General features: G+C 33.5%; 2 protein-coding genes across 6 annotated transcripts; one reads left to right on the forward strand and one right to left on the reverse strand.

The window, feature by feature from the left end:
* Positions 1-21,148: 21,148 nt before the first annotated feature.
* Positions 21,149-48,433, reverse strand: LOC130815237 (calmodulin-like protein 3). 4 transcript variants are annotated; one of them, XM_057681630.1, is made up of 7 exons: positions 48,091-48,433; positions 47,921-47,967; positions 46,432-46,478; positions 27,685-27,707; positions 23,301-23,700; positions 22,012-23,216; positions 21,149-21,911 (listed from the first exon to the last, which is right to left on the reverse strand). In XM_057681630.1, the coding sequence occupies exons 6-7, from the start codon at positions 22,477-22,479 to the stop codon at positions 21,570-21,572; spliced, it is 810 nt and encodes a 269-aa protein (XP_057537613.1). In that variant the 5' UTR covers positions 22,480-23,216; positions 23,301-23,700; positions 27,685-27,707; positions 46,432-46,478; positions 47,921-47,967; positions 48,091-48,433; the 3' UTR covers positions 21,149-21,569. The 4 variants fall into 4 exon arrangements, with proteins under 4 accessions (XP_057537613.1, XP_057537615.1, XP_057537614.1 ...); XM_057681632.1 differs by lacking the exons at positions 21,149-21,911; positions 22,012-23,216; positions 23,301-23,700; positions 27,685-27,707 and having other exon boundaries at positions 41,133-46,478; positions 48,091-48,324; XM_057681631.1 differs by lacking the exons at positions 21,149-21,911; positions 22,012-23,216; positions 23,301-23,700; positions 27,685-27,707 and having other exon boundaries at positions 41,133-46,478; positions 47,921-48,324.
* Positions 28,782-38,400, forward strand: LOC130815236 (uncharacterized). 2 transcript variants are annotated; one of them, XM_057681628.1, is made up of 5 exons: positions 28,782-29,271; positions 33,028-33,178; positions 36,619-36,803; positions 37,075-37,260; positions 38,069-38,400. In XM_057681628.1, the coding sequence occupies exons 1-5, from the start codon at positions 29,092-29,094 to the stop codon at positions 38,153-38,155; spliced, it is 789 nt and encodes a 262-aa protein (XP_057537611.1). In that variant the 5' UTR covers positions 28,782-29,091; the 3' UTR covers positions 38,156-38,400. The 2 variants fall into 2 exon arrangements, with proteins under 2 accessions (XP_057537611.1, XP_057537610.1); XM_057681627.1 differs by having other exon boundaries at positions 28,786-29,271; positions 36,589-36,803.
* Positions 48,434-62,747: the final 14,314 nt, after the last annotated feature.

Consider the following 62,747-nt stretch of genomic DNA (forward strand, 5'->3'; position numbering starts at 1 on the left):
GACCTTTTATTTAAGGATCAACTAACATGGAGTTTGTGGCAATGTTCAAATACATGTTTCTTTATGTCGAACCTTTTCTTTGGTGGCTCGATGCTTATAATTACTTATTCTTTTCAAATACCTCATAACCCTTTTCGCTGCTATCTAAAGATCCATCCTTAGATTACAAAGATACCTTCTTAAAACACCAAAAACATCAACAATGTATACAATCTCTTTTTTGATAACCTTAAAGTACCTCGAGATCTATCATAAAGTATCAATTCCTAATACAAAGGCGATTAATCTTTCATCTCAAAATTCTTTGATAGAAATCTCTTGGTTACATTCAACATGCATATATCTTTCGTTGCTAGCAAGATATCATCTACATACAAAACCAAAAAAAATTATTTTACTCCCACTAAACTTATGATACCTATAATCATCAATAAGATTCACCTCAAAATCAAATGAGAGAATGGCTTGATAAAATTTGTGGTACCATTGATCGAATGCTTGCTTAAGTCCATACATGAATTTTCTGAATTTTGCGGACCATATTCTTTAGATCTCCTGAAACAATGTTTTCTGGTTGCATTATATAGATTGTTTCATCAATGTCCTCTCCAAATCAAAATGTACAAGTTTCATGATTATCTATAAGAGTCTTTTGTTGATATCAAGAAAAAGGTCTCTTTGTATTTAATCCCTTCCTTTTGAGTATAACCTTTTGCTATGGACCTTAAACATTTGTCACATCACCTCGTGTATCTCTTTTAATTGTAAATATCCATTTACAACCAATGACTTTGCTCCTTCTAGTGATGAAACAACTTTCCAAACTCCATCATCTTGCATAGGTTTATACTCTTAATAAATTGCAACTGTCCACTTTTCTCAATTAGAACTTTTCATAGCTTGATGGAAATTGATATGTTCATCTTCCAATGTAGCAGTAATTTCTTTGTGTTCCTACAGAAATACAAGAACATTATCTAGCGTTTCCATGTTTGTTACATATTCCTAGAGATAAACAATATAATGTAATCATTTGGAATCGCATTTCTCCCTTTTATTATGGATCGATGCAATTACACTTGCTCTTGTTTCATTCATTCTTAAAGTTATTGAATGTGATCAAGAGAAGAAAAAACATTATCTTGATGAGGTTCCACATATGTCTCTTCAGAAATATGTATATGAAAGTGTTCGGGAATTAAAATCAATTATTCTTAATTGATAATATCTTTAACTTTATTTTTCTTCCAAACTTAATATTCTCAAAGAACATTGTAGTTCTTGTCTCAAAAATAACTTGAGTAGAAGGATCATAAAGTCTGTAATTCCAAGATCTTTCTGATTAACCAATAAAGTAGTTATTAATTTTCTTAGGTTGATGTGTCTTTTCATGTGGCTTATAAGGTCGCGCTTTAAATGCACAACCCCACATTCAAAAATGCTTCAAACTTGGTTTTCTTCCCATCTAAAGCTTATATGGTGTTTTAGCAAACGCTTTAGGTGGTACTCAATTTAGTTAGTAAGTTGTTATCTTTTAATGCCTCTCCCTAGAGTAATTTTGATAAGATTGAATGGAAAATGATACTTCGTACCATACCCTTAAGGATCTATTTTGTCGTTGAGCTGCACCGTTTGTGCTAGCTGACTCTAGCATGTTGTATAGAGGGCTGACCATAGAATTCACCATCACATTTAGATATGACATTCTTAATGCCTTTGTAAGTTGATTTTCAACTTTAACCTTATACACTTTGAACACATCCAAGACTTGAGACTTCTCATGAATAAGAAATAAGTAAATATACCTTAAATAATTATGTATGAATCATACGAAATATTTTTAACCACTCTACGAGGGACTAGTAAAAGACCTATAAATGTCTTATGTATCAAATCTATGATTTTTATATAACTATATGCACCTAGTTTCTTACATTTTGTTTGTTTGCCTTTGAATCATGGAACATAATCATTGAAACTTGTAAAAGTAATGGAATCATTTATATTATCAAACATAAGACGCTCAACTCTATTTATAGAGATGTGACAAAGGCGTTTCTGCTACATGACTTCTAATTGTGCATAATTAATTTATGCTTAGTATTGCGGTATTCGACATTCAAATTTTCTTTATATGAACTATAGTATCAAGCATATAATGATTATTATTAACATTTAAAGATTCAGTTTCAACCACATTTGAATCAAGGTAATCTGAAAGTTTCAAAAAGAACATCAATTCTCGATTGCTCAAATAAGAAAAAAAGTCAAAATTGTCTAAGAAAATGCTGCAATATAAAGAGTGTCATTAATATTTAAAGATCCATATGATAATAACATTATAAAATATCCTATAGCTTAAACTATCACCACTTTCCATTTCCCACGTAGATGAATATTTCAGCATCAGTTAGCTTGCAATGGCTCAAACAATCCAACATGAAACTACTATGTTAGAAGTTGCACTAGATTCTAACCAGTCTAACCACCAATTGTTTCTTGGTATGTAAGCCAAATTGTTCTCAGAACAAGCCAAAACAAAAACAAGAATCTTATCTTTCTTTGCTTTCCAAGCCCAAATTATGGTACAATCCATCTTTATATGTCTAGATATTTTACAAAAGAAACATAAGATATCACCTTCTTTAAGTTTATTTTGTATTGGACCATTTGTAGCTTTATTCTTATGGACAATTTTTCTTTTTCTTTTTCTTTTTCTTTTTACTCATTTCCTTACAGGGTACATAGTTAAATGAGCATTTTCTGTCTCAAATTGTTTCAATTTCTCTTTCCGAATGCAATATGAAATGAGCTCATAAAGAGGCCATTTCTCCTTTTATAATTATAATTATAACTATCTTTAAAAGGATCATAAATATAAAGAAGAGATTTTACGATAATATGAACTAGCGCTAGGATGGAGTTTAAACATTTTCCTTACATTTCTTAAAATTAGTACCATTAAGAATTGGAATGGAATTTGAATTGATAGATATATTTGGAGAATATACTGAAAAGAGAACAAATTTAAAACTCATACATAAATGCTCAAATCTTTACTAATACAAATAATAGATTTTGCAATCACAAGATACCATATATGCCATTCAAATTAATTCTTTGGACAATATTATTGATTGATAATGGTGCTCTTAACCTATTGATCAAACATTTAGTGATCATATATACATCAAAAAGATCTACCTTTGGGTTAATATGTAATCAACACATTTAAACCTTATAATCATTATAAGTTTACCATCACTCTTTCCATATATAATTTGGCCACTTATAACCTTTCTTTGAGCCAATTAATGTTAATATATTATATTTACATACACATTTCACATTCAATTATGAAAGCGCAAGCCTCAAAGAGGTTTAACAAAGAAAAATAAATGAAAAATATAATGCAAAAATGAACACAAGTGTTTATGAGGTATCTTGAATACCTCCCCCTCAAATGTAGTTTATTATAATGAATTCAACAATTACAAGTATAATAAACTCCCTTATCTTGAGAACAATCTCTCAAGACCACAAATACTAAAGCAAAGTAAGAACACTCTTCAAGCTTCTAACAATGCAATAGCCCTCTCAACAATATGTGTGTTTTTGGTGTATGTTACTATGGGTGATGAATCCTATTTATAGGCAAGGCATTCATCACCCTTAGTATTCCCTCATAAATCACCATAAACCACAATTAACATCCTAATTAACTATGACAATAAACATTACAATAAACAATAGAAGTAATGCACCACATAATTGCATAGCCATTTCACATTCTGACGAAAACAAAATCCAATGTAGTCTTCTGATCTTCCGCTCGACCCGAGCCACTACCTCGCTCGGTCGAGCGAGCTTCCAGAGAAGCTACTGACCTGTTCTGCACACTTCGCTCGACATGTTGCTCGACCGAGCCACTCCCGCTCGACCGGTCGAGCCACTCTTTGCTCGACCGAGCGGTTGTTCGAGCCACTCACAGTCAGCCTCACTTCTTGTTGCTTTGATCAAGCAACTCTCATCAACCGTTCCAAACCTTAAACCACCCATATTCGATCGACTATATGTTTAAAGTGAACGTCATCACTAAGATTATTGGCACTTGTTTTAACAAATTATTTTTAAGAACAATTCACACAATAATGATCACTTTGGTGATATTTTGTTTCATATGCCCAATCTATATAATGAACATCTATTATTTGATAAGTTTAGTAAAAATTTGAATAACAATTACACTATTTCTTCATGAAAGTAGGACAAAGCCAACATAAATTTTTTTTTAACTCAATTTCACCATATAAAATATGTGGCAAAAAAGAAAAATTTTAATAAGTTATTTATTTTTGATGTACTGATATTTGTTATATCATTGGTGCTTCATTAGATAGAAAGTGCCAACTGCCTATATGAGTTTTGTTATAACATTGGTGATACTGATACTTTAGACAATAATATATAATATACATTTTCAATATGAAATTATTTTAATTAGAATTGAATATCAAATAAATAAAAAAGTTTGCAATTCAATATCAAACAACACATCCAACATTTACATGACCAATAATAGTATATGACATTGAAGTGTATAATAAGTATTAGCGATCTATATGTTAAATTGTTTTATAAAATATTTTTCCACTATATTTAAAATTTTAAATGCACTCTAAGGTAAAGAAGAAAGGCTGTAATGAGTACTCTATATAAGCATTATAAATGAAATACTTGTAAATTAAGTAATCTATTCAACATGCAAAAACATAGATAATGTTATATAAACATCATACTTGGCCATTATACCTATGATTGTGTTGAGGTAAATTAAACTGAATACCAAAATTAATCAACAATTTTAAGAATAATCATTTATTTTACAAATTTAAAATTTAATAATTTATACATTATAGCAACAAGTTTACGAGTTAAAGTCACTATAAATAAAAAAAATTTAAGTGTTCTAATTTGTAATCATCTAACTAACTTCTGATCACCGAGAAATAAAATGACTTACTAACCTCTAAAATGACCTTTGACTAAACCAATTTAAACTCATCTTACCATCATCAACCTTAAAACTTCAACAATGGCTTCATCGAAGTTTCAACAGTGGCTTTAAACTCATCAGCATGGTGATTAGAATTCCGATCTTAATCTACGACTCTACCATCTTACGATCTAAAAATAGGAGACCGATCCAAATCATAGGTAAAATCATGCGATCCTACATAGCTCAAGAGTTTAGGTGGTAGGATCATAACACGATTCTACGATCTTATGATCCAACGATCCGATCCTAGAAGGATCTACAAGGTTAGTTTCAGTCGTGAAATATTCCATATAATTGAGATTTCACTTATGTATAAATATATATCTAAAATAATTATATCAATCCCACTGTGACATTTAAGTTTTTCCTGATATGTAATTTAAAAATAATTATTAAAAGTATTCTATTTTAAAACTTAATAGATGAAGTCAGATAAATTTTTATTTTCACCTTAAACTAAAAATAGAACAAATATAATTGATAATTAGTTATCCAAAGCACACTAATACATATTTTTAAGATCTAACGATCATATGATCTGATCCTAATGATTTCAATCTTACTCTCTCAATAATCTTAGGTAGAATCCCGATTCTAACAATCTTGCTCATCAGTTTTTTCTTTACTTTATCCCTCGTGAATAAAAAACCCAAATTCTTTAATTTGCTGCTCCCCATAGTCAAAAACATTGGACAAATCAATCAAGTTCCTAGTTGGAAGCAATTAAGCCAGATTGATAGTAGCCTAATTGTTGAGATTGAATGGTGACTTAAGTGCTAAATTGATTTATGCATTTATGAGTGGAATCCAATGGATGACTTGAATGGGTGATTTAAGTGAGTAACTTAATAGCATGTATGAATGTGGATGTTATGATGGTGTTTAAGTTCATGGATTAACTCGTAAAATTATAAGGGAATTAATAGTGTAACTTAAACATGGATTTAAGTTGGCATGTTTAATGATGAATTAATAAGTTGAAAGCATCAGTTATAAGCTACTACATCAAATGCTCGAACAAGGCCAAAGAGAAATACTAAGTGCCTTGAACGAGCACATGTTTCAAAACCAAACAGAATGTGGCAGCTGTGTTCTGCTCGGACGAGCAATATATGGCTCGAAGGAGCGCCTAGTACAGTGGAGATCAGAAGCTACTAGGTGAAACTGCTCGAACGAGTGGCTGTATAGCTTGAACGAGCAGTCTATGGTAAGACTCCTAGGATGTTGGTTCTTGATCGTTTCACATGCTAGAGTTGTTAATTATGCATTAAACCTTGGTCTTAATTATGTAATACTCTTTAATGTAATTACTCCTATATAAAGAAAGCTCTTATGTACATCAAAACACATCAAACAAAAACCCCAATCCTAAACACATAGCCTTTGCATTCTCTTACATCATTTGTAATACTTCATTGTAAGAGTTGTATTTCTTAGTTATTATAATATAAACAAGACACTACACACCACAGAGAATGTAGCCATCATAAGGTGAACCTCCTTAAATCTTTGTATTCTTTTGCATTTGTTTTATTTCCTTTAAACATTGTCATAATCATTGAAATTCAATCGGTTCATCAAAGTTACTTCGTACCTTGCGATCTTGGTAACATTAGAGGTTAAGTTCCACACTTCGACTCTAATCAAGTAATTATTTCAATTGGTATCAGAGCCAAGTCATTGTTACGGTGATTAAGAAGTCGTTAGTGAAACATGTCCACAATTAAGCTTGACATGGAGAAGTTTGATAGGAGTGTGGACTTTGGCTTATGGCAAGTCAAAATGAAAGATATTTTGATTCAAAATGGTGTGCAAAAGGCCATTGACGGTGTAGACAAAATGCCGGAAGGAATGACCTCGGCAAGATGGGAAGAGATCAATAGAAAGACACTATCGACAATTTAACTTTGCCTTTCCAATGGAGTGCTAAGAGAGGTTGTTAAAGTAACTACACTAAGGGTACATGGGAGAAATTGGAATCACTCTACATGCCCAAGAGTGTTACCAATAGACTACTTTTGAAGAGTAGACTCTACGATCTAAGCTTGGAGGAAGGTAAACCTTAAAATCACACTTAGATGAGTTTTATTCCATTGTTATGGATTTGCAAAACATTAAAGTCAAGCTTGATGATGAAGACTTGGCTATTTATCTTTTATGCTATCTACCTCTATCTTACAAGAATTTTAGAGAAAATCTACTTTATGGTAAAGAAAACTTAAGTAGTGATGATGTAAAAAATTCCTTAACACAAAGGGATCTCATTGATACACAATTGTCACAAAAATCATTGGGTGGCTCGAGAGATGGATTGTTTGTGAGAGGGAGGATTTTTGAGTAAGGTTCTACTAGTGGGGGTGGAAATAAGGGTACAGAGAGGTCAATGTCGCGGGGGCCTAACAAAAATAAGACTTGCAACTATTGCAAGTTTAAAGGCCACATCAAGAAGGATTGTTGGAAATGAGAAAAAGAAAAATGCTAGTGATGATGGGGCTAGGGATGCAACTAGTAATGCAGATGCGAATAACATGAATGATAGTGATGATGGTGGTGTTTTAGTAGCCACACATGGGTACAAAGTTAGTGATGAATGGATTTTTGACTCGGGGTGCACATTCCACATGACTCCTAACAAAACTTTCTTCAAAACATTGAAAAGTGTTGATGGGGGAGATGTGACCATAGGAAACAACACCACATGTAAAGTGGTTGGGGTCGGAGTGTGAAAATGAGAATGTTTGATGGGACGGTGAGAACTTTGATGAATGTGAGGTATGTTCTGGGTTTGAAAAAGAATCTCATATCTTTGGGTACCCTTGATAAAATCGAGTGTAGGATCACTTGTGAAGGTCGAGTTATGAAGATTGCTAGAGGGCCACTTGTGGTGAAGAAGAGGAAGATGAATGGGAGTTGTATGCTCTTGAAGGTTCAACTATCTCTGGCTCGGCGAATGTTTTCACAAACACAATGTCCGATCATGAAACAAAGCTTTGGCACTTGAGACTTGGTCACATGGGAGGAAGAGGTATGTATAAACTTTCTAAACAAGGTTTATTTGATGGCAAAAGTTCGAGAACCTTGGGTTTTGCGAACAATGTGTTTATGGGAAACACAAGAGGGTTAGTTTCAAACTCGCCATACACAACACTAAAGGAATTCTTGACTATATTCATTCTGATTTATAGGGGTCTTCAAGAAAGCCCTCACTCAGTGGTTGTAATTACTTGTTGACCTTCATTGATGATTTCTCAAGGAAAGTTTGGTGTTACTTCATAAAACATAAAAATAAAGTATTTGATGTTTTCTTAGAATGGAAGAAAATGATAGAGAAAAAAACCGGTAGGAGCATCAAGACCTTGAGAACCGATGATGGTCTTAAATTTTTTGATAATAGATTTCTGTAATATTCTGCTAGTGAAGGTATTGTGAGACATAGAACTTGTGCAGGACATCCTCAACAAAATGGTGTTGCGGAGAGGATGAATGAAACATTATTGGAGAAGGCTTGGTGTAGGCTAAACCAAGCCAATTCGGGGAAGCAATTTTGGGCTGAAGTGGTGGCTACGACATGCTACTTGATCAATCGCTCACCTTATACCGCCTTGAAATTCAAATCACCACAAGAAGTGTGGTACAACACTCCGGTAAATTATTCAAGTCTTAGAGTCTTTGGTTGTCTGGCTTATATTCATGTAAATGATAGAAAGTTGAAACCTAAGGCTAGAAAATGCATTTATGTGGGATATGGAGTGGGTGTAAAGGAGTATAGGGTGTGGTGTAATGAGTTAAAAAGAATAATAACCTCTAGAGATGTTGTATTTGATGAAAATAACATGCTAGTCTCTAGTGTAGAAAAGCCCATTGATAATGTTGTAAGTGATCCTATTGATGTGCAAGAGGAGGTAGAACCTCCTAATATTGATGAAGATGAAAATGATGATGATGTTCAACAAAGATCTCCTCCTTTGCACACAACAAGGCAAAAGAAGAAGCTTGTGGCTCCAAGGAGGTACATTGAACAGTGTGATTATGTTGCATATACTCTCAATGCTAGCGAAGTCGAACGGTTGCATGAACCAAGTATGTACAAGGAGACTATGGCCTAAAAAAGCTCAAGCAAATGGTTTATATCCATGAAGCAAAAGATAGAATCACTTGCAAAGAATGAAACTTGGGATATTGTTGAAGTACCAAAGAAAAAGAAGATTGTTGGATGCAAGTGGATATTCAAGAGGAAGAAAGGTCCATCTAGTGGTGTTCCTCCCATCTAAAAAGAAAGGGTAGTAGCAAAGGGATACTCTCAAATTGAGGGTGTCGATTTTCATGAGGTATTTTCACCGGTCGTGAAGCACTCATCTATAAGGGCACCATTAGCTTTGGTGGCGATGAAGGATTTAGAGTTGCATCGATTGGATGTAATTGGCGTTTCTTCATGGTGAGCTTGAAGAGGAAAGTTTTATGAAGCGACCAGAAGGTTTTGAGGTCGCTGGTAAGGAAGGTCATGTGTGTAGATTGAAAAGATCATTGTATGGGTTGAAGCAATCGCCAACGCAATGGTACAAAAGGCTCGATTCTTTCATGATTTCACATGATTTTGTTAGAACTTCTTGATAAGTGCATGATTTTACACTTACTGGTCTTCTATGGGATGTATCTAGAGTATTAATGAGTGAGTTTTAAGGACAAAAGTTATGAAAATAAGCTAGAATAGGTACATATGCTATTTTGTACCATCTGGTGTCTTTATGGATATTTTTGGATATATTCAGCTACTTTTGATCACTTCGTTCCTTGTTAAGGTCCACCGAACATCAAGAGAAACAAATATGCATAATTGGGACAACATTTGAAGGCTTATGGTTCATGTATTGAGTTTAGAAATATCTTAAATACAATTTGAAGCCTCTGATTTTAGTTGAAGATAGTCTCTGTCGAGATTGATCTCAGTCTCTATCGAGATTAGCTATTGCATCCACTGTCAAGTCATTGCTTTAAGTCTCGGTCGAGACTGATTGTAATGAAAAAGTCACTGCCAAACTCAATTTTAAACATCAGTCGAAACTAATCAAATTCAGTCGAGACCATATGGATTCGGTCGAAGCTTAATCGGGAAAAGTTGCTGCTTTGATTCGAGCGAAGTCTCAAGCGAGATTGGATCGAAACTGGATCGAGACGGGGTAAAAAATTTGTAAATATTTTCAAAAATTAAGAAGCAATAAGAGGAGATTAAATAAAGGGTTTAAGAGCAAAAACTATTGGAATTCTTCAGAGAGAGATTATATATTCATGGGATTTACATTCAAAATGAATATCTCCATTCTCCATCTCACTTTAAGTCTTTCTAGAATTTAGGTTTCTTTTCTTCAAGTTTTCTTTTACATTTTGTAATCCAACTTTATGGGTTTTTATCTTCAATGCTTTGTTTTTTCGTTCAAGAATTTGGGTTTATTAATATTTCAAGATTTGGATTTCTTTCTCATTGTTATTTTACTCAAGTAATTGTTAATTTCTTTCTCTTTTTCTAAATTTGAATATGTTAATGTTATTGAATATGTTTTATCTATTAATAATCATAATTTCCATTAGTGAGTAGTCTTGTATGCTAGGACATTGGATATGAACCCTAATATGTATATGGTTAGATGAGAATTATTTATTGTAATGTTGAATTGGTTTGATTAAATTGTTAAAATTGATCATTCAAGTTAAAGTCTTTTAGTTTCTCTAAAAACCAAAATCACGAAAGTTGAGCAATGAGAATATTATTAATCTTGAATGAAAATGCAAGTTAATGTTTCTTTTTAATCGAAATACGAAAGTTAAGATTTAGTGATATGTTAATCTTACGATGTTAATCAATCGAAATACGAAAGTTGAGATTGAGAGGAACCTATTTAATTCGATTTAATTTGATTATCATTCCGAAAAGGAATAATTGAGTTTTATTGGCAAATCAATTGAACAAAATAAATTGCAATTCTCATTGAAATAATCATATGCGATTAGTGGGGAATTCCATTGTCCTAGATTTTTATTATATTGATATTGATGTACATTTAAACTTTCTTTTGCATATTAGAATTAGAAACAACCAAATTAAAATACATTGCTTTCTTGAGTTGTTAATTGAACAAAACCAAATATTTATCTTGCTTCCTTGTGAATCGACCCATAATCGTGCTACAACACCCGTACACTTGCGGCATTAAAAATAAAACCAAAACATTTCTTATGATAGTTGTGTTTATCTTAAGAAACTTGAAAATGGTTCTTTGTTATATTTGCTCTTATATGTTGATGATATGCTACTAGCATGTAATTCTTTGTTTGAGGTGGAGAACTTGAAAGAGTTGCTTTCAAGTGATTTTGATATGAAGGATCTTAGTGAAGCCAAGAAGATTCTTGAGATGGAGATTTTGAAAGACGGGGCTAAGGGTCTCTTATACCTTAGCCAAAGGAAGTATATTGAGAAAGTTGTGCAATGCTTCTCCATGGGTGATGCAAAAGGTGTGTGTAACACCCTGTTAAATTATCGATTAAAATTTTTTTTAATTATTAATAAATAATTAGTCGATTAAATATATTAAATAATTATTTGAGTATACATTTGTTGCGCACGTGTTTTGTCGCGTAAAAAGTTTATCGCGTAACAACTTTATCGCGTAACAACTTTATCGCGTAACGATAACAACTAAACCGAACAATAAAGTAATTAAATAAAATTTTTTTAAAAAATACATATAAATCACAAAGTGGCCGGGTGCATTGGGATGAATTGGGGGAATTTGTAACTCGTCTCTAAATGCCCAATTAAGTGGCATTAAGGCTAGCTAATTAAGGGAAGATTTAAGTGTGCTTAATTAGGCTTTGAAGGGTTAAAAGATATTTGAAATTCACATAAAAAATTTAGAAATTTTCTTCACCATTTTAGATCCATTTTTTTTTTACTATTTTAAAGAAAAACAGAGAAAAGTGAGAAAACAATCTTGAGTGTTGTTTTGGGTGTTCGATTGGGCAATTTAATCCTTAATCCCTGAAAATTGTAAGTCCTTGATTATTATACAAATTTTAAATTTGTTAAAACAAAAATGTTGTTCATGATTTAATTCTTTAACAAAATTTAATAGAAGAATTATATTCATGTGTTAAGTTTATATAGTGTTTTTTTATGATTTATAATTCTTTAACAAAATTTAATTTGTTAGAAGAATTATATTCATGTGTTAAGTTTATATAGTTTTTTTTTTTTTATGATTTATAATTCTTTAACAAAATTTAATTTGTTAGAAGAATTATATTCATGTGTTAAGTTTATATAGTTTTTTTATGATTTATAATTCTTTAACAAAATTTAATTTGTACGAAGAATTATATTGATGTGTTACCTTTATATGGTTTATTATGATTCATGTTCATTTTAGTTTTCCATGAGTTCATAACCTTTTAAAAAAATTTAATTGTTAGAAGGGTTGTGTTCGTACATTTAGATTGATAAAGTTTTTTTTATAAAATCCTAATTCTTTAACAAAATCTTAATTTGTTAGATGAGTTATGGATGAGTATTTATTTATAAATTATTATATTTCGTTAGCAAAATTTCAATTTACTAAAGAAGTCGTGTTCATGAGTTTATTCTTATGCATAAAGGAATATATATATATATATATATATATATATATATATATATATATATATATATATATATATATATATATATATATATATATATATATATATATATATATATATATATATATATATATATATATATATATATAATGAGTGATAGAAATGTCTTAATATAATTATTTTTATATATTTTTTTATGTTGTCTTTAATTGTGTGTTGAGATTTGTGTATGTGTGGATACTCATATTTTGATTATTTCATTCTTAAGAATGATTTGTGGTAGTATGTGTTGAATTATAAATATTGGGAATAGAAATCATTGTGTTTAAAATAAAGGAGATAAAGGAATATAAATATTTAAATGAAATAAAAAAAAATTAAACAAAATTATGGACGGTAGGTGTGCCTCGACGGGGGCTCCTCGAACCTCGACATTCGAGTGCATTTTGTTTGTCGCTTCGTTCACCGATTGCATTAAAGGTCACCTAAACGCTAAAATTAGTTAAAAATAGTAAATGGGCGCTAAAAATTATGAAATTTGGTACCCAACATAATTGATGCTTTCCAGACGCAGTGGTGAAGTCGGACTTTTTGTTTGAATTTTTGAAACTTTCCAAAAAGGCCAATAAAGTTTCTGGTTGCATTTTAAAATTTAAAAGTTATTGAGATTAATATTTAATCATTTAAAATTATGAATTTTAGTGACGCCTTGATAGTATAAAGTGGATTGGTTGTGTAAACAGATACTAATACGTTATTTTTGTATGTGTGGTTGTGTTTAGGACCTTGATTCATAAGGGGTTGAGATTCCTTTAATGGCGTGCTTTGATTAATTTATCGTGCTTTTAAGGTACACGCTTAGACCATACTATTTAATTGGTTATGTACATTAATGTTGTACTCATTCTATGATGTGATTTTGTGTATCTCTTAAGGCTTAGACACCAAAAATAATTGGAAAAGAGTTTAACTTGGAAATTTGAGGATGGTTATGTTGGTTACCCATTTGGGGTTATTATAATGGATTGGAATTATTATTATTTATCGTTCCCATGGAAGTTTTGAATCATTACGGTCACCATGAGGGTATGCATACTTTACTTTTGACGACCCGAATAGGACGGGCAACATCTTAGGCCGGAGGTTGCCTTGGGATTAGCTCTCCCATGTGTATTCCTCCAAACTTTTATATTACTCTGGCATCCCAAACTAGACGGGCAACGACATGAGTTGGGAATTGGAAAGACAATAATGACATCTTAAATATTAGAGCCTTTTCATGTTAGGATGAACTCATTGTTTGTATGTAACCTGTATAATGCATTGTATGAAGTCTCTGACGTGTACTGGTTTATGTTCTTTGATCTTGCTATGATGTTGTCTTTCGACAACTAGCAAGTCGATTTGTAGGCGGGAATAGTGTGTGAGGACTCTAACATTAGAACTTGTAAATGAGCTGACTGTTGTACACGATCTATGATATTTTTTTGTTGAACTTGTTTATTTATTTAACCAAGTGCGTTTATATTTTAAACTAGAATATGGTTTTGAAGAGGCCCTTAGGCTCTCAAGTTGTAACCTTTAAGACTTTCGTTGAATTGTTGTTGCTATCTTTATTTGCTTATTTCTTTATCACTAGAACGTCATCGATCCTATATACAGTTTAACTTTAAATGTCCGACGGGTGACCCAGAATTTATATTTACATATAATTATCTAGTTCACTTTAAACCAGACTATTAATGTGTCTACTCCTCTTGCCTCTCATTTCAAGTTGTCCAAGAAGTTGTGTTTACAAACAAAGGCGGAAGAAGATCAAATGGTAAGAATTCCGTACACTAGTGTCGTTGGTAGTGTGATGTATGCCATGGTATGTTCCAGGCCCGATATAGCTCATGCAGTGAGTTTGGTAAGTAGATATATGTCTAATTCGGGGAAGGGACATTGGGAGACACTAAAGTGGTAATTGAGGTATGTAAAATGTAATTCTAATGTTTGTCTCATGTATGGGAATGATTCAAGCGAGCTAACCGAGTTTTGTGACTCAGACTATGGAGGTGATCTAGATGCTATAAAATCCACAAAGTGGATTTGTGTTCACATTGGGTGGTTCGGCGATAAGTTGGCAATCATCATTTCAAGATGTGATTGCCCTTACAACAACCGAAGCGGAGTACATAGTCGTTGCCGAGTCATTTAAAGAAGATAAGTGGCTCAAAGGTCCTGTTGGTGAGATGTGCAACAAGGTGTGTTCGGTAAGTGTGCATTGTGATAATCAAAGTACAATTCACTTGGCTAGGAATCAAAATACATTTCATAGAAGGTCTAAACATATTGATATCAAATATAATTTCATCCGAGATGAAGTTGAGCACAAAAGGGTGATTTTGAAGACAATTGCTACAAAAGATAACCCGACCGAAATGATGACAAAGCCATTGCCTACAACCAAGTTTGATTTGTGTGTTGACTTTGTTGGTCTAGCTCTTTGCTTGATGTGATGCCCTTTGGGGCATTTAAGGTGTGTATGTTGTTTTTAATCTTGTTTATATTCTTGTAAAATGAAGTGGAATGATGAATGCTTTGACTTGGGTGAACTCAAGTCAAGGTGGAGATTGTTGAGATTTAATGGTGACTTGAGTGCTAAATTGATTTGTGCATTCATGAGCGGAATCCTATGGTTGACCTGAATTGGTGATTTAAGTGAGTAACTTAATAGAGTGTATAAATGTGGATGTTATGATGGTGTTTAAGTTCATGGAATAACTTATGAAGTTATGAGAGAATTAATAGTGTAACCTAAACATGGATTTAAGTTAGCATGTTGAATGATGCATAATGAGTTGAAAGCATCAGTTTTAAGCTACTACATCAAATGCTCGAACAAGGCAAAAGAGAAATCCGAAGTGCCTTGAACTAGCACATATTTTATAACCAAATAGAATGTGGTAGTTGTGTTCTACTCGGATGAGCAACATTTCTCTCGAATGAGTGCCTGGTACAGTGGAGATCAGAAGCTACTAGGTGGAACAGCTCGAACAAGCGGCTGTATAGCTCGAACGACCAGTCTATAGAACAGCTTAATCGTTTCATATGTTAAAATTGTTAATTATGCATTAAACCTTGGTCTTAATTATGTAATACTCTTTAATGTAATCACTCCTATATAAGGGAAGCTCATATGTACATCAAAACACATCAAACACAGATCCCAAGCCTAAACATATAACTTTTGCATTCTCTTACATCATTTGTAATACTTCATTGTAAGAGTTGTATTTCTTAGTTGTTGTAGTTGTTGTAATATAAACAAGACAAACACTACACACCACGGAGGACGTAGCAATCATTGGGTGAACCTCGTTAAATCTTTGTGTTCTTTTGCATTTGTTTTATTTCCTTTAAACATTGTCATAAACATTGAATTTCAATCGGTTCATCAAAGTTACTTCGTACCTTGTAATCTTAGTAACATTAGAGGTTAAGTTCCATACTTAAACTCTAATCAAGCAATTATTTCACTAATATTGGATGAAGGATGTCAAATTTCTTAGAGATGAAAAGGTATAAAACCAAGATCTCATACCATGAAAAAAAAGCTGCAGAATTTAAAGGTTTAAAATTGTTTGATTAGTTGTGGTAAAAAATTAAGAACTTGATTAATTTGTCCAATACTTTTGACTTTGAGGAGAATCAAACAAATTAGTTAGGGGTTTTAATTTGTGAGGAAGAGAATTAGGAGAAAGATTGATAGGTTGGAAGCTATTTTTAAAGCTTTAATGAAGGCGTTGTTGATATTTTAGGATTAAAGATGGACTAGATGGGAGCGAATTATAAGATTTGTTAGATTAATCATGTTGGGTTTAGGCCTTAAGGGTCATATGTAAACTGGTTTGATTAAAGGTTATTTTGGAGGTAGTAGCTCAATTTATTTTTCGGTGCTTGAAATTCAGTGAGATAGACTATAACTTGTAAATATTAAACTTTGGAGCAATAACTTATAAATGACCTAAACTTGAAGGCAAGGTTGTTAGGGTCGAGATTCTACGTAGGATCAAAATCAACTGGTGGGATCGGATCGTAGTATCGGACGATCCTACAAATTTGCAGAATTAACAAGTTGTTTTATGTCTATGTTTATTGTTTTATCATTTTTAGTTTAAAAAAGCATTAAGAACTCATATATTTTCTTAAGATTTTGCTTTAGTCTTAAAATACATACATATCTTACTTTTTTAATCTTGCTTTTTCACTATTCTTAATGAAATGACAAAATATATATAAGATATACACTATATATTTATAGCATATACTCTCAAATATATTTATAGCACATACTCACAAATATATATAAGGATATAATAATAAACCATAGTATGCAAAAAAGAACAAAGATACTACCAAAAAAAATCTAAGTTAGTAGTTTTGACCGATCCTACCAACGATCCTAGTCGATCCTAACAATCCTGCTCCCGATCCTATCTGACCCGGACTGATTCCACTGATCCTATGCACGTTCCTGACGGATTCCGATCCAATGCACGATTCTAGTCCCAACTTGTTTACATATGTACAAACTTATTTACATTTAACAACATGCCCAATTAATATTAACAAAATATGTTATATTTACAGAATATATCTTGATTTATGTTATTTCCTTCACTCCCCTCAAGTTGGGTCATAGGATCTCTAAGTCTCAACTTGCACAAGTCCTTGGCGAATGTTTCAGATCCAAAATCTTTTCCGAGAATATCTTTTGATCTTCAAAAGGAATAACTTTTATTTTCTCCTAACTCTTTTATTAAATGCCAGTAAACATTGTCAGGTTTGTGTGCTTATTAACTTTCCTCTTTGTGTAAGTCTTGTGTGTGCAAGCTCTATAAAAAATTTATCATGGTATCAAACTAGAAATAAAAAAAATCTCGTTCTTCTATGAAAATGACTTGTAGTTCTAAGAGAATAGCATTCCTAGCCAAAAAAGGCTCATTGCTCATATGTCAAGGAGAGAGTTGGAAATCAATCATCTTGTGATCTCACATTTAAAACTAAGAGAGAGATTAATTAATATATAATTCTGATGGATTACTCTCCATGCCAATTGGTTCTTGGCACAACATTTATGGTACTTGTTAGGGTAGACCATTTAATGTTTTCTACAATCTTTACGCTTCACGAAAGGAAGAATGAAATAAGTCTGATTTGAACAGCCAAAGCCATAAACCAGACTAGACTAAACCATTATATAATGGTTCAGTATGGTGTTCGTAACGGTCTAGTAGTTTATGTTTCCTTGTTGTTTTATGCAGCAATATAATGTTATCTTGTTTCAGAAATCTAAATTCATGTTGAAATTCATCCTTTCAAATCTTAGCAAAAATGAAACAAGTTACAATCAAATCTCATCAAATACAAAAAGGAAATAACTTTAATTCGGCCGTTGCATTTTATATGAAAGGAAAAATAACTGGCAATAGAATTTCAAACTTCTAGGACTTATTATTTATAAATTATGAAAATAGAGGAATATCGTATTTTTAGGGACAAAAATAAAACGACGTGGGCCATTTCAGAGTTTATTTATTTCTCCCAAATACAATTATAAAAAAATTAAAGGCTCGTTAAGAGCCCGATCCTTTTGAAACATGAAACATTTAAAGCTCTCATATTTAAGAGTCTGATATAGGTTCTAACTCGTGTCACATGTCTAGTACAAACCGAAAAAAATAAACAGCTTCAAGGAACAAGTAATACAACGCAACATTTGAAACTAGCTAAGGAAGCATCACAAGATGTACCAACTCACAAGTATTTTCTCATCTTCAACATTTTGAGCAATGAGTTTCCACCCCATGCACCTAATTAATCGGCTTGTGCCATATCTAAATGGAGCAAGTGTTAACGTAAGCGTGAATAGGAATTACATCGCATTTGTCCCAATTGCAATGGATATAAGTATAAATTTAGTTGATAATAGATGAAAATGAGTATGAAAATTTTTACTCGTCAAGTCATACCCACTTAATTCGCCCCATATCAACCCGCAAATGGATAAGGGTGAATCATTACCTTAACCCTTCTCAATTTTCAACCTTTATCATCATATGCACGAAACTTAGAGGTGTTCATTCGTGTGATCGGGTCGATTTTGGACGGGTGTCATTCGATTCGGTTGTATTTCGGATCGGTTATATTTCGGATGCGTGTTGCGACGGGTCACACTCGGGTCGGGTTAGTTAGTCACGGTTTGGTTGAAGATCGATTATTCGAGCTATCAGGTTAGCATCAGTTCGGTGTCGGTTGAAGTTCATGTCGAGTATAAATCGGTCTCGGGTTGTCATCGATTAATAATTGGTTCGGTTTTACAGGGTACAGATTGGGTTCGGATATTTTTCAAGTAGAATTCGACTACGAATTGCAAATTACTAATTACTATTGATCGCGTCAGTGTCAGATTTAAGTTGTTGGTCATTTTTTAATTGATGATAAGACTCCTTTACTTAAAGCAAAATAGTAAAAATGCAAATCAATTAGTGATCATTATTATATTGTTACTTTTACTTATTTGACCGGAAATTAAAATTATTAAGTTCTATCAATTTTCATCTAACTCAATTAAAAGTAGTTAAATAAACATTAACCATTGATTATTAACTCTAAATATATGAAACCATGTATTTATAAAATTTATTTTATTAAAATATTTATCACTTTTTTAGAATAACTAATAAGATGATTGAATATGAGTCGATTATACTTCTATGTTAAAAATTGGTTCAGGTTTACAGCAGTTCAATCTAAACTTCCACTAGTGGCAAAAACCTCATTTGCTGCGATTTTTTGGCCATTATTTGCTGCGGTTTTGGCCCCAAGCAATTGTGATAGCAGCAAATGGCCTATTTTAAATCACTAGTGGAAAAAACCTTATTTGCTGCAGTTTTTTTGCCATAATATGCTGCGGTTTTGGCCCGCAGCAATAGTGATAGCAGCAAATGACCTATTTTAAATGTTGCGGTTTAAAACCATAGCAAAAAAAAGGCTATTTGCTACGGTCTTCTTAAAAACCGCAACAAATAGTGTATGACTATTTGCTGCGATTTTTAAGAAGCCCGCAACATTTTTTTTTTTTGTGCTGGGTTAGGAGGCTCTCCGCGTGCCGCAGAGATTTGGGCGAGGCGCGGAGTTGGGTCTGTCTGCCTTCAAATTTATTCTTCACTTTTTTTTTTTTTGCTTTTTTCGTTTAATAGTATTAAATAATCCAATAATGTAGAATGTAATAAACAATGATTAATCCAATGATAAAGATTGATAATTAAATTACATGATTATAATCTTACATGATGGCGTTTGCAAGAACAATTACCCATTGAACCATTTATACCACATACATAAGTAATCATTCACATTCAAATATACAACTACATATATACATAAGTAAATTATTCACATTCAATCTACCCTAAAAATCATAATTAATTAAAATTATTCACATTCAAATATTCAAGTACATACATAAGTAAATCATTCACATTCAAATATAAAATACATACCTTGGTAATGAGATATGATAATTTTGTTTCTACAATAAGATTAGTATAAAAAAAGAATAAATCCTTACTAAAACACAATGACTTGAAAAAGAACAAGACTAGCCCTAATTTCGTGGCTTTTGAAGGAAAAGCAACAATGGTGGGTTGAAGAACTTAAACAAAGATGGAGAAGGAAATTCGTGCAATACAAAGATGGAGAAGGAAATTCGTGCAATGGGTGGTTATTGAACCAACAAATTTCAACAACACAGGAACTTGAAGAACTTAAACAAAGTCGTGGGGTTTGGAAGATGATGAACGAAATGAAGAGAAAACACAGTAGAGTCGTATGATTTGAAAAACTTGAAGAACTTGAAGAGATTTTTCGTGGGTTTTTGAAGAAATTTTCTGAAATTGAAGAGCTTGAAGAAGAAGACAGTCGCCGTCGTGGGTTTTTGAAGAAAGTTATTTTAGCGTTTGAAGCAATAGAACGTCAAAACGTGTTTTTTATATTTTTTGAACCAACTATTTGCTGCGGGCTTTATAAAAAACCGCAGCAAATAATAGTTTTTTAAAAAAAAAAAAGTTTTTGCTGGGTCAAATTGCACTCCGCGAGCTGCGGAGATCTACGCGTGCCACGGAGTAGGGTCTGTCTGCCTTTAAAATTTTTCTTCACCTTTTTAAAAAAAAAAAATACTTATTTGCTGCGGTCATTCAACAACCGCAGCAAATAACTACTTATTAAACGAAAAAAATAAATAAATCAATAAATAAGCATTATTTGCTGCGGTTCTAAGAAGCTCGCAGCAAATAAGTGCTTATTAAACGGAGAAAAAAAAAAAGAAATTTTTTTTTTAATTACTTATGTGTTGCGGGCCTAACAAAACCGCAGCAAATAATGCTTATTTATTTATGTTTTTTTTTCGTTTAATATGCACTTATTTGCTGCGGGCTTAGCAAAACCGTAGCAAATAAGCATTATTTGCTGCGAGCATCAGGAAAACCGCAGCAATTGTAGTATGTGTATATATGTGTAGACATGGATAAGAGCTAAGTTCAGCATCTCTCCTCGCAAAAATTGCCCAATGTCATTAGGACCAATAATTACAAACGGGCTTTCTAAAAAGCAGAATTAGTCCTTCTGCAGGTTTAGAATGATTGGGTCTTCCTCAAGCAGGCGAGATGCACAAGTGTTCAGCCATTTGCAATCTTGAGAGAGATCGTTTAGCTCCGCATCAGTCAAATTGGAGTGCTTGGCATCGACTTTGACCAAGTCGACACCTTTTCTGAGGAACCGATCTCTCTCCAAGATCCCTTTGGACTCTTTTGCTATTTCAATTTATACAATTAAATTAGTGTAAACATGCAATTAAAAAAATAAAAATAAATAAGGTACAAATGATTCTTACCATGTTAGTGAATCGGACCCAAGCATATAGCCATGTGATGAAACTACCTAGGGCATCTGATGGTTTCTCAAGGCTCCATGCTGGCATTGGAACCGGGAGTGAGAAATCTTCAAACCCCTTTACAATAGTTTTCACGGTCACACTGATGTGGCCACTTGTAACACGCATCGAATGCACTGTTTGGCCCTCTTTGGTTGGCTGGGCCACACCATATGCAACCTCAGTTAAGTCGCCATCACTAGCAACACCTAACTGAGGCAACAAAAGAGAACAAGGAGTCGCCTCCTGAAAATTGCGTCGTTTAGTATAATAAGAATCATAATAAAATATTAAAACGCATTGCAATTTAAATTATTAAGTGCTTATATATTTAAAAACTATGTACCTGTAGCACTGGCTCTGGAGTTGGCTCCGGATTTTGAGCAACGGAGTTTATGGTCTCCGGTGTGGGGTTTTCCCCTTCAGGGAAAGTAATGGGCAGGGGTGCTACGGGGGTAATGGGCTCGGGTGTTGGCTCGACCGAATCATTAGGATCCCCATGTTGACTTTCCTGATCCTCGACAATCAGGTTTTCCAAGTCAAGAACGGGTGCTCCCATCTTCTGCAACACGACGGCCAGTTTGGCGAGAACGTCCTTCATAATCTCTACTCGGATGGTTGCTACTTCATCTCGCAGCATCGTTCGGGATTGGGTAGCAACACACTCTTTGCCGAATGCCTTCTGTAACCCCACGCGGACGCCTCCCTTTCCGACTACCCGCCCACTATGGTCTTTCCCTAAGACCATATGCAATGCGTCAACATTGCCTCTTGGGGTGAACTCCCTCGTAGCTTCTTTTTCCTTCCAGCCCATTTGTTCAAATAAAAAGTGACATAAATAGCAATTAGTATAAGTAAATCAAAGCCAAAGAATACAAATCAAATCAAGAATATACTTAATAATTTCAAAACTCATCACAACATCAGCAACCTTCTTCGTTCCCGGATCATTAATGGTAAATCTACCACTTGCATCTCGGGAATGAAGTCCGCAATACCAATCACGCACCCGATCTCCAGCAGGAGTATTCACGGATGCGGAGGTAGTCGTAGATGAGGGCGTGGATGAACTTTGATTGGGGTAAAAACCCGCATCCACCCACTCTTTTCGGACCTCATCGTACGTTTTTTGGCCTAAGCGATGGTAAAACTTTCTTTTGCTTGCAGAATCAAAAGCTTTACCACGCTTTTCCTAATTAATCAATAGAAATCGAATGTCATGTATTAGTTTAATGACTGAATCAAAAGAAGTAAATTCAAATTAAAAACAATAATATAATATGAAATACTTACAACTTCTATGGAAGTTGTTCTTTTGGCAACAAAGGCTTCCCAATCCCTCTTCGCTATGTGACCCCATATTTCGTAGGGCATCTTCGAAGGTGCTTGCTCTCCATCTTTGTTTCCCGTTTTGACCTTTTTGGTCGTACGGGCACGCCTCTTCGTAATCCAGCCAGTTACTAGTTTGGATTTGAAATCTCTGAATCTTTCAGCAACAGCTGAAAGAAACACATTCTTCTTGTCCTCATCGCTCTCGATGTGGAAAAGATTCTACAAAAAAAGTTATATTTATTACTGCCAATTAAATTAATTTTAAAATGAAACTAAATGAGTAAAAATAGTAAAGTTGCTTACCACAGTATCATTCCATAGAGAGTTCTTCAAACCCTCTGGAACTTCGTTCCATGCGTGCAATATGCAAATCTTGCGGATACATAGGCCCACTTGTTTTCCATATTGTCTACGTCATTTTCCACAGGGTTGACCCAATGCATTGTATTCCAAATGCATGAGTTCTATGACTTTGAGGTTTTTCGTAGGACCTCGTCCTTTTCTTTTCTTACTGGTAGTGGGAGCATCTATTGGTGGGGCGTCTTCAATCTCAAAATCATTGTCAATTGGTGGAGCGTCTTCAGTCATACGCTCGTATATCACAATTTGGTCCTCTTCACTGTCGTAACTACGATGCTCATTATCCGAGGTCTCAATCTCGGGGACAATTTTGTCTCTGAATAGATGCATTGTATATCAGTAACTGAAAGAGTATGAATAGAAATATATTAGAACATAAGCTAAGTAAATATTAAGAATATGACTATGATTTACAATTCTAATACGTTCAACACAATAATATATAACAAATAGTGTTCTGTGCAAAGTTTCATGCAAAACAAACCAAGTGCCAAGAAAACTTTAAAAAGCTTTAAATTCATACCTTGTGAATCACTTAATTCAAATATATTCCTTCCGTGTGATCTACACGCATATAACCAACATCTATCCACTGATTTTGGATTGATAAAGGGAGGGGAGTCTTCAAAAGCTTCATATTCTTCCTCATCCTCAACATCACCTATACCAAGGATGCTTCTTTTTCCCGGTACAACAATAGACCATTTTTTATCAGACGGGTCTACAATGTAGAATACTTGCTTGGCTTGTGTGGCTAGTATGAATGACTCCTCACTATCACGCAAACGAGCTAAGTCTACAAGAGTGAATCCACAAGGGTCGTCATTTTTTATTCATCGTCGATTATTATCTACACCACTTACATTTGAAAAGACCAATATTGAAAGTAGAGTAGTCAAGCTCCCATATTTCATGTACCCGCCCGTAGTATACCAATTTAGCATCAACCGACGCTTGATCCTTCGCACTCGCGTAAAATGTAAATGACGCCAAAATACAAACCCCACTATTCTGTAGATAAGATGACTTCTTGTCTTGACCCTCAGTCCAAAATGTGAAGCCATTGACATCGTAACGCTCATATTTATTGACATCATCACGCGGACCAAAAGCTAACCACTTAACAATTTCGGATACATCTTTGAGTTCTTCGCATGTTACTCGATTATGAAACCAATTAATAAACGTCTTGTTATGCAACTGCATCATTGCCCTATCCCCTTTAGAAGGATGTTTTGCGTGCAATATATCAAAATGCTCACTCAAAAAAGGATGGACTTCCGGAATATGATGCAACACATACAAGTGTGCTTGTAGAAGGCTGTCTCGAGGAGGTGTGACCGATTTGGAGCCAATTGTTCCTTTTCCCTTAAGCCTTCCTTCATGTCTAGAGGTGGGAAGTCCAATAGGCTTTGCCATGGCCAAATACTCGGCTATGAAGTTACTAATCTCATCGCTCATAGTGCCTTGAATCATACTCCCCTCGGGTTGTGCTGGATTCCTCACCTTGTTTTGTAAAACACCCATGTGTCTTTCAAAAGGATAACACCACCTTAAAAAAACTGGACCTAAAAGCTTGATCTCACGAACGAGATGGATAATAAGATAAACCATTATGTCAAAGAAAGAAGGTGGAAAATACATCTCAAACTTGCATAAAGTTACAATCATGTCGAGTTGAAGTGCATCAAGTTTAAAGGGATCAAGAACTTTACTACAAATTGTGTTGAAGAACGAACATAGCTCGGTAATAGCATATCTCACATGTTTTGGCAGTATTCCACGGATTGCAATTGGTAAGAACACTTGCATCATTACATGGCAATCGTGAGATTTCATGCTTCCCAACTTCAGCTCACCATTTAGGCTCACAAATTTCTTCATGTTGGATGAGTACCCAAACGGAACCTTAATGCCATAAAAACACTCACAAAATGTCCGCTTCTCTGCTTTGGATAATGTGTAGCAAGCTGGAGGCAAATAAACTTTGTCATTACTCATCTTCTTCTTACTGCCACCAACTTCATCAGCTCTATTTATTTTCTTACTCACCTTAACATGTGCCTACAACTCCGGACGAAGACCCTTACATTCAAACCAATCTCGCGCGGCCCTAACATCCTTTGTCTTACCCGGAATGTTCATGAGAGTCCCGAGTATGGCATCGCATACATTTTTCTCTATATGCATAACGTCAAGACAATGCCTAACCTGTAGATCTCTCCAATATGGAAGCTTCCAAAAGATTGATTCTTTTTTCCATAATCAGTCTTCACCCCCTTGCACTTGCCCCATTTTACCAAATACAGTCTCAACTCCGTTAACCTGTTCATAAACCTCATAACCGGTCAACGGTCGACGAGTTACATGATCCTCAACCTCCCTGTTGAACAACTTCTTCTTCTTACGATATTGGTGGTCTCGTGGGAGGAACTTTCGATGGTGCATGAATACGTGTTTGCACTTAGGAATCCACGTGGATTCCATGTCATCGATAAATATTGGGCATGCTTTCTTCCCTTTGTTCTTATAACCCAATAAGTTGCCATATGCCGGAAAATCATTAACGGTGCATAAAAGCATTGCACGCAAGGTGAACTCCTCATTAGCATATGCATCAAACACTGAAACGCCTTCATCCCACATCTTTCTCAAATCCTCAACGAGAGGTGCAAGATATACATCTATGTCATTGCCAGGTTGCTTAGGACCCGAGATAAGAAGTGAAAGCATAATGTACGTACGCTTCATACATAACCAAGGTGGCAAATCATAGATCACTAAAAGTACCGGCCAAGTACCACGTTGAGAACTAAGATTGCCGAATGGGTTCATTCCATCCGTACACAGTCCGAGCCTTAAATTACGAACCTCATCCCTAAAAGTCTTATGCAACCTATCAATACTCTTCCACTTCGGAGAATCAGATGGATGTGTGAGCAAGTGACCTTTCTTCACCCTATTTGAATGCCACCTCAAATTTAACGCATCTTTCTTTATAGAAAACAAGCGCTTAAATCTAGGTATTATTGGAAGATACCACAATACCTTAGCCGGGGGCCCTTTAGCATCCCGAGCCCCTTTACGCTTGTAGCGCGATAACCCACTCCTAGGACACTCTTATAAGTTCTCGTTTTCATTCCGATACAACACACAATCATTCGGACACGCATGAATTTTCTGGTACTCTAAGCTGAAAGGACACATGAGCTTTTTTGCATAATATGTCGACGTTGGAAGTTCATTTCCCTCAGGAAGCATCTCACCTAACGCTTCTAATAACATTGTGAAACTAGCGTCACTCCAATTGAACTTTGACTTAATGTTGAAAATTGTCAATACTGCTGTTAGTTTGGTGAACTTTGTACATCCAGGGTACAAAGGCTTTTGAGAAGCCTATGTCAACAAGTCAAAAACACGAGGACGTTTTCCTAACTCATCCTCGACTCCCTCCATCATCTCATCAACACGATCCACATCCTCATCGACATTCTCTTCATCTGTCTCATACCCATCAACATGATCTACTGCATCCTCATTGACATCGGCCACATTATTGACGTCCTCAACAACACTTTTCTCTTTGTAAACTCCCTCCTCACCATGCCAAACCCAAACATGATATTGAGGCCTAAACCCACGTCGAAGTATGTGCGCCCTAAGGATATCAACACTATCTACCTTTGATACATTGCCACAACTGACACATGGGCAATAAAAACCAACTCCCCCCGTCCTAACTTGATGTTCAACCGCAATACTACAAAATTCTAATACACCATCAATAAATTCCGACGATTCAATGCTTCCATACATCCAAGAACGATCTTTGTCATCCTAATTAGTGTGATTAATTAATTCAAAACAAAGTTAATACACAACTTTAAACATATATACTTATTTCTAATAAATATATTTAACCCTAAAAAAATATACTCTTATTTATACCAAATCTATTTAACCCTAAATATACATACTTCATATTCTAATTCTATACTTCATACTTCAATATTAAGAACTACATTGTAAATAAAATCATATTCTAATTCTAATAGTTAAAGACATAACTATAACAACAAACCACATTTTTAACAAATTACACAAATATTTAACAAACTAATAACATAAACTTGAATAATGTAAAATTCACAAATAGTAAAATTTTGCTCAATTAGTATCCAGATTTGGCATACTAGCATACAAGCAAAAGCAAAACAGTACATATCATTTGCAAATAACAATTCAAACAAAAATTCACTAAATTACTAAATTACATATTAAACAATAAAGATATGAACTTGCAAATTAGTAAAATAAGTATAATTACCTTGATTTCGTGGGTTATGTTATCTACAACGAAAAACAGAGAAACAAAATTAGTATACAAACGGTTGCCATAATTTTCGAGTTTTTTCATGAATATCTTGCAAAACTTAAATGCTTAACAAATTAAAAGGAGAAAAAATACCTTAATGTCGTGGGTTTTTAAGATGAACAAGACCAAAGTATTAACTTTCGTGGGTTTATGAACCAAGAAGATGAAGAACTTTTAAGAAAATGCTAACATAGCAGATGAAGATGAAGAACGACTTTGAAGATGAAGGTTGTTACGTTTGTGAAGATGAAGATGAAGTGTTTTTTCAATGGGTTTGAGAGAACGAGGCAAAGTGTATAGTGTACGTTGTTGTAATCGAGTTTTGTGAAAAAAGAAATGGCGGGTTTCAAATTAATACTACTGTACAACGGTATTATTTGCTGCGGGTGGATGAAGAATCGGAGCAATTATTGTCCAAGTGTAATATTTGCTGGGGGTGGAAGAAAAACCGGAGTAATTGGAAGACATATTTGCTGCGGGCAAGGAACAAACCGCAGCAATTGAAGCTGCACATGAGTATTTGCTGTGGTCAAGGCCTCAAACCGTAGCAATTAATGATTTTTTTTCTCTTTTATTCTTTTTCCTATTTATTGCTGCGTATATACAAAAACCGCAGCAAATGATAAGCAGCAAATACGTTTTTTTCCACTAGTGTTCGTTTGGTTTAAGTCGGTTTTAGCCGAATCGAGTTCGGTTTAGAGCATGATTTGGGTCGGATATGACTCAAATCGGTCATTATTAGGTTCGGGTAATCTCGGTTAACGGTTATATGTCGGTTAGAAAAATCGGTTACAGCTCGGGTTCAGTTTTCCCATTTTCATTTATCAACCGATTCGGGTATAACTTCGGGTTGGATAATGTCAAAAAAAGAAACACATTATCAGGCCAATTTACTTTCATTTTCGAATAGATTTTCAGATCAAATCACTTTTCAATAGCTATAATGAAACCTAATGTTTAAGCAAATTTTTGTCCATTTTATTATCTTTTATTTCATGCTCCAAATGAGAATCTTTCTTTTAAGTTTCACTTTAACTTTTTAATCATTCCTCACCCATCAATCACGATTCACACGTCATCCTTCCACCAACCAAACACGCCATTATCTCATCTTCTTCCCCATTTCTCCAATCACGATAACAAAAAACAATTCATCCAATCTTTAACAAATGGTTGAAGAAAAGCACCAATTTTCCCCCAAATTTCCTCCATCAATCTTTATTTCTTCCATTGATTTCACATAAAATCGACGAATTTTTAATTTCAATTTTAGTGAATTCTATAATTAATTTTTTCCATATCGAAAATTGATAATCATCGGATTGATAATTTTGTTAGTGTTAGGGTTTTTGCCACAACATGTCTGCAATAGTGTGTGGGAAGAGATCATCTATTTTCGAGGAAATTCCGTCACCATCTTCGTCTTCTTCGAAGCGAATTCGTTGTTCTTCTTCTACTTCGCCGGTTCGCTTTTCCGGTCCATCGCCTTTTTTGTTGGTTGATCATCTTATCGCCATTTTTCCTTCTATGGACAAGAAGGTTTAATTTCTTTTCCTGCTTCAACTTTTTCGTTGACTTATTTTTTTATTTTTTTTATTTTTGTTGAAATCGTCTTTTGAATTGATGTATGGTTGTTGTAATGATGAAGTTTGCTGAATGTTGATAATTGATGTTGATCTTTAAGCAAGATAGAGCTGTGATGTTAGTTGTGCTTTTTGTTTTTTATTTGGAATGTCTGTAGAGTTTTATTTTGCAGCCATCTGTAGACTTTCTTGATAATTTTCTGTTGTGATTAAGGATTTAGAATCAATCAATTTTAAATAGCTTAAGATAAATGGCAAGTGCCCATGACCGGAGTCAAAACTCAAAATAACAAAATTAGGGATTCAAAGCAAGAAGATATAAAATCAAAGCAATCCAACAACATGAATTTTTAACAAGGTTCACCCAATGTGACTACATCCTAGGCTTTGTTTGTGTTATTTGATGAAGAAAATTCACCAAGAATTTAAGATCAACTGCAATGGACATTCTCCAAGTGTTGGAGTTTTTCTCTCACTTTGTTTGGATGATGGGAAATATATGGAAAAGAAGGAGTGGGATTTAGAGGAATGAAAATTTTTTGCTTGAATAACATGGGGATAGTGAGGGTTTGGAGGGATATGATTGGATAATCATGCGTGTAAAGTTTCTGGTAGAAGTAGAAAAACTCAATATTGTTAACTTGTTAACTTGATAAAACTCTTATCTCTTATAAGTTTACATATATCTTCCTTATAGTATTTTAAAATCAAGTGATACATTACCTACAATAATACGCACAATGTTCTAATAAAGGGGTGAAGAAGACTCATGATTTTCCTTATCGTTCTAACTTATGGAAAAAATTTGTTTGATAAAATTAAAAAGACATACATCCTTTTAAAAATCTCCCTTCCCTTCCCTTCTTTCATATCTTAAATAAATATTAAGCTTTTAGAGATTTATTGATTATTGATCATGTGCATGATATTGACGTGTATATTACCTATATAAATAACAAAATTATGTGCTTAAGACAAATGAATAGCGAAAACCTTAATGGTGTTGGAGGTATTATACGTGTCTTGATATTGACGTGCTTTTAAAGTGAGGATCAACATGGAAAAGGCAAAAATTGAATACTTAAATAAAGCATTACTATAACAAGAAGTTGAGAATCAACAAAACAAAAAAATAAATAATCAAAAATAGTGAGTATAACACTACTTTTTAAAGATTAATGCGAGTATAAAAATCATACATGTAACCATAAAAGTACTTTTCAACGTGATCTTTATTTCTAAGAGCACCCTGAAAACATGCCTCATTAAAACCCAATACAGTTTTTAATATGAAACCATGAAAACTTACAAAAGCACAGAATGCTAAATTTTTTATTCTGATTTTTGTAAAATTTTCAAAGTCTTATGTGATGTATTTTATTATTAATAAAAAATTAATTAAATTTATTGGTTAGATGATGATTTTGAAAACTGAAAACTAAAATGTGAATACCACTTTTTCAGCTCTCTTACTTTTTGGTTTTTAGTTTTGAAAAAAACTGAAAGCAGAAAAGAAACACAATAACGAACGAAGAAACAAAAACAAAGATGATTACCATATGAAATTCATGGAATTTAAATAGTTCAGGACCCACTAAGATTCTAACATGATAGACAGCTTCTTCACAAAATAATCAAAATTATCAATAACAACTACATTCAAAGCTTTCTTTTAATAACACAACAATATCGTGAATCCAAAGTCCACTCTAAATTTCATATGGGACACATATATAAGAAAACCAAAGAAAAAAACACAATATAATGACATTTACAATTCAAAGTGAATAAAATAATACTAAGCTAACACCATATTCCTTAAAGGCCTAAACCCACCCTTTGAAATATGTCTCTGCTTTAGTTCCTCCTTTCTCTCGACACTTAAAAACGCAAAATCTACATTACTCCCACATTTACAATTCATTTTACGATTAGTTGAATTGATGAATGATGATAGTTGTGATTTTGATAGTTAATGTGTGAAGTTCTAGATGATATGAAGTATGCGTTTAGTTTATGAGATTATTTTTGGAAGATAGTTTAATAATTTCATTGAATTTATGTTTCTTATTATGGTGTATGAATTAATATTGTGCTTTGAAAATTGTGACACAAGCGCAAATTGGCCCAAAATATGTATTTTTTGGTTTACAATTCATGGGGAGATCAGTAAATTACGTTGTACTGTTTGAAGGATAGTTTTATATGATAATGTGCTATTGAGGCTTTATAATTGTATCTTCTAGTGTGCTAGTTAACATTTTCTCCACAGTTCTGGATGGTTGGATTTGATTCTCAATTTTGATGCTTAAGTTAATGATTCTTCGTCTCCAATCTAAAATATTTGCTCTAAGGTGCTTATGAATTACTATTTTGAAGCGTTTTCATATGGTACTATATCTACCATTTGATACCAAATATGATGGTTTTGAATTTTTTTGTTGGTCTTCCTACTTTCATTTTTAATGCTCTTGCAGTATAATTGATTTGTAGTATAAGATCCGAACATGTTGTCAATGGCCGGTCCAATATAGATCTTGTGTTTATTTACACAATTTGTTAAATATGTTATTTGGAGAGACATGACGAAACATAATTAAGTTATTGTAGGTTCCTATTTTTTATTGTGAGTTGCCCCAATTTGTTATTCCTTTAGGTGGCTAATGTAAATTAATGATTGCTTTTTTGTTGTTCTGCTCTGTGGTGCTGCTTATATTTTCTTGATCCTTGAACTTTGTTATCTCAGCGATATAAATTGGCAAATTGAAGTGCTAAATATATTCAGTATGATCGTATTAGGGATTATGGTCAATGCATGAATACCAAAAAGTTAAAATATCCTCTCCGCATGACAGCACCAAAGCCATGCGTTATACTTTTTTTTGATAAATACCCGCTACATTGTAGCATTACATAACGGTTCAAGTTTGATTAGGGATACCTTTTTCTGTACTTTGTTTATGGTGAATGTATTTCTAAACATACTCCAATTAGGGGACCTTTGATAGTTGCTATAAATATGAGTTGATATTTTGTGAAAGACCATTTTCTACTGGGGTTGTGTTGGTAGTTGTACCATGTGGATAGTTCAGTACTATATGATGGCGATTGTTTGCGAGTGTTGCAAATAATATGCATTTTCTTTTCCATGATTATTTGTTTTGAATTATATAGCCAACCCCATGTTGGAATTCAAGCTTTGGAGTTGTTAATAAACTAATGGAAAATCTTTTTGACTTCTCATCAATCTTTTTATTTAGTTCCTTATGAAACTTGAAAAGATAAACATCATATACTTTGGTTGTTTCTCATTTTTTGGTTGTTGGATTGAATTCTCAAATGTGGTGCTCAATTAAATGATTCTTCATTTCATTTTAGATAGATGTTGAAGTGGATTTGGAATTTACTAGCAAAACTATGGCGACTGTTGTGTAATATTTCAACATTTAAGCTTCTAAAGTGTTTCCTTACAGTATTCAGTGTAGCACTTGATGTGAAATATTGTGCTTATGATTTCTCTTCCTTCTACTTTTGGTGTTTTTGCATTTGGTTCTTTGTTACCCTTTTCCCCGAACCTTGTGTTAGGCCTTAACATTAGATGTCTTGCGGAATGTAAGATTTTTAGTATCTTTACTAGGCTGCATATTTTTTTATCTTTAACAAAAAAGATGTTAAAAATAATTTTATTGCATTTGTATGAACACTATTGCAGATTATAGAACAAGCACTTGAGAACAATGGACATGATCTGGACTTAGCGATTAAGTGTTTGAATGATCTTCGATTAGGATGTGCTGACAAGGTTCCAGCTATTGCTGATAACTCTTTGGATGCTTGTCCACAACCAAATGATCAACCACGAGGTAAGCCAGATAATGAGATATTATATTCGGATGTTGCTACTTTTTCTTCTAGTTGTGTTGTCCTATAGTTTATTCTGTTTCTTTTTGAATCTTAAATCAATTTACGTGGAAGCATATTTTGTTCTCTTATATTATGATATTGTGGGATTATTTTTTTCTTGTCTTGGATTTATACTTTTGTTGCCTTTTGACTGCTTTAATAACCTTCCTTATAAGATGGAAAATGACTATTTATTTTTTTGGTGTGTAGGGAATTCGTAGAAAAGGTTATATTCAGTCTTGGTTATTATCAAATCATGTAGTTCAACAAGTTGGTTTTGGCATTAAGGGACTAGGGTTATAAATTTGTTCACTCTGTTGGGTTTGACATTAGTCGCATCAAGTCTAGGCCATTTCAGGTTGGAGTATTGTTGGGTCAACTAAAGGCTTTGATACCATGTCATAAAAAATGAGGTCGTTTAGTTACATAATCAAAATCCTGTCATGTAACAAGTGATTTAACACCACATAAGAATACTCATTGTAAGCTGTTATTAGGTTCTAAAATATCTATGATAAGATTTTTATTTAAATATATGTTTTAGAAAACATGAATTACTATGATAAAATGTTTAGTTTTTAAGTTTAGAAATTAAATTGCGATGTCCACAAAAAAGTGAACAATAAACGACAAGGTGCCGCATTCGAGATATCGCGATTGTCACCGTAATCGTGACGACATGATTTTGTCTATGTTTCGCACTGGATGGGTCAAGTCCAAGCCATTTTGGGTTTTTTCTACTTTAAACAATACAAAGGAAAGTGAGATCTACGTTAGGTCTCATAAAATTCAAGTTGGGTCAAATTCAAGTTGAGCCAATAGTATTCGAGTTTAATTTTGAAGGGACTTCAGGTTAGGTTATATGCTCATGTTTGGTACGATGATAATGTCTGGTTGTATCAATATCGGTTCGATCAAAAGTTTGCTTATGTTTAGTTAGGGTTTTTGGATATCTACAAAGTTAGTCAATTTTGCGTTAGTTCAAGGGTTCAGTTATCCATATCTTTAGGTGGATCTCAGTCACAAGTTCTAGTGTCAAGTGAAAATATGCAATCCTAATTTGGTATGTTCGTATTCATTTAGTCATGTGTCAACATTAGTTTAAGATCAAATTGTTTATGTATCGCATCACCTCAAATGAAACATAGTGTTGAATGTGGGTTGGTTACTGGTGTTGGGAGGTTTTTGGGTACGGTAAACTCTTTATGGGTGTATAAGTTAGTTACTCTGCTGGCTCTGTTCGAGTGGTGGCGCGTCTATTTTGTGGACTTCGCGTTTTATGGGATTCGGGTTTATTTCGGTTGAATACGATATTATTTTAGTTTTAGGTCGAGTCAAATTTGGATTGGGTCTACCAATGAATTACACTTTACGTTAATATGTTCTAATTGAATTGGGACATGTTTATGCCAGCATAGTAGGAAAAGAGTGGAGTGGAAGGAGAAAAAGGGTTGGTTTAATTGAGAGAAAAGCTTCGTTTTTACTCCACAAATTGGTAAAAGTAGTTTATTAGGACTTTTGTTTTAGGCGAGTAAAAAGATTAGCGGATGGTGGGACAATGGAGTACACAATACTGAATAAATATAATATCCATTGAACATATCTTGCTTCGCCATCACCCAACTTTTAATTATACACGTGAATAGATTTTACACACACAAGTAACAATTATTGGTTTCAAATTCAAGTAATAAAATTACCTAATAAAGACAAATTGTGTGATATCTATGACTCCACTCGAGTCTAGGGAGCTTGCCATTGGAATTTCCTTGGAAGAGTCGAGGCAAAATGATTCCCATCCACTATAAGGTGTGTGCTAGGTGCTGTTGGAGTTACAATAGAAAAGCTCTCGGAAAAATGTGCATGGTGCTTCCGAGCTTTTCATATTATTGGTAAACCAAGTCTTTGGCTTTGAGCCTTTTTTGCTGGAAATGAATGCCTGCACATTTTGCCTATGAAGCGATTATATCTCTAGCATCCCTTGTCCTCTAATGATTGCTCAAGCGCAATATTTTGAATCTTTGATGATTAAAGTTTATGTGATAGTGTATCTGGGATGCAGAATAGCAAACAGATTAGCACATCATAAAATGGAAGAATATTCTCTGGTGTGAACTTTTCATATTTACTGGTAAACTAAGTCTTTGGTTTGAGCCTCCTTTGCTGGAAACGAATGTACCATGCCTGGGTGTGGAAAAGGCCTTTGTGCCCGCTCATTGTGCCTATGAAGCGATTATACCTCTAGCATCTCTTGTCCACTAATGATTGCTCAAGCACAATGTATTGAATCTTTGATAATTAAAGGTTATGTGATGATGTATCTGGGATGCAGAATGTCAAACAGATTGGCACATCATGAAATGGAAGAATATCTTCGATGTGAGCTTCTTTGATCTACTAGAAAGAGCTTAGTTCTAGCTTGACATGTAGGAAATGTCGCAAACTTATATTGAATTATAGAAAGTAAAAGGGAATGTGAAACTCACCAAACACATACAACATTAATACATATCGTGAATCTGGTGGTACTGTCTACCGTGATAAAGACATGTCCTGATTTTGTTTTTCGATCTGTTGAAAGCTGTCTTTTTATCACTCAGCCTTCTTAGGAATATCTTTCACCATTCTCACAATTGTTGACGTGTGATTCTCAGCCATCATACTGACGCTTCAAGGAGCAAATGCGCTAAGGGGAATTTCTAAACAAACTATTCTTATTTTGCTTGGACTCTTTATTGTGCCTTAAATACCCATGCTGGAATTCTCAACACTCATACACTTGGGCAAACGAGATCTATAATTTTGAACATCCGGATGACTGTTGGCAAAGGCAACATCTTACCTTTACTTGTTGCCTTTTTGAAGGCATTACTAATTTATAGTTAGTGTTCTTATTGCTGCAGGAGTTAGATTATTTTACATGCATTCTTATATCAAGTTACATGTGACTCAGAACAGAATATTTCTTTCTGAACTTCACTAACATCAGTCACATAGTGCCTTGATGCCACTAGAGTGGCTTCCACCTAGGATGGTTAAGGGGATTGGATTTACGCAGCTTTTATGCTAAATGCTAATAGTGAAGTAGTTTTTAAACTTAAAAAAAAAAAAAAAAGGAGAAAGTTTTTGGAGTTTGGACTTCCCACTTATGTATTTTTATGCTGCTTATTGGCTTAAAAGTTCATAGTTGCATTCTTGTGATCAATTATTTTCGTTAATTTGTTTACTGAGAAGAAAAATATTTTCTTCTTTATTGTGTACATGATTCGCCAACAAAAGAATTATAAACCAAGCTGCACAAATATGGATCTACTGAACAATAGTTGTTTTCAAATTCACTTGAGTTCATTGTTTTCTCCTCTTTCTTTAGTGCATGTTCACGGAGAAAGTAAATTTGCAGAAGATCCAATGCTATCAAGAAATTTGTCACTGGATGATGCAGAGTGGGTGGAGCTTTTTGTAAGGGAAATGAGCGCAGCATCTGACGTTGAGGATGCAAGAATTCGTGCGTCGAGAGCTCTAGAGGCTTTTGAGAAATCTATATATGCTCGTGCAAAAGATGAAACTGCACAAAATTTTCAGCAGGTGATTTATTAATTTGTATTAAAAAATTTCAAATATTGATAGGCTTGTTATGTCACAAAATGGCATAAGATTGTTAACTGCCATTTTGGACCTTTTTCTTGCCTCCTCTTTCTTCCCTTTGACTGTATCATCTGCCATGATATTTTGTATGCAACACAAGGGGAAACATTGGAATTGGTTTAGCCCCCACATCTCACCATTTTAAACCCGTACAGATAAAATTGAAATGCGTATCAACGGTCCTATTTTTATTGCTTTCTTGTACTTGCAGAATATGTTGCAGGAGCATTTGTTGCTTAAAGAGCAAGTTCAGGCACTACTTCAGGAAAATGGAATTCTTAAACGTGCTGTGTCTATTCAGCATGAGCGACAGAAAGAGTTTGAAACGAAGTCGCAAGAACTCCAACAACTCAAGCAGCTTCTATCTCAATGCCAAGAACATATAAGAACACTAGAGGTCAGACTAACTACTTTTAATTTTGTCGAATTCTCTCCTTTTTCTGGGGGTTGATGGTATTAAATGTGAATGTGTGAGTGATAACAGTTACACTCGCCCTGCGTATGTATGTATATTAAACCTTAAACCATCAAATATATTAATGTGTATCAACCCTTCATTTTTGGAACCTTAGGGTGTGAGCTATAATAATCAGATATGAGTAAGATATCTGCCCAAATAGTGTAAATTTCCTGAATTTATCATTCTTTGATGAATTGGCTTGCGTCTGCCATAGTCTATAAACCTCCCACTTTCATTGTGTTATGTGACTAATGTCCTTCAACATTAATTCTTTCTCGGTATATCCTTTTTTTTAGCCATCCTCATGTTAATTCTTGAATTACAGATTGTAACACATTCTCTAGAACCTTTGCACAATCGATGGTCATCTGTGGCTGTCGGCCTAACCCCAGGAGTCTTAAAATAGTCTCGTGTGTTACCGTTTTGAATTTTTTATATGATTATGTAAAAATCTGTGAAAATGTAATGTTTGGTTTTGGATTTTAATGGACTATTGTTAAATGACTCAATAAATCATATGCACTCTTATTTATATGAAGTTGCAAATGATATTAACTATCACGGGTCATTTGGAAACCACATTGTTGTTTTTACATGGGTATGGTTGCGTATATTATATATCCCAAAACCCTACTTAGGTGGGATTCACGTGACATTGGAGGTAATGCAATGATGCTGGTGGTGATTATATGTCATAATCAAAGCTTAATAACCATGTTGGTGATGATTGAATTGTGTTTTGCAGGTCAATAACTATGCTTTGTCAATGCACTTAAAGCAGGCACAGCAAAATAACTCTATACCTGGTCGTTTCAATCCTGATATCTTCTAACGGTATTATTATTCAGCTGGGTTCTCTTTTAGAGCTGCGTTCTTCGACTGTTGTAGAATATAATAGGAGCTTCTGTACCGATTTAATGGTATGCATATTACTTATATTTGATCTTAAAAATCGCGAGAAGTAGTTTAATTCTTGCATGTGTTCTGTTTGGATATATTTGATGCAATATTAATGTATACATGATATTAAAGCTAAAACCTTCACAAAACTTAAGTTTATGCTTACTTCTATCATTACTTACTTCTGTACGTTGTCCATTAGTCCTATTAGTGATAGTTGTATCTATAGCCATGACAAAATGATATTTGAGCATGCGAGAGGCACGGAGTTTGATCCTCGGCATCTCCACAATCTTATTTGCAGCATTGCTCCTCGTAATCTTTGTTGGAAACCTAGTACTCTGTGTGTGCTCTTTTCGTTTAAGCATGGGCAAATTGGAAAGTGCCCCGAAATAAACACTTCATAAACCTTGATATTCCCGGCATGATCAGAGAGTAGGTTGTGATCGAGTAAGAACACTGGTTGTTGAAGGTAAGAATTAAGTGGTGTTTGTGATTACAAAATTCCATAATAACGGTGGAAATAAAAACTGATTTTAACATTAATTTTCATAAACTATACTTTTATTATGTCAGATATGGTAAAGAAATATATTATCCTCAAATGTTGTTTTTAAATTATTTTTTGTTACTAAATATCATATGTTTAAGTGGTAATAGTTGAAAATGAAATTTATATATAAAAAAAAGAAAGATTAGATTAAATTTGCATTTTTATGTATTATGTATTATGAGAGCGTCTTACCATAAGACGAGTTTATAAGTCTATCTTTCAAAGTGAGTACTTTAAAATTGTAAGTGATCACTCTAAGACCCTATAAAGCATAATAAGTTAAAGTTGTAATTTATCATTTTAAGACAATAAAGGCACATTAGACAAAGTCAACAAAAATAGACTCATTGTGAGACCATTTCATTTGAAAATTTGTGATTATTAATACCAATTATTAAGGAAAGGGCGACAAAGGGTTTTTGTAGTCCAACTTGTCGTCTAACAGCTTTTAGCGATAATTTTGGCTACGAAACTCTTTGTCGCCAGCTTGACGACAAATAAAAAATTATCGCCATCTTTGTCGCTAAATGAATATAATTTCGTATTATATAGAAAAATTTAATATTTGTTACAAAAATAATAAATATTTAATTTATTTCTATAAATAATATTCAAAACTAAAACATAAATAAATAAATAACCAAATTGAAATTTAAAAATATAATTAATTATTAACTAAATTACATAATATTTCTACTATTCAATAAAAAATAAGGGTTCCATTAAAAACTAATCTATAAAGTGTATGATAAAAAAATAAAATAAAAAATAACCTTGGATAGAATTAACACCACTAGGTTTTAAATGCAGTAATTGAATCCCTCCTGAAAGAACTTGAACTCTTCATCTCAAAATCTCAAGCTCGAGTATAATATTAACATATTTTTCATCATTAAAAAAAGAGAGATACTCCCAAATAGATGGATTTTGGGTGAAATGAGAAGGAGAAAGTTTAGATTTGAGTTGTGATAATTAGGAAGATTTTTTAAAAGGTTTGAGATTTCGTAGGAAAGAGAACAAAGGGTAGCAACTTCTATTAATAAAGTGATTAAGCTTCTTTTAGAGGAAGTTTATAGGGATTTAAGAAAGGAGAAGAAATGTAGAAATATATAGAACAGACAAGGAAGATGGGAGATAGAGAGGAATATGGCACAATACTTAGCTTATAAGGAAAATGACGAATAAGTTTTGGTTACAAAAAGTTGCCAAGTTTGTCACTAAAAAGGAGAGCGATTTTGGTGACAAAATGGTTTTGTTACCAAGTTTGTCACTAAAATTAAGAGAGATAAAATGGCGATAAAGTTGGCAACAAAGAATTTGTCGCTAAACTGTTTTTAATATTCAATCAAATTTATTCCGCCCAATTACTAAAAAATAAATCATTTAAAAATTTTGAAAATAATATTGGCAACAAAAAAATGCCTTTTCGTCACTAATTTGTCACCAAACTCAGCGACAAAATCGTTTTATTTATCGCCAATTTTATTTTCTTGTAGTGAAGTAGGGTAGTGTAAAATGTTTAAAGCCCACAATATGAGTCGTGTAGGTAAGGTAAGGGTTGCTCTGTGGGAGAATACTTTGACTTTTTGATGCCTAAGATAAGAAGTACATATTAAATCTATTTTTTCTTTTAATACACTTTCGAACTAATTAATCAGATTATCATTTTCAACAGCAATGATTATTATCACTTTTCTTCATTCTTGAAAAGATTAATAACTAAGTACTTTAATTGGAAGAGCTTTAATTTGAAATTTGTCAGAAAGTCTTTAGTTACAACATTTATAATTACATACTTCCTCCGTTCCATAATACTTGCTACATTTTCTATTTTTGGCAATTTCATATTAGTTGCTATATTTCCGTTATTAGTAATAAAACAATCATTTAAAGTTCTACCTACCCCTATTTTTATCCTACTCTATACTCTATACTTTATAATAAAATATATACTATACTCTATAAAGTAACCTAACAACCTATTTTTCCTTTTTCTTTTTCAATTAACAATAATAAAATACTATATTTTATAAAGTAAACAATCAGCTACAGTGTAGGTCAATCACTTTTCTTAATCTCGTGCCCATGCAAATGTAGCAACAATTATGGGACGGAGGAAGTATATTACTTGTATTGACTTCTTTTTATCATTTTTTTCTCTCCTTCCAATTAAATTTTTCATTTTTTCAAATTTATTTTCATTTCAATTTAATTCAGTTTCATGTAATTCAAAAAAATGAAGCACTACTTTTTTAATTTTTTAATTTCGCTTTTCACTTACGTTACACAATTTCTAATCCCCGGTGCTAACCGTTTAGGGCAACAAATATGAAGAAAAAAAAAATTTGTTAGATACTTTTGATTATGTGTTGCTAAATGAATTTAATGTTGGCAGATGATTTTCCTTAGTAGAAGTGGATCAACGTATATACAAGTTTTTGGGGACACAAAATATTAAGTTGTCTCTAACCAACTTCAAAGTTTACCAAACAAAGGGACACAAAATCACAAATAAACTCAATTGATGCAAACTAACCAATAGACTTATTTACAAACATTCTTAATGTTAGTTTTACATGCACATAAAAAGGCTAAACATTAAACCCTAAAACAAACAACAAACTAATAAACATCATTACTATATGTGCTTCTTTACAAGAATTAGTGATGCTGAGTTGGAAACTTCACGCCATAATAATTATTTCTTCTTCACTAATCTTTAAATTTACTCGAACATTATTATCATCATCCTATCCAGTGTATTCCGCTCATAGAAAAATTATGGATAGGGTCTGAAGAGGAAAGAACGGCAGCAACTCATACCCATAGTTAACTCGAGAAAAATAAAGAGACGTAACTACACGGAAAAGATAAATTAAATGCTTATAAATTTTTAAATTTACTCGAACATATAAGTGTATTTTCTATGTAATCTGAGATTGACAAGATTCCGTTAATTCTAAGATGAATACCTCCTCAATAACTAAAGATAGTTAAGTAGTAACAATAAGCCTTGAAGGTTTGGTACCACTAGTTTTCATCATCATCTTAAACTCATCAAAATTAACCATTCCATCTCCATCAACATCAACCTTCTTAATCATCTCTTTACAATCTTCTTCTCTATTCCCTTCTTTCAAACCTAATGAAGATAACACTAACCCTAATTCCTTAACTGTAATTAACCCATCTTTATTATCATCAAATACACTAAAAGCTTCTCTTAAATCATCTTCATCATCAAAATTATCCACATCTTTATCATCTCCACACTTTTTCTCTTCTAATCTTCCCTTCAAAAACTCATACAACTCTCTAAACTCATCAACATCAACTAACCCATCTTTGTTAGAATCCAAATTTTGAACCATTTCTTCAACATCTTTTAATGGAACAATAATCCCCATGTTGTTAAGTGATTCTTTAAGCTCTTCCCTTGTTATAAACCCATCTCCATTCTTGTCAAAAGTGTCAAAAACTTGCTTCAAATCATCATCTTTGTTGATCATGGACATGGTGTTTGTATTATTATTAGAATTACTCTTGAGAGAAGAAGATAAGAGACTTTTTTCATGAACTAACAACTTTTTGGTGGGGTTGAAAAAACTAAGGCTAAAAAATCCAGCTATAAAAAGAACTGATAATACTAATATGATTATTGGTATGAACATCATGTTTCTTCTTGGTTATTTCTTAGATATTTTGCTAATAAGAGGAGAAATTTTAAGGTTTTGTAGATTTATTTTTATTAAACTAGTGTATGTGAGATGCTTAAGTTAATAGTAGTATAACTTTCAAGTATTTAACTTTGATAATGAAATGTAGTAAAAGTGAAGGCATTACAAGTTACGCGTAAGGTTCGTGTGGACTTTATTGATGCCCACAAAACCGCGTAAGGGAGTAAATAAAATAAAAGAGTGCTTTTTGGCATGGCTTTCAATAACCATGTGGTACAAAAGCTGAGGATCATGCCAATAGTAAATAAATATAACAAATTGTCGTGAATGACGGTCTTTTTAGAGACGCGTCCAATTGAACTGGCCCAATATACTTTTAGAAAAAAAATAACAAACGCGTGCTCATTATGTGTGTTAATTAACTTATTTGGAGTTGGTATATTAATTTATTGAAGTTGTTTTTTAACCTATTCGAATTGATGTTTTGAACTATTAAAAGTGGCATGTTAATTTATTTAGAGTTGGTGTTTTAACCTGTTAAGTCGTTAATGTATTAAATTTGGTAATTCAACATATAGAAACTGGTATTTTAACCTGTTGAAGTTGTTATTTTAAAGTTGATATTTTAACCTATTAAAGTTGATAGTTTGACCTGTTTAAGTTGGTGTTTTATGCTCCTTAAGTTGAAATTTTGACTTATTTAAGTTGGTGTTTCAACATATTAAGGTTGGCATTTTAACCTATTTAAGTTGGCTTTTTAACCTGTTAAAGTTGGTATTTTATAATTGTTGTTTCAACCAACTACAACGGGTTAAAATACCAACTTTAATAGGTTAAAAATACCAACTTCAATAGGTTATAGAAACAACTTCAAATAGGGTAAAACAAGTAATAGCACGTGTTTGTCTTAACTTTTTTTTTAATTGTAAAATGTTAGTGGGCTGGCTTGGTGGGCTATCTTTATAAGAAACGAGAAACTAGTTGAATTAATATACCCTTTCATCTCATATCTTAATAAAAGATTAATCAGATCCATATACGTAATTATAATGGGTACACCCTCTTAATCTGAACGAGACATTGTTGCATCAACATTTCTAACTCAAAATATTTTTTAATAATAAGATGTAATATATATATATATATATATATATATATATATATATATAACATACACGTCATTGTGGTCTCAATAATTAGCTATATTTTTGGTTCGTTGGTCCCTTACTTGGTAACATAAGCCAACAAGTTGAAAAGGCACTAGTTTGAATCTCATCTACTAACTATTTAAGTGAAATATTGATGCAAGTGTGAAGAAAGCATTTTGGGCATCCACATTTCTATCTAGATAAAAGGACTTTTATGTCTGGGGTTGTGAGAGATTTTAAAGGAATTAGACGTCCATTGATCAATTATGAACGTTTATGGAGATAAATTTTATACGATGATATTAGTTGATTATAGTATTTTACTAAAACAAGCTAACTTTGATTTATTTACTAATTGAATAATTATATTATTTTTATAATAATTTTTAAAAATAAATATTAATCATGAAAGATGTTAGATGTATAACAAATAAAAAAAATAAAAAGTTTAATTTAAGATGTATGAGAGTTAAAGAAGAGGTTTTTAATTTTACACGGAAATATAGTTTCACTTCTCCTTCGATGTTATCGTCGCCCGATTCAAAGCATGCCTGGGTTGTCATTTTTAATTCAGGTGCGATGGACAGGCAATGCCGACGTGTCGTCGCCCGGTACAAAAAGTCAATTCTACAGGTCTTGGTCTTTCCTAATGCACTTGTTAAAGAGAATTTCCCCAAGTACTTGATGTTCTAATTTATTAATTTGTTCTTATGTTTGTTTGTTATTTAATTTAGGTTTTAGGTTTTTTCTAATTTGTGTTCTAATGCTAAATTTTGTTTAATTTTATTCGAATAATCTTGATGTATATGAAATAGGTTTTACTTGGTCGTTAGATTTTATTAGTTTATTTCTGTTTTATATTATATTTATAGATATGTTATTATGTATGTTTGTTTTGTTGTTTTAAATATATTATTGGCGACTTAAGTTCACCAAGTAATCAAAACATGATTAAGTAAATTAATCATTTTAGTTAATGTAAGTAAAAAAGACACAAGTACCATCCTTTGTGATTGGTTTATATGGGAATCAATAGTACATGGTACTATTGGAAGTGTATCTTTGACATGTGAAAGCTAGGAGAGCAAGAAACCCGCCCTAAGGATTAAGGTAAGAAGCTTTGATGACCGTGGGTAAGCATGAAAGAGGAAAGATACGTTGCAGAACCTGTTGCCCCTTAAGTCGCTGCCCTCAAGCTAGCATCTTTCCCCTTTTGCCTTCATTTGCTGCTGTTGGTATTATGTCCCATGTTTTGGCTATAAATGCCTTAATCCTAGGCCATAGTTTAATGCACCTAAGTCTCACATTAAGAGCAACCTTGCTTGTGTATTTTACTCCCTAATTAGCTCATCTTTTCCCTTACACTAACTTTTATTATAATTCCTTTAAGTTTTCTATTTCTCCTTTGAACACATTAATATTTATTTTAGGCTAGATGGTGGATGTAGTCCAAAATTGATGAACCGCCTTAATCTTTGTCTTAATTGTTTCTTTATTATTGTCATTCATCATATATTTGCATATTTGGTTCCTACACATTGACACAACACAAACCTCCATTTAAACCTTATTTGATGATCCTTGAGTGAGGTTAATGCCTCTCATTTCAATTGGTATCAGAGCCAAGGGTTAGTGGAGGTTATTTGAGTGTTAATAGTAGTCATTTGAAGTCTAAAATGTCAACCATGAAGTTAGACATTTGAGAAGTTCCATAGGAACACAAATTTCTAGCAATATAGATGAAGAAATGGTGTTCATAAGGCACTTGAAGATGATGAGAAAAAGCCGATTGGTCTTAGTGAGGCTAAGTGGGAAGAGATGGATGCCAAAGCTTTATTCGCCATAAAACTTTGTCTTTCCAATGAAATTTTGAGGGAAGTTGTAAAGGATATGACTTCTAAAGGGATTTGGGAGAAGTTGGAATCACTCCACATGGCCAAGAGTGTTACCAACTAATTACTCTTAAGAGTAGATTATATGATTTCCGATTGCAAGAAGGTAAGCCCATAAAACCTCATCTAAATGAGTTTTACTCTATAGTTTTGGATTTATAAAATATTGATGTTTCACTTGATGATGAAGACTTGGTCATTCTCTTATTATGTTCTTTACCCTTTTTTTAAGCATTTTATAAAGACTTTATTATATGGTAGAGACATATTGTGTAGTGAGGATGTTTGAAAGGCCTTAACACAAAAGGTACTTATGGATTTTCAATTTGCACAAAATTGTCCATTGAGTCTAATGATGCTTTGTTTGTTAAGGGGCTAAGTAGAAACAAGAGAGGTATGACTTGTAATTATTGTAGGAAGAAAGGCCATCTTAAGAGAGATTGTTGAAAGTTAAAATCCAAACAATCGGATGATTGCAAGTCCAAAGGAATAAGCTCCTCCGAGGCTAGTTATGTTGAAGAAGATTTTGATGTTGGTGCTCTTGTTGTGACTAGTGAATACAGGGGTGGTGATTCTTGGATTTTGGATTCGATAAAGGAATTTCCTTTTGCTCTTCAACCAAGAAACGATGAAGATGAGTTGTAGACATAACTCCAATTTTCAAATTATTTCAACACATGAAACCTGAAACTGAATGTTCGTTCACAAAAGAATCTTGATTTTCAACCTTTTTCATCCCACTTTTTTCAATGAAATCTCCTTTTTTCATCCAAAAACCAAATGAATACCCTAATTTTTCACAAAAAGTTGATAAAATCTGGGCAATTTTTCATCCCAAAAGCCAAAATGAAATCGAATGACAATCCTTAATTGGTCATCCCAACAACCAAATTCAAAAGGAAAACTCAAATGTGCATCATAAAAATCAAAGATCTTACCTTTGGAGTGACGATTCCTTTGCTTTCATCGCCTTGAACTGATTCAACTGAATGAGAATAAATGAAATCACTAAAAATTAGTTCCAATAAGCAAAATCAAACAGATAGATTTAACAAGAGGGAAGAAATTCAAAATGATGAGTCATATTTTAGAAAAAAAAATCTGATGTCTGATTTTCTCAAATGATTCCATAGTGCTTTATTATTATCCTATTAATTCAATGATTTTTAAATTAAAATTAAATTTCAATGAAAAAAAACTTATATTTACCAATTTAAAATTTTTTTGTTAACATCAAAACATATTTAAATATATACAATCAAGAATATTTTACAATCATGTCAAGTAAAACATTTCATACTCAAATGAATTTATATATCACCAGAAACAAAACCCACCAGCAAAATTAAGGATCATCTAAACACAACCAATAAAAAGTAAATGATATGAATAAATTCAAATTGAAAACTACATGTTCATGAAGAAAAACAAGGATATTTGAATTTAATATACACATGGGTGACCGCAGTAGTAATTGCACATTTAATAGTTCCAACCGCGGATCTCAACGACCCTGAACTTTTGCTTAGCATACAGATTTGACTAACACATGATTGTGCTCACTAATAGCACACGACATTAGTTTTGAGCAGCACACCACAACAGCACTTGACAACAGCATGCGATAGCAGCAGCAACAGTTGCACGCAATGCAACAACAATAACACATGGACATAGACAGGGCCGACAGCAATACGCGGTAGCATCAATAACTAATAAAATCTCCCATACCAAGCATGTGCAACAACAAGATTTCCAACATAAAAATCGAGAGCTAAAGGACTATACCCACAAGCCTCAACTGCATTATTTCAAAGAATCAAATGTTACCCACTTCATTTTTTGGAAAATAATTATCTGGGTTTTTCTCAATTAATGTAAATATAAACAAGAAATCCTCTGTGTATATAATAAATCAAAACAATCAAAGAAATTAGAACGGATTGTTCTAATTTTTAATATCTGGATAATTTTTTTGGCCAACTGCAGATGCAAATTTCATAATAAGAAATCAGAACAATCATAAAAAAAGTAGGAAAATCAAAATCAATTGATCATATGATGTAAATCATATTATTGTCTGATAGTTTCTTTCTCCCTTCTTCTTTCTTGGTTCTTCCAAGTGAAGGACGGTAGAAGGTATGAAGGACACAATCAACAAGCCTAAGATGGGGAATGTGCACTGAGTAAATGAGAAAAAGGCGTGTTGAAGGCAGAAAAAGGAGACTAAAAATTCCTGATTTTCAACCTGTTTCATCTCATTTTAAAACAAAATCTCGTTTTTTCATCCAAAAACCAAATGAAAGCCTTAACTTTGCATAAAACGTTGATAAAAATCTGGGTAATTTTTCATCCATAATTGTTCATCCCAACAACCAAATTTAAAAGAAAATTTTCAATGTGCATCATCAAAATCAAAAATCTTACCTTTGGATTGACGAATCCTTTGCCTTTTTCGCCTCGAATTGATTCACCTGAATGAGAATAAATCAAAACTACAGTAAATCAAGGAAGAAAGTGACAAGAGGGAAAGAGGATAGAGGATAGAGGAAAATCAAAGCTATAGAAAAGAAGAGAAGAAAGAACATAGAGGAAACCATGTCTTCTGCTGGGAGAAAGCAGGTGAAGACCAGAGAGGGAAGGGAAGAAGCAGGTGAAGGAGTAGTTAATGTGAGAAAAAAATGGTACGGGGATGGAAAAGCAAGGCAGAAACACAAAAATGGCATTGATAACATGGTGCGTGACATGGCATCTTGATGGCAAAAGTACTATTCATACTCTAAATGTGAATAGTGTTGAATGTTTGTCCACATTTTATAGATAATGGATAATGGATAACCTTTGCTTTGAAAATAAACTATTAATAATTGTTGAGGAGCTGTTTATAAGCAGTATGATATGATATTGCCTAACTGCTGAATTTTTTGAAGAACATGGAATATTTTTAAACAGTTCTTGGAAAAATGGTATTTTAGTGTAAATTAATCCTTTGGTGCAAAATGGTTAATTCGCGCTAACTAATAATTCGGTTTATTTGGTTAAATATAGATTGGTATTTAAAATTTCAGTTCGGTTCAATTTGGATTATAAAAATATGATTTGAATTTAAACCGAAAAAATTAAAATTGAATTAAGTCTAGTTTGATTTGGATTTGTATTGAATTCAAACCAAACACCGAACTTTTTGCTCTACACACATCATTCTTTTTCAAAGTGCAAGCTATAAAATAAAAATCATTTCCTACACTAGGAGAATTGGCACTTGCACTAACAATCTCTCACTCAAGTCCAACTCTCCCACCATCATCAAACGTCACCTTCTTGGATGACCCACATAGGCCACATTAATACAATTAACATTTTGCTTATTTTCATGTTAATCCAAAATAAGTAACTCAAAAACAAAAAGTTTAATATTGTGGCCTAAAAAAATAAAATGTAGTTAACATTATTAAAAAAGTTAAAATGAAAAAAGAAAAATCTGAATAGATTAAGCGGGTTGAAATTAAGTTAACCTGATTTATGGTTGTGATTTTCAACCTAATTAAATACACGAATTAGGCTGAAAAAAAAAATTTTCTAATTTCTATATATATAACTCGAACACAAACTCTATCTGACCTAATTTGATACTCTCTTTGCAAATTGTTGAATTATAGACTAAAGAATACCTTTTTTTTTTAAGCAAAAGTTTGACCATGAAATATAAAAGCATAAGAAATAGAGTATGCCCCATGAACGTTGGAAACAATATAAGACGTGTCCCCTTTAGGCCATAGAAATCGTGGAAAGGAAAAGTTATGTAGCCAATTCTAAGAAAGGGAGCATTTTCAAACCTAGTGTAATTTAATCACACAATCAACATATTGATATGTTATTGGCAGGGGTAAAATTAATACTGGGTTGAAGATAGACTACGGCTTACTTCTAATCTAATATAGTGAAAGTGTTGTATTTACGAATTTGGAGGGTGGTTTTAGAAAGTCACGGGTTGCGTATAAGCTATATAAAGACAGAATATTTGAGATGTAATTTTTATGATGATGAGCAATATAATAATCCAGACGTGACAATTGAAGAAGATATAATTGCAAGTACGACTAAGTTCAAGTATCTAGGATCTGTTATCCAAAGTGATGGAGAGATAGATGGAGATGTTACGCATCGTATATAAGCGGGTTGGCTTAAGTGGCGATCGGCTACTAGAGTATTAAGTGATAAAAAGTTTCCGATTAGATTGAAAGGTACGTTCTACAGAGTTGTCATTAGGCCAGTTTTATTGTACGGGACAGAGTATTGGCCTGTTAAGAAGATCGATGAACAAAAGATGGTAGTAGCAGAGATGAAAATGTTGAGGTGGATGTGCGGTAACACCATAATGGACAAAATCAAGAACCAGGAGTTTAGAGTCAAGTTAGGTGTTTCCCCATTATTTGCACGAAAATAGGTTAAGATGGTTTGGACATGTGCAAAGAAAGACTGTCGGCTGTCCCGTTAGAAGGATAGAAAGCATCATAGTGGAGGGTAAGAGAAGTCGTGGAAGGCCTAAGAAAACGTGGGTTGAGCAAATAAAGAGCGACCTAAGTGAGTTGTACTTCTCCGTGGACTTGACTAGGGATAGGATTAGTTGGAGACGTCAGATCCATATATTTGAATTACTGATAGTTTCTTTAGTTGTCCTCTTGTTGCTTCATTCTCTTTAATTATTATTATTATTATTAGTTACTTCGTGAAATTGTCGTCACCCATATCCTTTTATTTAGGGTTCCTACATGTTTGGGGATAAAATTCAACCGCTTTCCTCTAATCTTCCTTATGAATGGAGTATGGATATGAATTGTCCATTACCTTTCCTCACCCAGATCCTGCTTCCAAGCGAGACATTAGGTATGATGATGATGATGTTGTTGTATTTACGAAGTAGTTGACTCATGCATTATTTTAACTTATGTCCCAATATAAGGAGTTTTGATGACTACGTAATGAAACTGTTTAAATATTGTTAAATTAGACTCGACTTATTGTTAATGTTAAAATATAATCGTGAAACATATATTTAATAAGTCAAGGAGATATGATCTCAAAATCACCCGGGTTTGGTGGTGGCATGAGTTGGAGGAGGCTGATTGGGGCATGTGGCGGTTTGGGTGAGGGTTTTCAGAGGGAGATAGAAATTGGAGTGTTTGGGTGTAAGAGGGAATCGTGGGAGATGGGTAGTTAATTGAGAGGGAGACCAAAGTTATTTATAATAAAGGAATATTCTAAATGGTTGTGATGAATTTTTGCAAAAGGTCAGTGGTAGAAAATTTTAAAAAAAGTTTCAACAAATAGCATTGTATTTGTGGAATTTAAGCTGTCGTAACATTAATGTCCAAAATACATTCGATTATACGTTAAGTTGTGAAATTTCGTTTTTATCATTGTCTTCTTTCTTTAAAATACAGTAACCTTATTTCCTTAAAGTTCCATAAAATAGCATTATACTTTTGAAATTTAAGCTGCTATAACATCAATGCCCACAAAACGTTAGTATACGTTAAATTGTGAAATTCCAAAAATACAATGCTATCTTGTGGAATTTATTTTAAAGATTTGCTACCCCTGACCTTTCTCAAAAATTCGTTGCTATCATGTAGAATATTCCTTTAATAAATATAACATTATTAAGGGGCGGGTTTTGCAACAACTTTATTGTATCAATGTATTTCATAAGTTTTTGCAATGACATATGCTGTTACAAATGACTATTTTAGTTTTGGCAACAAAAATAGTCGTTGCCAAAGATGTGTTCCAACCCGCAAAAATAGTTCAAGAGGTGGTTAGATAATTTTTAATTATGGCAACAATTATTTAGGAACAACAATAGATTTTGCGCAAGTTATAATTTTGGCAATAAGAAAGAAATAGTTGTTGCTAAATATGATTTTTCTTGTAGTGTCTAATGACTTATAAAGGGTACTCATCATCTTCAATTCATAGATTTGGGACAACCCATCCCAACCCATTAGTCACATGTCACCCCTATCTAGTCAAACCTTCAACTCCAATTCTATTTTAAATCACAAATTTTTATATGAGACGGTCTCACGGTGAGACCATTTTAATTGGATTGGTCTAACATACATTTATTTTTAAAAAGTGATGACTTTATAGTGTTAAAATTATCACTTATAACCTTAAAATGATCACTTACAATTTCAATATAATCACTTAGAGAAATAAACTTGCTTGTATGGGCTCGGGCTCGTCTCATGGTGAGACAGTCCTATATAAGAAGAGCTGATTTTAAATTGTGCTTTGCTAAGTCAACAAGAGTATAATTGGAGAAACATAAGATACACACTATAAAAGCCACAAATATATCATCACTAAATTATATGACAATAAAAGAAAGAGATTTAATAACTTAAAATGTGTCATCGCAACAACTACAATATAGTACTCTAGCAATTTTGGACGCCTCATAAAAAGAACTTTTTATAATGGTGATATTAGCACCCTCTCAGGCTCTCATCTAAATTATGAGTTTGCCTTTTGCTTATTGGAGCATTGTTATCGGAACAAAAGTTGTACAGGAAGCTTTGATAAGTTGAACTTCATTTTTTTAACTTATCCATAGGTGAAATTGTACCAATTACTTATTTACTTGAGTAATGTTTTTATTAACCAGTTGTCACAACGCGTGTTACGCACGCACCATTCCAAGAATAATTTCGTCTAAAAATATACTTAAGAGTACAAGATGTTATAACAAATTCGTCTAAAAAGACACTTTTAAAAAGAAAACTACATTACTTACAAACCCTATAAGAAAGTAAATATCAACACTGCGTGAGCTACTGCTTCATATTGCATCCAAGTCCTCCAGTTTTTACCAAATGAAAAAACTCCAACAAGTAACAACACTTTTCTTCTCAAAAATGGAGAGCCTTTGAGCTGATCAACATAAAATAGACTAACGAGGAATAATCTAATCCATCGAAAAGAACTTAAATACTACAAAAATCTTTCTAAAAATCTTTCATACTTAAATGCTTACAACATTGATAAGCTATTTCTGAAGATATCAAATTATGTGTTAATTAAAGCCACTTTTATGATATGTATTTAGTGTAGATGATCAATGATACTTTATTTTATCTATAATACATAATAGTTTTTAACATAACGGTTTTGTGCCAACAAAAGCAAATAAAGATAGTAAAACAAATGAGTTGAGAATGAATACCAGATGGAGGTGGGGTGATAGGTACCGAAAGTATAAGATATGAAGGAAGAGAAGCTGACATCCTTAGTATTAGATTCTCCTCTTTGAGTTACCTCCACACACACAAAAAAAAAAAAAATAATAAAATAAAATAAAAAAAAAAGTTTTAGGGAAATCTTTAGCTTGTGCTGCTTCCAAGTCCATGAGCATAAACTTTTGTTATTGCGATTGCACACCATAAACTGACATTCTCAGGAACATCCAAGTCAAACATGCATACCCATGATGTGAGACATTATATCAACAGATACAACAGATTTCACGAGAGCATAGTACCAAATTTCACACATTGTCGTAATAAGTTTCTTGATTTGTGTCACGCCAGTAGAAATGTAGAATGGTTCACAAAGATTTAGATGTCAGTCCTATTCAAAAATAGTACCATAACACGCATCTAGTTGGCTGCACTAAATTCACTCAAAGTGGCTTACCAATGAATAAGGAAAAAGCTGCATACTGGAATAAGCCTCACTGTGGCTTACCAATGAAAATGAAAATGCTCCTCACAGAACGTCCAGTAATAGGCAATTGTATACTTATACACACATAGGTGGCATCTATTCCAAGACGTACATGAACAATACAACAACAAATTAATTAATACAACAATGTACAACAGTGCAAGATAGCTTTTGCAATACAACAGTTGCTAGACAACAGCTCAAAGTAGTAGTTGTAATACAAGTATACAACAGCTGCGAGATAGCGGCGCACAGCAGCAGTTGTGTACAATAGATCAAACTCGTAACATTCGCAGCAACAACGTCAGTTATTTATTTCGTATTAACCTCCACACGTTTTGTATTAAGATGTTAATGTAAATATTCCACACCAAAAGCAGCATCTATTTAAATAATAAACTCAACTAAATTGATGAAAGCTTACTATAAGATTTGAAGTGGTCCTCAACACATCGAGTGTCTAAATTGAAGTAACCCCAAACTTATCAATTGCCTAAATTGATGTCGCTTAGACTAAATGAAAATTATCACAGCTCAACCAAACTTATTGGGTTATGATTATGTGAGTGAAGGTGTCTAAACTGAAGTAATCCCATGAAAATTATCACCAATGACATTGCCTAAATTAAAGAGGCCTAGACTAAATGATAATGCTCATGTTAATTGTTAATTGTTCATGTAGATGTTCACCAAGAAATACACCAATTAAACTTGTAAAAGTTCATGTTCATGTTCGGATAAAAATCATGTAACTAACCCATAAGCTAAGCAATACAGCACATAAACCAGCACATACACTAAGCAATACAACACACATCCCAAACAATAGCAAAAGTATAGCCTAACAGCACATAAATCAAGACAATGAAAAAAATAAAAACGAAATCAAAAATAAAATTACAAAACAAATATAAAACACTTCTATAAACTAAATTAAAGAAAATGAAAGAAAGATGAAGAATGATCGAACAAGGAGAAGAAAAAAGCGATGAGAATGGCTGAGATTCGTATAGCCTAACAGCACGTATAAGTTATATGATATAACCTGCACCTTTTAAATGATGTATGTAGACAATTGAAAAGTCTAGTCAATGCAACGAAGTAAAATGGATAGCCTTAGGGCCTGTTTGGTATAAGAATTTTGGGCCCAAGTAAGGGAATTATTTTATCCAATCTGTTACCCAATGTTTGGTAGAGAATTACTGTAATCCAATCCATTACCTCAAGGAATCCATTACCCTTATTTTGTTACTAGTCCATTTACTCCAATAACAAAACAATTCACTTTCTATTTCCTGCTAACTCTCTACTCAAATTCCATTCCTTTTTCAGTTTTGCTCGTTCAAATCTCCTTCAACAAGACAAAAATTCTGCTATGTTTTCTCTAAATTTTTTGATATTTACTCCTTTTGATTCTTTGATGTTAAATTTCTCCTGTTCTGAATTTAATTTTTTTGCTCAATTTGGTTGTGTAAGATGAACCCTAATTTTTTTGAATTGTATACGATTTTCTGTGATTCTACCTTATTTTTGATCTGTGGTATTTGATTAGTATGATTTTCTCCTGGTTGTTGTTTAATTTTTTGATTAGGCAAACTGGGGTTTCAACTACTCCTGTTCAGAGGTGCAATTCTTGTGAGCCACAGGCAGGTACTCTATTTTTCTGGGCTTTTGAAACTTTTTTTTTTGAGCAAAATTGATGCGTTGTTGCATTTTTTGGTTGATTATATTTTTGATTAATCAGTATCATAATGTACTTGATGTATCAGGTCTTTTGAAACTTGTGAAGTTCGTTCGCTATGGCTTCTGGGTCAGGGTGTTTTCCAGGAAGAATGAGTGCAGAATCAGTAAGTTCAAAAATGATGAATAATACCACAATGAAGCTCCTTACAACCATTTTTGGGAGCTTAATTAAATAAATCTTATAAGGATTTGAATTGGGAGTTTCAGATTTTAGTGGATAAGTCAAAAAGATAAGTAGTTAGTGAGGAGTGAGCAGTGAGCATGAGGAGTTTCATACTTTGATAAAAACCTTTTTCCTGCTAATAATGATCACCCATCCCACTTTGCTTATTTCCCCTTGGATTGACAAAGGAACTAGTAAGTTGTAGATCATTCTTCTATGACATATTAGAATAATGTTTAAGTTAATTTTATACTCGATCAAATCCTTATTTGATTCTATTTTGGTGGGTTTTGTTATCTTGTCTAGTGTTGTACATTGTATTGTTTTGTAGTGATTTAGCTTATCTTTTGGCTAATTATATGTTTGTATGTATGTGTCAATGTGTGCATATTATTTGTCCTTGAGCAATTGTACAAGTTGAATATAATGAATAATGATTTTGTGAACACTATCCACATTATAATTGTTTTTTTGTACCACTATGTCATTTTGGGTTCATCATTTATATGTTTATACATGAGTTAATATGTTTAATGAACGCTTATGCAATTTTGTGGAATAAATTTGACATTATCTTTTGTTGATTACCAAAATTTTATTGTTTTTTAGTGGTGTGTTTTTCAGAACTTGTTGTTCTTTGTAAAACTATACCAAAATGAGCGTCTTAACTATTGTTACTTTAGCACCTATTGCCTTATGGTTCGTATATGAAGTTTGTGCTTTAAATTTTGAGGTAAAGGAAGGTGTTCTGTTGTGTGAAGTGTCTTTCTGGTAGTGGTACATATCATGATATTGGTCCATCTGTATATTTATAGAGAAAGAATATTAGTGGTGTCTCTCTTCACCTAAATCAATAAATGTGTCTGGTTTTTGAGTTCAATGGAACATTGGACTTGGAGCTGCACGATATTGTAAGTTAGCATGTGACTTGCTGATGATGGCTATATTTGTTAAGTTGCTTAGTTATTGTGAAAAAATTAGGGGCTGGGGGTTCCTACTTCCTTTTTGAAATATATTACATAAGCTTCCGTTCATTGTTTTTCTACATATGGCACCTCTTCATCTGTCTTGATTACTGAAATTTCTATCCTCCAAGCATTATTTGATTCTTTGAATATTTTCCTTTTTGTTCGATGAAATTCCAAATGGAACAATTTATGGAACTATCTTTTTTCAGCTATATTTAATTGACCTTATCCAATAATTATGCTTGTATATATAATTACATGATAGTGAAAAATTTTTGTTTGATATTGATTTTTGAGTCTAATTTTTGTTGTACAGCTTCTAATTAATTCTCATAAATGGATCGAATTATGCAATCCTTACGGAGAAAAAGACATCTGAAACAACTTCAATTGGTAGTAACAAATGTTTTTGTAGTTCTTATGATGTATTGGGTTTGGTATATGACAAGTGTTGCTATGGTTAGGGGTGTTCAATTCATCCAAAGTAAAAGAGATAGAAAAATATTGCGCTAAAAAATTATGCATCGCTTAATACAAGAAAGTGATGTGCATTGCAAAAGTGAACTTTGGATTAATAGACAAACCTTTAATATTATTTGTGAGATGCTTAAGGAGATTGGAGGCCTCACTTGGACAAAAAATATGTCTCTTGATGAGATAGTTGCCATGTTTTTGTACACTTTAGCTCACCATAAAAAAAATAGATCTATTGCTCACTTTTTCATAAAAAGTGGAGAGACCGTGAGTCGGCAATTCAACTTATGTCTAAGGGCTATACTTAAGTTGCATGACCATTTGCTTTACGAGCTCAAACCAATATTAGAAGAATGTGAAGAAGAAAGGTGGAAACCGTTTAAGGTATTAGTTGCTTAATCATCTAATTTTTACCCATTATCTTACGTGTATTTATAAGAGTGATTTTGTTTATTTGATTTTATAGAATTGTTTAGGAGCGTTGGATGGTATTTACATAAATGTAACTGTACATCCCCAAGATCGTGGTAAATATCGGACAAGAAAAGGTACCATTGCTATGAATGTGTTAGGTGTTTGTGCACCCAACATGCAATTTATCTATGTTCTTCCGGGTTGGGAAGGCTCTGCTCACGATGTCCGTGTCCTTCGCAATGCTCTCACTAGGCCAAATGGCTTTAGGGTTCCTAGAGGTAAATTTAACATGTATTTATTAAAAGAAGAATTATATAGTTAATAAAACTCACTTTAATCATCTAATTTCAATAATTTTGAAGGTAACTATTATTTGGTCGATTGTGGGTATGAGGGTTTTCTTGCTCCATATAGAGGGCAACTATATCATCTTAAGGAATGGACAGATAGACAACCACTAACTGTAGAAGAGTATTACAACATGAAGCATGCTCGAGCAAGAAATGTAATTGAAAGATGTTTTGGGTTACTTAAAGGGAGATGGAGTATACTTAGAAGCCCCTCCTTTTTCCCTATTCGAACTCAAGGACGTATTGTGATGGCTTGTTGTTTACTTCATAATTTAATAAGGAAAGTGATGCCCACAGATGATGTAGAAGAAGAGAATATGAGTAATGACGATTCCAATAACGATTTCGATGATGAAGTTGAATACATTACTACAATAGCTACTTCTGATCGATGGACTAACTATAGAAATACTTTAGCTCAATATTTGTTTAATGCTTGAAGGGCAAGAGTTAGACAAGATTTATACTAAACGATTTTTTTATTGTTTGAATGCTACGTCTGCCACACAATCATACCAATAGATTCTTTAAGAACAAGATTCATACATTTCTAGTTCCTGATACTTTCTGATTATTGTGCAGTGACAAAATATAAATAATTTCACTTTAGTTTATATGTATATTGCAGGCACTTGAAATGGAGGTGAATACCATTAGCCAAGAGGGAAGTAGTAGAGGGAGGGGCAAGAATAAGCGCTTTTGGACATGTCAAGAAGATTTGATGATAATAAAGTATTTACACCAATTGTCTATTGATCCTAAGTGGAAAGGTGAGGGCGGTTTTAAAAATGGTTACATGAGTAGGTTGGAAGAGTTGATTAATGGTTAGCTTCCTAGTTGTGGTTTGAAGGCTTTTCCACACATTGAATCAAGAATCAAATATTGGTTAGAGAAATACAGTGCACTAGCTGAGATGTTATCTACTTTGGGATTTGGATGGGATGCCGATAAGATTTTGCAAGTAGTGAGAGCAGTGTTCGATGAATGGGCAAAGGTAAAGTTTTCTGGGATCTTTTATACATTACTTTTTAAATATTGTGCAAAAGGTCTACTGGTATGTTTTTGTTTCTTGTTTTGGGTTTTGTAGATGGGGTTTATGAAAGGTACATGCAAGTTTCGCGCCATTATTCAATTCTTTTGTACACTTCATTTAACTTTCTTGTTTTGGAATAGGTTCATAAGAAGGCTAAAGGATTGTATGGGGTACCTTTTGCTCACTATGACATCCTTGAGGAGATTTATGCTAAAGATAAGGCCACGGGTGATTAAAGTGAGTCATTTGTGGAAGCAATCAATAGCATAGATGTTGAAGTTACAAAGAAGTCAATTTTCATAGCTAGTGATGAGGAGGATGATGCGGATTCAAGAAGTCGGTCGACTACTCACTCTATACAATTCAAGAAGCGCTCGATTAAACAAGAGAATAATAATTTAACATCTTCAAAAGAACCCAAGCTCAAGGAATTGACACGAAAGAAAATTCTTCAAAGTGATGTTGATAACTTGGTTTCTTCTCTTCATGAAGCTACAAGTAAATTCGGGAAAATTTTTGATAATATTAATGTTAATCTTGGCACGATGGCTAATGTGTGGGCCAAAGCCGAGGGGAGAGGGCAGAAGATGGATGAAAATGTGAATAAAGTCTTGGAAGAGGTTATGAAATTAGATGGCATCTCACCCTCTGAAGCTTTAGAAGTAGCTACAATTCTCATTGCTGAAGAACACAAGCTTCGAATCTTTTATCAAGCTCATTCGAACCTCAAGAAACAATATGTGCTCGATCTTCTTAAGAAAAAGTGAAAGTGGCCTTCTAAAAAGATATGAGTTGAGATGTTGTTATTAGTGGTTGAACTTGTAGTATGTGCCTGCAGATTATTAGTTGAATACTTGAATAACAACATTGCAAATTGCTATGTTTGATCTTATTTAGGCTTGAACTATGTTGAGTTTTATCAAAAAAATCTTGTTTTAATGTTTGCTTAAGTTAATTTTTGTACAAAAATGGACAAAATACCCTTTGCAGATTATTACAAAAAAATCAACTTATGTGACAAATCAAACAATAAGTAAGGAAAACGTAAACAAGTGTTTCCCTTACATTGTTATACCAAACAACATATAACCATAACCCTTGCCTTTACCCTTACCCCTCTTTATTAATTTCCTTTCCCTTACATTTTCTCTTTCCATACCAAACACCCCCTAAGTGTGTTAGCTTCTTATGATTACAAAAAATCATATCCATGTAAGAGAGTACAAAATTCATCCTATATATAATCAATTACAAGAAACAAAAGAACATATTGTTGTATTGTGCATTAGATTATGTCATATGAAGAGTTTGATGGCTTAACATGTACTCACCTATATAATCAGTGTCTCCCACTTAGTAGAACTCGTAGCAAATCCTCAAATATTTCATATGTAATCGACTCTGTACAATGTTTAAAGTATTTTGCTTGCATTATTTGCACCTATTCAAAAGTTGATTAATTTCAACACACCTAAAATTGAGGAAAATAGGAAAATAAAAAGAATTTTCAAGAAAATACTATAAATTAACCCCCAAAACCATGTAAGGACTATCCACCCAAATAACTCAGTAGAAAAAAGTAAAAACTACACAAAAAATAGTAGAGATGACGAATAAACAAATTCAAGGTGAAATTGAATGTAAATAGGAATTAAATTTCAGCAATAAATAGAATATACTTTTGCGAAAGAAAAAGAAAAATGAGGAATTGAATAGGATAAATTCAGAAAGAGGAAATTATTTAAAGGAAATAAAATTAGGGTTCATCTAACTAAGAAAACCCTCAAAATCAATTTCGATCTCAAATTAGCACAAACAAGAATCATTGATAAAAATATATAATTGAAGTTTTCAAACTTGAATTCATGAAACAACTCACACTCTTAGGGTTTAAAGTAATGAAATCAGAAGGAGGAACACACTTGTATGGTAAGTATCGCCATACATTATTAACTGTGATTGCTCAAGATGGGAACAAGGGAATCTTCCATCTTGCCTTTGCTTTGGTAGAGAAAGAATGCATAGTTGCGTGGTCTTGGTTTATGGCGTGTGTTTGTAAGCATGTGATGCATAGTCCAGGTTTATGTGTTATTTCTGATAGACATGCGGGCATTCTAGTAACCATGGAGGAGCCGGAATGGCAACCTCCAAATGCCCATCATAGGTTTTACTTGCGGCATTTGTTAAGTAACTTCAACCGTCAAATGGGTAATGTGAAGCTGAAGAAGATGTATGGAAGGACTGCAGAGCAAAGACAACCATATAAGGTAATCGAGGGATTGAAGGCTATTGGTGTTGCTAATCGAGAAGCTCTTTTTTGGATTGATCAAGTTGGTGATATGTGTAAATGGTCAATATGTCATGATGGAGGGTATAGGTATGGTGTTACTAATACCAACTTAGCCGAAGTATTCAATAACGCGATGAAGGGTGTACGTTTCTTGCCTATAACAACTCTTGTGGAGTTCACCTTCTACCGTGTTAATGATTGTTTTGTTAAAAGACGGGAGCATGCAAATGCATGGCTAATTGAGGGAAGTAAGTACACTTCACACACCACAAAAATTATCACCCGTAACACTGAGAAGGCAAAATTCCATGGAAAAAAAAAAATAACATAAGTAAACAATTTGAGTATTTCTCAAGTCATTTTACGTATAATCATAACTATAACTAAGTTATTGTTGAATTACAGTAGAGATGGATCCAACAGCTCCAGGCCCTCGCGACCCTAGTGTGCTTACGATGCAGGCGGATCAGAGGAGCAATGTACTATAGGATGTCCAGGTTAGTCAACTTAGTATTTTGAATTTATATGTCTTAATACTTTAACTTTAAGCTAATATAGTCTTTGCGTTCAGGTGTCCGACACGGAGACCATATACACCAGGCATCCCGACTTTGCTCAGTGGGAGATTGATGCACGGATCATCCCTTATTTTCAACGAGCGAGGTTGTACGAATTCTACCTCATCGCTTATGGGAGAGTTGATCGCGCGTTAGTCACGGCTTTAGTCGAGCGGTGGCGCCAAGAGACACATACCTTCCACCTACCTCAAGGTGAGGCTACTGTCACTCTACTTGACTTAGCTGTGCTTACAAGGCTTCCCATCGAGGGACATGCCGTCTACACCGTTGGACACCAACACGAAAGTTGGCAAGATAAAGTGTATAGGGTATTAGGAGTCCGACCTCCCCTAGAGGTAGCCAAAGGTAGTGGCTTGCGCGTAACATGGCTTGCGCAGAACTTCTCGAACCTCCCTGAAGGTGCTGATGAGGCTACCATTGCGTATCTCTTATATCTTATTGGTGCTGTCTTGTTCTCCGAAAAGACTGGCAACAGGGTACAGCTTTTGTACTTGACGTTGCTTAATGCGCCATGGGAGGTCATCTCTGGTTAGTAACCGGCGGTTACAGCTGGGGTTCCGCAGCCCTAGCTTATCTGTACAAAAGAATGTGTGAAGCTTCACGGAAGAACGTGAAAGAGATCACTGGGCCCCTGATTATTCTCCAGGTAATACTAACTTTACATGTTAACGCTTTGTTTCTTAATTTGTTCTTGTGTTTTGTTTACATACTTATATCTGTAATTCATAGCTTTGGGCGTGGGAGCACATTCTCATTGGGCAACCGGTGAGGAGTGTGAGACGTGGTGCATTTGCGCCACCACTTCTTCCACCCCCACATGTGTCGTATGGATTGCGGTGGTCCTTTGATAGACGTACAACGACCCACACAGGATCTGGCATGGGGTTCTACCGCGATCAATTCGATCTACTTCGAGCTGACCAGGTACAGACTTCACTACATCTATTCTTGTAACTATCACATTGCGTAATTTATTAATTATATTTTCACGTGTAGTTTCGATGGAACCCTTACCCCGCTGAGGCATACGCTGCATTGCCTCAGCACTCAGGAGTATTGTTAGGGGCATGGAAAACCTCAATACCTTTAATATGCTTCGACATAGTCGAAGTGCATCTCTTTGAACGCGTACTGCGTCAATTTGGGATGGTACAGGGCATCTCGCCGCCTTACACAGTGGCGGATCATCACAGCTCACGCAAGGGTCGGGAGCCCAAGAACTAGTTGGAGATCAATTGGCGTCATGTAGCTTGTTAGGATCACAGGCTAGAGCTGCTGGCCTAAGGTGCGCCGATCGAGGCTGTAGGCACACCTACTTTAGCGGATTACATGCCGTGGTTCCTCTCCATCACTCGTCGATGGATGACACCACGACGTATCATCGCGGCCGCCCAGTACGCTCCTGCAGCACCGACGATGACACAGTTTGTAAGTATTCTTCAACGTTGATTATTATCCATAGAATTTACATGTTATGCATTTCATTAATACTTTAGGCTTAATACAGGCACAA

Source organism: Amaranthus tricolor, chromosome 6 (genome assembly GCF_026212465.1).
Source record: "Amaranthus tricolor cultivar Red isolate AtriRed21 chromosome 6, ASM2621246v1, whole genome shotgun sequence".
Taxonomy (NCBI): domain Eukaryota; kingdom Viridiplantae; phylum Streptophyta; class Magnoliopsida; order Caryophyllales; family Amaranthaceae; genus Amaranthus; species Amaranthus tricolor.

Coding starts and splice junctions, on each gene's coding strand:
- LOC130815237 (XM_057681630.1), bottom strand. CDS start 22,479: ATGGGCTGGAAGGAAAAAGAAGCTACGAGGGAGTTCACCCCAAGAGGC. Junction 21,912..22,011: donor CTCCAGAGCCAGTGCTACAG/GTACATAGTTTT, acceptor CGCAATTTTCAG/GAGGCGACTCCTTGTTCTCT.
- LOC130815236 (XM_057681627.1), top strand. CDS start 29,092: ATGTCTGCAATAGTGTGTGGGAAGAGATCATCTATTTTCGAGGAAATT. Junction 29,272..33,027: donor TTCCTTCTATGGACAAGAAG/GTTTAATTTCTT, acceptor ACACTATTGCAG/ATTATAGAACAAGCACTTGA. Junction 36,804..37,074: donor CTGCACAAAATTTTCAGCAG/GTGATTTATTAA, acceptor TTGTACTTGCAG/AATATGTTGCAGGAGCATTT.